Below are 72,089 nucleotides of genomic sequence, written 5' to 3' on the forward strand. Positions count from 1 at the left end.
AGGAATAACAGTGCCATCCTCTGTGGCATACACTTGTGTCCCCTTCAAATCATCTCCTTTCTTGTCCCTCACTTCTAATCCTAGCTCTAACCTGCTCACTGAACCTACGTAATGCCCTTTTTGAAACATCCTCTCCTTTCCATTTCCAGAGCTGCTCAGCAAGTGGTCCCAACTGCCGTTCAACTTGATTGTTATACAAGGCTTTTTACGATGATGCAGCCTCAACCCTCTTTCTTCTCCATCTCCCCTCCTAACCTACCCTTCACAGTGTTGCCATGTTGTTAAAGTCAACCCGTAATCATTTTCCTTTCCTCACAAACCAAAACCGAACAAGCTGCTGTAGAGTCAGTTCCGACTCATGGAGACCCCATGTGTTTCAGAGTAGAAATGTACTCCAGAGGGTTTTCAGTGGTTGTGCAACATTTCAGAATGAGACCACCAGACCTTTCTTCTGAGGTACCCCTGGGTGGACTTGAACCACCAACTTTTTGTGTGTAGTTAAGTGCTTAACCTTTTGCTCCACTCAGGGACTGTCCCCGCCCCCCATGCCCCACGCCAGCGGCTCTCTATTCCATTAGGAATACAGTTCACACACCTTAGTTTGCCATTAAAAACCTTCCGCGGTCTGATCTCATTCTACATTTCAACATCTCCAATAAGTTCTCTGATGTACCAGACGTTCCAACTAAGCACAACTTCTCGTCTCTTTCCAAGCTTTTACTCCTCTCTCATGACTCATACATTTGCTCATGATATTCATTCTCTCTGTTATGTCTTTCTGTCCCACTGCCCCAGCCTCATCAATAGATTTTACCCATCTTTCAAGACTCAGCAGAAATTCCCCTTTCTCCATGATGCCATCTATGACCCCTCCTGTTGAAACTGACTTCTCCCACCTCTGTGCTTCCATAGCTCTCTAAGGAACTCACCACACTCCACCTTATATTACCTCACAGGCTCATCTCATCTCCCTCCCAGAATGGGACATTCATACAGCTAGGGGCCATGTCTTATCCACCCGTTTCTTCTCCGTGGTGCCTGGCAGATGTCGGGTGCTCAGTCAGGGTTGATATAATGGAAGGGAATGAGTCCAAGCCATGCTGGCTTTATGTATAAGAGAAATGCTCACAGTTTTGTTGAACTGAAACTTCTTGGGAGGGAAGTTGAATAAAAGAGACAGGACAGCAAAATATAGTTTCCTGAGTTGGAGTCAGGCCACAGCAATGGGGTTAACAGCAAGGCTCTTAGGCAAAGTGCTTGACCACATAGTCATTAAAGCCCCTATGCTCCTGTCCTGCTGGGAAACCCCTTCAAGAGGGATTTGCTTTGAGAGAAGGAGGTCTGCACATATGATTATTCCTTCCCTCTAAACCCCAGGGGTAGGATGCTGGTAATTACTTTTGGATCTATTCAGTGTAATTACACAATAATCCACAAAAAAAATAGCCACCTATAAATACTCTGTCATTACATGGCGTTGTCCTGGTAAACTCTACTAGGTTTCTTTGTTGGGTAATTATAGCTGTGCCACAGGGCAAAGATTAGTGGCACTAAGAACTTCTAACATTGCACTCACTTCTCATCTATGCCCTGCAGGACACTTTCTGTTTGCAGAAACTGAGGCTTTGAACAAGTTCATTCAGTTCAAACATTCAGTTCAAACCTCTGCTGAGAATTTATATTTCCACCTGAGATATACTGAATCAGAATCCCCAGTTTGACAAGAATCCCAGGTGATTCTCACCTAGAATAAATTTTGAGAACCACTGCTCTATTAGTGGTTCTCAGAACTGGTCCCCAACCAGCAGCATTAGCATCGCCTGGGAACTCGGTGTAATGCAAATTCTCAGCAGGAGTTCCTACCAGAACCAACCTGTTCGAAACCCGGAAGAAACAAATTACAAAGTGGCTGCATACTTTAGCATGTAATGATGCAGCAGATCCTGGAGTCTGGGGTGAAGAAGCAGCTTCTCCTCTCTGTTGAGGGAGGAAGGGGTTTTAGAATCATTGATCTTCATTGTCTTACAAATCAAGGTTGAAAAAGTAAAGCAAGAACACGGATAATAGGTAATGTCTACTCTAGTTTCCCTGCAGAAGAGAGTGGACAGTACCAGCAAAATACACCAAAACAATAACTCAACTTGGCATAAAAAATAAAAAGAAGTGAAGAACCAAGTTAGCATTTTTTGGGTTTACTTTTCTCACTATATTATATAAATCTTTGAAGAACATTAAAATAAAATTTTTTAAGTACCTAAAATGGTGCCTTTCTGTAAAAGACATGCAATAAATATTGATAAATAATGAAATGATAAGTGAATAAAGGGAAGGAAAGTGGGAAAGAAAATAAGAAGGGAAGAATAGAGGGCAGGAAAGAGGGGGAGGAAGGAAGAAAGACAGGTAATAAAAGAAAGGATGGAGGAAGGGAGGAAAAAGGAAGCAAAGGATAGAGAAAGGAAGGAGAGAACATAAGGAACGGAGGGAGGAGGAAGAGAGGAAAAAGTGAAGGAAACAAAGGAAGGAGGAAGGAGGGAAATAGGAGAGAGGGATGAAAAAACAAGAGCCTAGAAAAAGAATAAGTATCATTTTTATTTTGCTTCCATGGCTTTGCCTTATTTTAGAAACAGCAACCTGGCAAAGTATATACCAGAAGAAAGAACAAAATTTTAAGTACAAGTTATGACCATATTAAAATGAGTGTAAAATGCAGAGGGCTTGAGATAGACTTAAGACAATGAGATTGAAAGAAAAGACATGTGCAAAAGCATACCAAAATCATTTGGAGAAAACAGAATCAGATTTCAAGCTTAGCAGTCTTCAAGAGTAGGAAAATCAAAGAGAAAGCTTTTTGTTTTTTAATTTGAGGTAGATATAAATAACTATGAACCTTAGATATTCTGATTCAATGGTGACCCAGATAGAAGTGTCCAGATGATTGTTGAAGATAAAAGAATTATTTGGGGAGGAAATATTTGGGCTAGAGAAACAGATTTAAGGGTCATCTACATGAGACGATATTGGAGTCAGTAGGAGTCAATGAATTTCCCCAGGATAAAAGGTGCGGGGGGGAAAATCAAGAATGAACTGGACTTTGGGAATTACCCATTCCATAGGGCAAAGACCATGTTTCATTCATCACCGTGTCTCGAGAACCTAGAGCAATGTCTGGTATATAGAAGACAATTAACACGTTTATTGAATGAATACATGAATGATGCAATGGAGGAATCAACTATGGGGACACAACAGAGGTCCTAGAAAGACAGGAACTCCAACATTAATGTACACAACATTGTCTCAAGAAGCTTGTTAAAAGCTGAGATTCCTGATTGGTACCCCAGAGATCCTGATTCAGCAAGGTTGAAGTGATGTCTAGGTACCTAACTTTGAAACAAGCACCCAGGCTGATCTATTATAGGAGATCCACAGACCTTTTCTGCGAAGCTCTGACTAGAGCAAGAAAAACAAGTGAGTTTCATCGCGCCCACTCCACCAACTAAGTTTTAGGCGATGTCTAGAATACTGTTAATAAAGACTACATGGACTGAAAATCCATGAGTGTTCAACAGTTACTGGAAGGCATACATAATGAATACCTGGTTCAGACCTTGGCACTCTGAAAGATTTTCAGACTACAAGTAAACTGTAGACTTCAGAAGATCACTGAGCCCTGGTTTTCACGTTGAACATTCAGGGCCATCAGCTCTTTCTCAAATGACCATGTTAGGGTTCGCAGTGCAGAGACCTGGGCAAGTTTTATGGCCACATTAATTGACCAGTTCCAGATATTAGCTAGTCAAGCAGCAAGCCACCCTAAGAAACTAGGGAAATGGGAGATCAGGGAAAATGATATCAAAATAGAATACGAACAGTTGTTTAAAAATAACAAACAGCATTGTCTGGATTTGTTCAAGGATAACTTCACCCTTGGACTTCACTCATAGTTCCTTTTTTATCCCAAATTATAGTTTCAGCTTTATGTCTTATAAATGCTAAAAATAACCTTTTAATAGACACAACATTGTGAAAAACGCAATTCTACAAACTGTCTTCTACAAATACAATGCAATCCTGATCCAAATACCAACAACATACTTTTTAAAAATTTTTATTGTGCTTTAAGTGAAAGTTTTCAAAGCAAGTCAGTCTCTCACACAAAAACATATACACCTTGCTAAAAAACCTCCCAATTGCTCTCCCCCTAATGAGACAGCCTGCTCCCTCCATCCACTCTGTCTTTTTGTGTCTATTCCGCCAGCTTCTAACCCCTTCTACCCTCTCATCTCCCCTCCAGACAGGAGATGCCAAGATAGTCTCAAGTGTCCACCTGACCCAAGAAGCTCACTCCTCACCAGCATCCCTCTCCATCCCCTTGTCCAGTCCAATCCCTGTCTGAAGAGTTGGTTTTGGAAATGATTCCTGTCCTGGGGCAACAGAAGGTCTGGGGGCCATGACCACGGGGGTCCTTCTAGTCTCAGTCAGACCATGAAGCCTGGTCTTTTTACAAGAATTTGGGTTCTGCATGCCACTATTCTCCTGTTCCCTCGGGGGTTCTCTGTTCTGTTCTCTGTCAGGGAAGTCATGGGTTGTAGCCAGACACCATCTAGTTCTTCTGGTCTCAGGCTGATGTAGTCTCTGCTTTATGTGGCCCTTTCTGTCTCTTCGGCTCGTAATTACCTTGTGTCCTTGGTGTTCTGCATTCTCCTTTGGTCCAGGTGGATTGAGACCAATTGATGCACCTTAGATGGCCACTTGCTAGCGTTTAGGACCCCAGGTGCCACTCTCCAAAGTGGGATGCAGAATGTTTTCTTAATAGATTTTATTATGCCAATTGACTTAGATGTCCCCTGAAACCATGGTCCCCAGGCCCCTGCCCCTGCTACACTGATCTTCAAAGCATTCAGTTTATTCGGGAAACTTCTTTGCTTTTGGTTTAGTCCAGTTGTGCTGACTTCGCCTGTACTGTGTCTTGTCATTCCCTTCAGCTAAAGTAGTTTTTATCTACTATCGAATTAGTGAGTACCCCCTCCCACCCCCCCTTGCTCCCCCCTCTTGTAAGCATCAAAGAATATTTTCTTTTCTATTTAAACTATTTCTCCAGTTCTTATAATAGTGGTCTTATACAATATTTGTCCTTTTGCAACTGACTAATTTCACTCAGCATAATGCCTTCCAGATTCCTCCATGTTATGAAATGTTTCACAGATTCATCACTGTTCTTTATCGATGCATAGTATTCAGTTGTGTGAATATACCATATTTACTTATCTATTCATCCATTAATGGGCACCTTGGTTGCTTCCATCTTTTTTGCTGTTGTAAACAGTGCTGCAATGAACATGGGTATGGATGTATCTTTTCCTGTAAAGGCTCTTATTTCTCTAGGATATATTCCAAGAAGTGGGATTGCTGGATCATATGGTACTTCTATTTCTGGCTTTTTAAGGAAGTGCCAAATCGATTTCCAAAGTGGTTGTACCATTTTACATTCCCACCAGCAGTGTTGAAGTGTTCCAGTCTCTCCGTAACCTCTCCAACATGTATTATTTTGTGCTTTTTGGATTAATGCCAGCCTTGTTGTAGTGCTATGGAATCTCATTGTAGTTTTGATTTGCATTTCTCTAATGGCTAATGATTGTGAGCATTTCCTCACTTATCTGTGAGCTACCTGAATTTCTTTAGTATCTGTTCATGTGTTTTGCCCATTTTTTAATTGGGTTATTTGTCTTTTTGCAGTTGAGTTTTTGGAGTATCATGTAGATATTAGAGATCAAATTTTTCCCAGTCTGTAGGTAATCTTTTTACTCTTTCAGTGAAGTCTTTGGAAAAGCATAGGTGTTTGAATTTTAGGAGCTCCCACTTATCTAGTTTTTCTTCTGCATTGTTAGTAATGTTTGTGTATTGTTTGTGCCATGTATTAGGGCTGCTAATGTTGTTCCTATTTTTTCTTTCATGATCTTTATCATTTTAGATTTTATATTTAGGTCTTTGATCCATTTTGAGTTAGTTTTTACACATGGTGTGAGGTATAGGTCTTGTTTCATTTTTTTTGCAAATGGATATCCAGTTATGCCAGCACCATTTGTTAAAAAGACTGCCTTTTCCCCATTTAACTGCTTTGGGGCCTTTGTCAAATACCAACGGCTCATATGTGGATGGATTTATGTCTGGATTCTCAATTTTGTTCCATTGGTCTATGTATCTGTTGTTGAGCTAGTACCAGGCTGTTTTGACTACTGTGGCAGTAAAAAAAAAAAAAAAAAAAAAAATACGTTCTAAAAGTGTGAGGCTTCCCACTTTGTTCTTCTTTTTCAGTAATGCTTTACTTATCTGGGGCCTCTTTCCCTTCCATATGAAGTTGGTGATTTGTTTCTCCATTTCATTAAAAAATGTTGGAATTTGGATCAGGATTGCATTAAATCTATGATTGCTTTTGGTAGAATAGACATTGTTACAATGTTAAGTCTTCCTATCCATGAGCAAGGTATTTTTTTCCACTTATGTAGGTCTCTTTTGGTTTCTTACAGAACTGTATTGTAGTTTTCTTTGTATAAGTCTTTTACATCTCTGGTAAGATTTATTCCTAAGTATTTTATCTTCTTGGGGGCTACTGTAAATGGTATTGATTTGGTGATTTCCTCTTCGATGTTCTTTTTCTTGGTGTAGAGGAATCCAACTGATTTTTGTATGTTTATCTTGTATGCTGATAATCTGCTGAACTCTTCTATTAGTTTCAGCAGCTTTCTTGAGGAATCCTTAGGATTTTCTGTGTATAAGATCATGCCGACTGCAAATAGAGATACTTTTACTTCTTCCTTGCCATCTGGATGCCCTTTATTTCTTTATCTAGCCTAATTGCTCTGGCTAGGACCTCCAACACAATGTTGAATAAGAGTGATGATAAAGGGCATGCTTGTCTGGTTCCCAATCTCAACGGGAATGCTTTCAGGCTCTCTCCCTTTAGGATGATGTTGGTGATTGGCTTTGTATAAATGCCCTTTATTATGTTGAGGAATTTTTCTTCTATTCCTATTTTGCTGAGAGTTTTTATCATGAACCGGTGTTGAACTTTGTCAAATGCCTTTTCTTCATCCATTGATAAAATCATGTGATTCTTGACTTTTGTTTTATTTATGTGATGGATTACACTAATCGTGTTTCTAGTGTTAAACCATCCCTGCATACCTGGTATGAATCCCACTTGGTCATGGTGAATTTTTTTTTTGATATGTTGTTGAAATCTATGGGCTAGAATTTTGTTGAGGATTTTTGCATCTAAGTTCATGAGGGGTATAGGTCTGTAATTTTCTTTTTTTTTGTGGTGTCTTTACCTGGTTTTGGTATCAGGGATATGCTGGGTTCAAAGAATGAGTTTAGAAGTAGTCTGTCTTTTTCTATGCTCTGAAATACTTTTAGTAGTAGTGGTATTAACTTTTCTCTGAAAGTTTGGTAGAACTCTGCAGTGAAGATTTCCGGGCCAGGGCTTTTTTTTCGTTGGGAGTTTTTTGATTACCTTTTCAATCTCTTTTTTTATTATGGGTCTATTTAGTTGTTCCACCTCAGTTTTTGTTAGTTTAGGTAGGTAGTGTGTTTCTCGGAACTCACCCATTTCTTCTAGGTTTTCAAATTTGTTAGAGTACAATTTTTCATAGTAATCTGATATGATTCTTTTAATTTCAGTTTGGTCTATTGTAATATCGCCCATCTCATTTCTTATTTGGCTTATTTGCTTCCCCTCCTAATTTTTTTTTGTCAGTTCGGCCAATGGTTTATCAATTTTGTTGATTTTTTCAACAAACCAGCTCTTTGTCTTGTTAATTCTTTCAGTTGTTTTTCTACATTCTTTAAAGAGATGGAAAAATTAATCAGTAACTTTATATGCAAAGGGAGGAGGCCTCAGATAAAGAACTATTGAAGAAGATGAATAAAGTAGGAAGATTCACACTATATGACCTCAGAACCTACAATACAGCTAGTATAGTCAAAATAGCCTGGTACTTGTACAGTGACAGATACATTGACCAATGGAACGGAATTGAAAACCCAGATTTAAATCCATCTACACAAGGTCACCTGATGTTCCACAAGGGCCCAAAGCCCATCAAATGGGGAGAAGACAGTCTTTTTAACAAATGGTGTTGGCAAAACTGGATGTCCATCTACAAAAAAATGAAACAAGACCCATACCTCACACCATACATAAAACTAGTTCAAAATGGATCAAAGACCTAAACATAAAACCAAAACCTATAAAGATCATAGACAGAAAATAAGGATCAATGCCACAGGCCATAATACAGAGCAGTAACAGGATAAAACCATAACTAAACATCACCCAAACTCTGGAAGATAAGCTAGATAACTTGGATCTTCTAAAAATTAAACATGTATACTCATCAAAAGACTTCACCAAAAAAGGTGAAAAGGGAACCTACAGACTGGCAAAAAAATTGGGGGTATGACAAATCTGACAAAGCTCTAATTTCTAAAATCTACAGGGAAGTCCAACACCTCTACAACAGAAAGACAATCCAATTAAAAAATGAGCAAAGGAAATGAACAGACACTTCACCAAAGAAGACATTCAAGCAGCTAACAGGCACATGAGGAAATGCTTGTGATCGCTGCCGTTATTGTCATCGTTGTTAGGTGCCATTAGGTCGGTCCCAACTCTTAGCTACCCTATGTGCAACAGAACAAAACACTTCCCAGCCCTACGCCATGCTCACAATTGTTGTTATGCTTGAGCCCATTGTTGCAGCCACTGTGTCAATCCATCCCATTGAGGGTGTTCCTCTCTTTCACTGACCCTGTACTCCTTGAAGGCCTTTCTCTCTTTCACTGATCCTATACTTTACCAAGCATGATGTCCTTCTCCAGGGGCTGATCTCTCCAAAGTATGTAAGGCTAGTCTTGCCATCCTTGCTTCTAAGGGACATTCTCGTTGTTCTTCTTCCTGACTTTAAACCATGCAGCACCCCTTTTTCCAAACTCCCTGAGGGACTGAATTACACCACAATTCAAAGGCATCAAGTCTTCTATTTTCTTTATTCATTGTCCAGCTTTCACATGCATATGATGCGATTGAAAACACCATGGCTTGGGTCAGGTACACCGTAGTCCTCAAGGTAATGCCTTTGTTTTTCAACACTTTAAAGAGGTCTTTTGCAGCAGATTTGTCCAATGCAATGCATCTTTGTATTTCTTGACTGCTGCTTCCGTGGTTGGTGATTGTGGATCCAATTAAAATTAAATCCTTGACAACTTCAATCATTTCTCCATTTATCATGGTGTTGTTTATTGGTCCATTGTGGGGATTTTTGTTTTCCTTATACTGAGTTGCAATTCATGTTGAAAGCTACCAACTTTGATCTTTATCAGTAGCATTTCAAGTCTTCTTCACTTTCAGCAAGCAAGATGGTGTCATCTGCATAACACAGGTTGTTAATAAGTCTTCCACCAATCCTGATGGCCCATTCTTCTTCATATAGTACAACTTCTTAGATTATTGGCTCAGCATAGGGATTAAATAAGTATGGTGAAAGGATACAACTCTGACACACACCTTGCTTGACATTAAACCATGCAGTATGCCCTTGTTCTGTCTGAACAACTGCCTCTTGATCTATGTAAAGATTCCTCATGAGCATAATCAAGTATTCTGAAATTCCCATTCTTTGCAATGTTTTCCATAATTTGTTATGATCCACACAGTCAATGCCTTAGCATAGTCAATAAAACACAGGTAAACATCCTTCTGGTATTCTCTGCTTTCAACCAAGATTCATCTGACATTAGCAATGATATCTCTGGTTCCATGTCCTCTTCTGAATCTGGCCTGAATTTCTGGCAGTTCCCTGTCGATATACTGCTGCAGCCATTTTTGAGTGATCTTCAACAAAATTTTACTTGCATGTGGTATTAATGACATTGTTCGATAATTTCTGCAGTCAGTTAGATCACCTTTCTTGGGAAGAGGCATAAATATGGATCTCTTCTAGTCAGTTGGCCAGGTGGCTGTCTTCCAAATTTCTTGGCATGGACAAGTGAGTACTTTAAGCACCACGTCCATTTGTTGAAACATCCCAATTCATAGTCCATCAATTCCTGGAGGCTTGTTTTTAGCCAGTGCCTTCAGTGCAGCTTGGACCTCTTCCTTCAAATCAAAACCACAATGAGATACCATCTCACCCCAGCATTACTCACATGAATCAAAAAAATCAAAATAAAAAAAATCTGAAAATAACAAATGTTGGAGAGGCTGTGGGGAGATTAGAACTCCTTTGCAGTGCCAGGGGAAAAGCAAAAATTGTACAATCATTTTGGAAAATGATATGATGCTTCTTTAAAAAGCTAGAATAAAAATACCATATGATCCAGCAATCTCACTCCTAGAAATATATCCTAGAGAAATAAGAGCCATTACACAAATAGACATATGCACACCCACGTTCATTGCAGCATTGTTCACAATAGCAAAAGGATGGAAACAACCTAGGTGCCCATTGGCAGAAAAATGGATAAACAAACTACAGTACATACAATGGATTACTAAGCAACATTAAGAACAATGATGAATCTGCAAAACATCTCACAAAGTGAATGAATCTGGAGGGCATTAAGCTAAGCAAAATAAGTCCATCACAAAAGGACAAATATTATATGAGATCACTACTATAAAAACTTGTGAAAAGGTTTACAAACAAAAAGAAACAATCTTTGATGGTTATGAGAAGGGGGGTGGAGATGGAAAAACACTTAATAGATAATAGAAAAGCAGTAATTTTGGTGAAGGGTAAGACAGTACAACTGTCTGGGGCAGCCAGCACAACTTGTGCAAGGCGAGGTAATGGAAACTCCATAGACACAACCAAACTCCCTGAGGAACTGAATTACTGGGCTGAGGGTTGTGGAGACCATAGTCTTGGGGAATATCTAGCTCAACTGGCATAACATAGTTTATAAAGAAAATGTTCTACATTTTCATTTGGTGAGTAGTATCTGTGGTCTTCAAAGCTTGTGAGCTGCCATCTATGATACTCTACTGATCTTGCCTTGTCTGGAGCAAAGGAGAATGAAGAAAACAAAAGACACAAGGAATGATTAGTCCAAAGGACTAATGGACCACAACTACCACAGCCTTGACCCAACTTTGTCCGGCACAACTAGATGGTGAATAGCTACCATCACCAGCTACTCTGACCGGGATCACAATAGAGACTCCTGGACAGAGCTGGAGAAAAATGTAGAAGAAAATTCTGACTCATAAAAAAAAAAGACCAGACTTCCTGCTCTGACAGAGACTGGAGAAACCCTGAGAGTATGGCCCTCAGGCACCCTTTTAGCTCAGTAATGAAGTCACTCCTGAGGTTCATCCTTCCGCCAAAGAATAGACAGGCTTATAAAACAAAATGATACTAAACGGACACACCAGCCCAGGGGCAAGGACAAGAAGGCAGGAGGGGACAGGAAAGCTGGAAACGGGGAACTCAAGGTTGAGAAGGGGAGAGTGTGACATGTCGTGAGGTTGGCGACCAGTGTCACAAAATAATATATGTACTAATCATTTAATGAGAAGATAGTCTGTTCTGTAAACCTTCATCTAAAGTACAATAAGAAAAAAAGAAAGGAAAATTAATCTGTTAAAATAATAGAGTAGATGATTTTATATATGTATATACATATATTTATATATTTATGTATGTATCACTATAAAACTATAGATTGTTAGACCAACTCCTTTGGATTCAAGATGAAGGAAGTAAGGCCTGTGCAGGTGAAGCGGTGACTAGATAGTGGCAGATTCTCACACAGGTCTCACAGCTCCCAATTTCTATATTTGTTTTTGTTGTTGTGTGTTATCAAGTTGATTCCAACTCATAGCAACACTAGAGGACACAGGAAAACTGCTCCATAGGGTTTCCAAGGAGCAGCTAGTTGATTCAAACTGCTGACATTTTGGTTAGTAGCCTGAGCTCTTAACCTCTATGCCACGAGGGACCCCATTTCTCTACTACTATTTTTTTTTTTAACTAAAGGATATTGCCAATGATGAATTAAATCTCAAAATTTTTAAAGTTTGCTGCCATATCAAATAACAAGTCCAGAAGTATATATTACAATGGTTATCTCTATGATGAAGAATTAAGGTAAATTTCATTTTGCTCCAATGAGTACACAATATTTTGTAATTACAGTTTTTTTTCTTTTTGTATAAAGATATTCTGGACTATTAGTAATTGGTGAGGCCCATGATGGGTGCATGGGGGTAGTTATGCTAGTCTCCGTACTTATGAACATTTTATCAATAAAATATTTTAAAGGCTATTGCTGATTTTAGAATGGTAGAATTTAGAATGGAAGAGGTTTAAGAATTGCTGTAAATCCATCTTTTATCAGATGCGATAATCAAGAAAGACACACGGCGATTTGCCTTATTAAAGCCTAAAAATAACATGAAAAGTATAGGCATTCTGTATCATAAGTTAAGTGACAATGTGCTTTAAAATTTATCCAACTCTCACTTTTTTCTGGTGTAAATGAAACAAGACTAATATCCTTTTAGGAAGAAAACTAACATTTATTGAGTAATTTCTACATGGCAAGCACATACAGAAACTTAGTCTCATTTCATCTGCACAATAATTGTATGGTTCAGGAGACCAGTGCTCAAACTGTTTAAGATAAAAGAAGAGCCAGACTACAACCAAAGGTCTTTGAACTCTACTTCTACGAGCCTTTCCTTTTTAGCCACATTACTTTTGAGGTTCAAGTTTGTATTCCCTTCATCCAAAAAAAAAAAAGTCCTTTGTACTCTGTAAAATTAAACAATATGCATTAACGCAGATAGTGTGCTCATTGCCATTGTCCCTTGCCATTACTTGCCTTCACTGAGCTAAGACTAGGCACTTCCAGTTGGAAGGAATTCCCTTTCGGTTACCCATTGGGACTCCCTTATGATTCTAAATCCTGTAGGTATGACCAAGATGCAGCCTGGGGGATAACCACGTAATAACAATTATACTACTTTACATCTGTAACTCCCTTTACTTTACTCAATGGCTTTCACAAAAGGAGTTAATATTGTTACCCCACTAGGTAGATGAGAAAACAATAGGATGACCAAGTGTCCTGCTGTGTTCAAGACTCAGGGGTTTGCCAGTACATGGAATTTTCAGTGCTAAAACCGGAGTAGTTCTGGGCCAACCAGAGTGAGTGAGTCACCCTGGAAAACAGAGAAACAGGAAGGTTAAGTGTATCATCCAAAGTCACACGGCAAGCTCATAACAGGACTAGAACCAGAACCCAGAGCTCCTAGTAACTAGCTTTGGGCAACCAACCAAATACTTTAATTGCTAAGTATTAAAGCACAGAAATTGACCATCCTATGATTTCATATGCTTAAGGCAAATGGATGGTATAATGGAAATAATAATAAAAAAAAAAATGTCAACATGACATTCTATTTGGTTCCTTTATCTACATCCAGATCTTCTCTTTTTAATCAAGGTATATGCACCTTCAGCCATGACAGGTGGCAACCTTATGGCCCCTGGAAGTTCGCTGACCTGTCTTTATCTTTGCCACTCTAGCTGTCACATGGGTAAACAACACAGGCCCATGAAAGTTCACACACAAAAGATTCAGCAATAGTAACATTTATCTTGTACAAGTACCATTTATCTTTGGCAAAAAGCTTCAGACCTAAACTATCTTAAGTGATCTCAAAAAGACAGTGATAAGTACCTTCCCCCATCATTATTGCTCCATTTTATCACAGTGGTGATAGCAATAATGGTGGTTGTAACCCCGATCAAGTCCATTTAACATGGCTTATTTTCAAAAGCCACTCAATGCCTTGTGACAGTCTGGCCAGGCAGTATGAAAAGATCACTTAACCCCGATGATCTGAGGAAGACTCTGAGTGGGGAAAGAAGGCCCTACAGTCAGAGGCGAGACGGTGAAAGAAGGCAAGGGATAAAAAAGACCATTGATTTTATGACAAGGGGCAGAGCCACTGTCAAAACTGAGCAGCACAAATTGAAGGAATGTTTCAATTAGCTGTTTGCAAGAGAAATTCCCCAGAAGTTGGGAAGCACTAGCTTCTAGATTTTTGTTGGCTGTGTTGATTATTTTTTTGTTTTGTTTTTAAATGTGTGTGTGTGTGTTTAATACTAAGACAAGACCCTAGAATTAGAATCTCTATTAGCAATTACCATAATTAAAGAAGACCCATCCTAATTTCAGTAAGAAGGTGTTCCATGATAGTGACCTTGGGAATGACACCAGGCATTTGGTTGAGAAGGGGTAGGTAGGAGGGGACTGCTGAAGCCCTCCTGCCACTCAGACACGCCAACATGAGGTTGCCTAACATGCCATCTTTTCTGCAATCCCTGTGTCACACCATGCCACACTAGTTCACCCACAACTTGTCTGTGATTTACTTAGCAGGTGTTGAAATTGTAACCAAAGTGCACCAGAGGCAATAGATGTGGATGAGGGCCAAGGATGAGTAGATAATGAATGGAAGAAATAAATCAATAAGGCTCCTTTTTCTGCAACTCCTGCTTTCTTTAAGCATGACTAGGGACTGGTGTTACCCGACAGCTGTCAGACTAAAACCATAGAAATATTAGTGGTGATAACAGTTTCTAAGTCACCAGACTCTAGAGCCAGAGTATCTGGTTCAAAACCCACTTCTGCTATTTGCTAATCATGTGATCTTGGATTAAGATTTTCTCTCTAAGCTTCAATTTCTTTGTCAGTGAAATAGGAATAATAGACCCTATTTTATAACGTTGTGAAGTTAAAACAAACTAATTCACGTGGAGTATTGGGCGCTGTGCCAATAAGTCATACTAAGGTGATTAAGATGAATCCGTACAATGTGCTTATTTTGAGCTTGATTTCCTGAGCATAGTTTTTAATAAATTAGATTCTCTTCTTATCCACTTCAAAATGCAAGTCTCACCATAAAAGGGAATGAAGGGCACTGAGGTTTATAAAAAGAGGCCTTGATCCTGTGTTTTTGAGTTCAGGCTCCAACACCACTGGACCTTATTATCTTGATAAGTCGTGATCTCCATATTTAACATCAAGGATAACATTGCATGGTGCTTACAAGTTAAAGGTTTAGAGACACATTAACTGAGTTTTGAACATGCATTCCACTACTTTCTAATAATGTGACATTTTGTATACTCATACTACCAGTATGGTTTTCCTAACTGGCACCCATCCTTTGAGGCGCCCTGGTGGCACAATGGTTAAGCACTAGGCTCCTAGCCCAAAGATCAGCAGTTTGAACCCACCAGTGGCTCAGCAGGAGAAAAGTCCTTGTAATCTGCTCCCGAAAAAATTACAGCCTAGGAAACCGTATGGGGTATTTCTGTTCTGTCCTATGATCACTATGAGTCAAAACTGACTCAACAGCACACAACAACAACAACAATCTATCCTTCAGATTTCAAATGGAATTTTCCTTAAAAGTATCCTCTGATCCCCTATTATTTAGATATTCTCATCGCCCCATGTACATATCCCTTGTGACAGTTGTTAGAATTATTATGAAATAACTATGCAATCATCGCCCATCTTTCCTGGTAAACCACAAGCTCCAAGAAGGCAAGAAGGTTGTTTATTTTTGTTCACACCAGTATCCCCCTGGCTGGCACCTTGCAGGGGATGATTATTAAACAAAAGATTTAGGGCAAAAGAGTGATGTGATCTGAATCACACTTCAAGAGGATTACGGCAGCTGCTCTTTTCAGAAGCGATTGTAAGAGGACAGGGTGGAAGCAGAGAAACTAGTTAGAAAACGATTTCGATAATTTAGATGAGAGATGGTGGCAGCTTAAACCTGAGATAGTAGTGATGGAGGTGGTGAGAAGTAATCTGAAGGTCTAAATGATAGGATTTGCTAATGAATTTGATATGGGATAGAGAAAGGAAACAGCCAAGGATAATTTTAGGGTTTTTTGGCCTGGGTAACTTAGGGGGATGAGCTGCCTGCCATTCATCTAGAAGGGGAAAACTACAGGAGGGGTAGATTTACCATGGAAGACCGGGAGCTCATATTTGGACATGTGGAGTAAAAATAGGCTTTAGATTACTAGGCATCCAAGTGGACATGTCAACAAGCCTTTGTATGCTCGTGTCTAAGGCTTAAACGGGAAAGGTCTGGGTTGGATATAAGTGTTGGTATTTAAAGCCGTGAGACTGGATGAGAGTGTCAAAGTAATGAAAGCAGAGAAGGGGACCAAGGAATAAATCCTAGAACAATTCAATATTAGAAGTCAGGAAATGACAAGGAACCAGCAAAGGATACTGAGAAAGAATAGTCACTGAGAGAAGATGAATAGATGCTGAAAGCCTTCAAAAAATATAAAACGATAAACCTTATAAAATAGTAAGGGAGTTAAGACTTTCCCGTTTTATTTGCCAACATAAAGATCATTGCAAACCTTGACAAGACCTGTTTTAGAGTGAAGTAGTAGGACAAAAGTCTGACATATGGGCATTCAAAGCAGAATGAGAAGTCATCAGGGGAAATTTAAATCAAAACCTGGGTTAGATACCATCTCATACTCACTGGACTAGCTAAAATCAAAGAGCCTGCCCACACTAAACATTGGTGAGGATATGGAGCAAATGGAACTCTCTCATATATTTCTGACTGGAGTATGAAATGTTAGGATCACTTTGAAGAATTATTTGGCAATATCTTTAAAGTTAAATATATACTTACCCAAAAATTATCCAAAAATAAATGGACACACGCATCCACTCAAAAACTTGTACACAAATGCTCAGAGCAGCTTCTCATAACAGCCTAACCTTGATACAATTAAAATTTCCATCAGCAGGAGAATGGATATTCAAATTGTGATGTGTTCATACAAAGGAATACTACGCAACCATAAAAAAGAATAAACTACTGACACATGATACTGACACACCAGTTTGGTTTTTTTTTTTTTTTTTCCTAAACAACAAAAAATTATTAATTTACTTACTTACTTTTTTTTTTTTGGAGCCAGGTATCTGGATTCTGGAGGTCTGCTACTGCTAGCTGTGTGACTTTTTTTTTTTTTTTAATAATCTCCATTCTCTTCTCCCCCAGCCCCTGGTAACCACTTATCTTCTTTTGTTTCAATGAATTTGCCTATTCTAGATATGTCATAAAAGTGTGACCATACAATACCTGTTCTCTTGTGTCTAAACCTATTTCACTCAGCCTAATGTACTCTTTTTTTTTTTTTTTTTTAATGTACTCAGGTCCATCCTTGGGGTGTCATGTGTCAAAAGTTCTCCATTTCTCTTTAAGATGGAATAATACTTCATTGTATGTATGTACCACATTTTGGTTATCTAGTCCTCTGTTGCTGAGCGCTTGGGTTGTTTCCACCTTTTGGCTATTGTGAATAACGTTGCAGTGAACACTGGTGTGCATGTGTCTGTTTGAATTGCTGCTTTGAAGTCTTTTGAGTGTATACGTAGGAGTGGGATTACTTGTTCATATGATAGTTCTATCTTTAGCTTTTTCAGGAATCACCCATTTGTTTACCACATGGCTACACCATTTTACATTCCCATCAGCAATGGGAAATTGTTGCAATTTCTTCACCTCCTCACTAACACTTGCTATTTTATCTGGTGCTTTTTTTTCATTGTTGTTGTTGTTTGGTCATAGCTATCCTAATAGAGGTGAAGGTGGTATCTCCTTTTGGTTTTGGTTTGAATTTCTGTAACGGCTAATGATATTGAGCATATTTTCATGTGCTCAGTAGCTATTTGTCTATCTTTGAATGTCTTTCCAAATCCTTTGCCCATTTTTTAATTGGGTTATTAGTCTTTTTGTGATTGAGTTTTGTGAGTTCTTTATATATTCTGGGTATTAAACCTTTATCTGTTATATGATCTCTAAATATCTTCTCCCATTCTATTGGTTGTCGTTTCACTTTTTGGATAATATTTCTTGATGGGCAAAAGTTTTTCATTTTGATGAAGTCTAATTTATCTATTTTTAATCTTGTTGCTTGCACTTCTGATGTCACATCTAAGAATCCATTGCTTAACAAAGTTCTTGAAGCTCTACCCCTGTGTTTTCTTCTAAGAGTGTTGTGGGTTTAGCTTTTATATTTAGGTCATTGATCCATTTTGAATTAATTTCTGTGCATAGTGTGAGATATGGGTCCAACTTCACTCTTTTGTATGTGAAGATCCAGTTACCTCAGCACAATGTGTTGGAAAGACTATTCTTTCCCTATTGAATAGATTAGGCCCCCTTACTGAAACTCAGTTGGCCACAGAGGTATGGGTCTATCTCCGGATTCTCATTTCTAGTCCATTGGTCTATATGTCTGTCCTTACAACAGGACCACCTTGATTTCCGTAGCTTTGGAAGACATTTTGAGATTGAGCAGTGTTTGTCCCCTCTACTTTGCTCTTTTTTTTTTTTTTTCTAGATTATTTTGGCTCTTTGGGGCTCTGACACACATAGTTTTTCGATGGATAAGTCTCAAAAATATTATGTTGAGCAGAAGCAGACAGACACAAAAAAGTAATTACTGCATGATTCCATTAGGATAGTTAAGTCCAAAACCAAGCAAACTGTAACTTATATAGAAATTCTGGTAGGGAGGGCACTAGTTGATTACAAAAGACATGAAAAAACTTTTTCAGGTGGTAAAAATGTTATGTATCTTGTTTTGGGTGATGTTACATGAGTGTAAATACTTTCAAAACTTATTGAACTGCACATTTGAAATTTATTCATTTTATTGCATATTAATTAAAACTCCATTTTTGAAAAGAGAGAATCAGAAGAGGACTTGGAGACAGTGAGTTGCAGACAATGGAAAGATCCAGAAAGGACATCAAAGGAAAGAGACAAAGCTATAGGAGAAATTGGAGTTAAGAAAGAAGTATTTTTCTTTCCTTTTTTAAGATGAGAGAAACACCATCATATTTACATACTGATGGGGGCGATCCAGTAGAGAGAAAAAGTAAATCACAACACATAAATTAGAACACCTACCTTTCAGAGCTATTATTAGGATAAAATTAGATAATGAGTGTGAAGCACCTAACAATACCTGGTGTATAGCAAGTGCTCAATACTCAGTAGCTGATTTTAATATCATTATTGCAGTAATGGAAGCCCTGGTAGCATAGTGGTTAAGAACCACAGCTGCTAACCAAAAGGTCGGCAATTCAAATCCACCAGGTGCTCCTTGGAAACTCTATGGAGCAGTTCTACTCTGTCCTGTACAGTCACTATGGTCGGAATCAACTCAATGGCAATGGGTTTATTTTTTGTTTTTTATTGCAATAGTAATAGTGATGACAGCAAGGGATGCTGAATGCAAAAGACGCTTAGCCTCCACTTTAAATGTTGCACACACAAAGACCTTTTTGTTCTTATCACCTTTGCTTCATGCTTTCCCTGACACCACCCCTGCTACTCCAATGACACACTTCTCCTCAAGGTCACCTGCCATTCTGTCAGTAGGACCAAACTTTGCAATGCCCTCTTTCCCTTCCAATTTGCTACTTATAATCTGCAATGAACTGCAGGATTCAGATTACCAAACTGTTAGAGCTGAATCTCAGTAGAGTAAATAGGCTCTGAGTGAATTTATTTATACCATTTTAAAAAAAAAAAAATCCTTATTCCTAATACACTTGACCTGGTCAGTTCCTACTTGTTCTTCAAGTGGCCACTTAGATTCTACTTCCCCTGAGAAGCCTTCTTTAACCCTTAAAGACTAGATTATTTGCCTCTATAAATAAGGAGGAGAATCCCTGGTGGTACAATGGTTAAGCACTTGACCGCTAACCAAAAGATTGGCAGTTCGAACCCACCAGCCACTTCTCCAAAGAAAAGACCTGGTTATCTGTTTCCATAAAGATTATAACCTAGGAAACCCTATAGGACAGTTCTACTCTGTCCTATAAGGTAGCTACAAGTCAGAGTCAACTTGACAGCACACAGCAACAACATAAATCAGGAATTTTTCAGCTGCAAGTGATAGAAACTTAACCAAAACTACCTCTTAAAAAAAGGTGGTGGGTGTGGTTGTTGATTCATATAATTGTAACATTTCAGAGTAGAATCTGGTCAGATATGGCTACATCCAAGAGTTAAAAGGGTGTCTCAGCCAGAAGAATTAGATGCTGCCTAGCTACCACCAATGACCACCCCGACAGGGAAAACAACAGACAGTCCCAGACAGAGCAGGAGAAAAGTGTGGGGCAGAACTCAAATTCATGTAAAAAGACCAGACTTAATGGTCTGACAGAGACTGAAGGAACCACCAAAACTATGGCCCCCAGACACTCTGTTAACCCATAACTGAAACCATTCCCGAAGCTCACTCTTCAAAGATTAGAGAGGCCTATAAAACAAAAAATTATACACTTGAGGAGTGTGCTTCTTAGTTCAATCAGATACACAAAACCAAATGGGCAGCTCCTGTCCAGAGGCAGATGAGAAACCAGAAAGGGACAGGAACTCGTCAAAGGGACACAGGGAACCCGGGGTGGGAAGGCGGGGTGATCTGTCACATTGTAGGGATTGCAACTAATGTCACAAAACAATATGTGTATAAATTTTTGTATGAGAAATTCAACTTGAGCTGTAAACTTTCACCTAAAAGACAATTTAAAAAAAAAGGATGTCTCAGGAATCTGTTTCCCCCCACCACACCCCCAATTTCTGGGCTCTGCTTTCCTTTACGTTGCTTCATTCATAGAAAGTCTCTTCTCAAATGTTGATGAAGGTGACTAGGGAATCATGAAAGCTGGCAAACTCCACAAAAGGAAGCTCCGTTTTCTCCATAATTCTAGCTGAGTTTCCAAAGGGATTTATTTATCTGACCTGGATCACATGTCCATCAAGAGTCCATTGGTGTCCCTACTCTGAATTACTATAGGCTTGCACCTAAAATTTGGTTAAGTTACAGCTATAATTCATAGACTAAACCAAACCCAGTGCCTTCGAGTGAATTCTGACTCATAGCCACCCTATAGGACACAGTAGAATTGCTCGATAGGTTTTCCAAGGCTGTAAACTTTATGGAAACAGACTGCCAAAATCTTTCTCTTGCAGGGCTGCTGATGGGTTCAAACCTCCAAACTTTTGGTTTGCAGCTAAGCACTTTAATCACTATGTGACAAGAATGACTTAAGTCATAAACAAACTAGGAACAGGAAATTCATCATGGGCAGGATAAAATCTACGTCTTCCATGTTGTCCCTCCAGCATGCCCCCAAAGCACTTTATATAAGCTTTGTCTTAACACATAAAGGTAACTGCTATTATTATTATGTGCTCAGTATGCTGCTGAGAATGTTACAAATAATAATTCAATTAATCTTCACCAAAAAAAAACTCCATGAGGTAGGTATTAGGTCTATTTTACAGACAAGGAAACTGAAGCTCAGAAAAGTTGTTACAAACTCAATGTCAGGCAACCAAACAGAGGTAGGACAAGAATTCTTATTAGACTTAAAAACAAAAAACAAATCCAATGCTGTCGAGTCAATTCCGACTCATAGTGACCCTACGTGACAGAGTAGAACTGCCCCATACAGTTTCCATGGAGCACCTGGTAGATCTGAACTGCCAACCTTTTGGTTAGCAGCCATAGCTCTTAACAATTACGCCACCAGGATTTCCACTACTAGGCTTTACCTGACTTCAAATCTAATGCCTTTAACAGTTATGCTATACACCATCATTCTGCATTGTACTTGGTCCTTTATTTGTCTGTATTCTCCACTAAGCTGAAAGAAATGTGAGGTCAGGGGCTTTGCCTTATACAACGTTGTATATCCTCCACACCTAGAAAATTCCGTGATGGTTAGTAATCCCCTCATAAATGAATGAACTGGAATAAAGATCATGCCTTCAGTGCATAGATTTTGTGACATTTTTTGGAACGGTTCCATAGTTTTAACAGTTATTTCCCAGTTCTTAGATCTCTTACATGTAGTAAAGGTGTAGACTAAGTGACCGATGAAGTGTGATGGACATAAAGATGCACTCCCCAGATGCACCTTCAAGGAAGGATTTGCAACCCAGCTGGAGACATGCTAAGCCTGATAAGAGGAGAAAAGGGACTCTGCCTTAAATGAACTAGAAAACACACTGACAGGAGCCAGGAAAGGATGCCTGGGACTGGATTCTAGGGGTGCTTGATCGAGGGTGCGAGAACATAAAATGGGATACAAAAGATTTTATGGACTCAGGAGCTTTTCCCCGGCATATAGAATTTAACATCCTGGCAAGGTCCCAAGGAAATAATGTAAACCTGCTACTGATACAGCTTCTAGAAGCATTGAAAAAGCCATGACCAGAAGTGAACAGAATTGAAATGCCACAATCAACACTGAAGATTGTGGTAAAAGGCATTAAAAGATTCAGGGAAATGAGTATTCCAGAATGTATAGACTATATACAGCTGGAAGAAATACCAAATGATTAAGGTTCCATGGGAAGGCCAAGAGGGAAGACCACCCAGAGACAGATTACCCTATATGCAAGGTACTTGTGCTTACTTACTAATCCGTAGCACGCAATTTTACCTATTTTTCAACACATCAAAGATGTGGTGAAATGCATGTGAAATTGTTTATTACAGGTTAGTAAGTAAACATGAATAAACCCACGCCCACCTTGTTGATGTCCTTAGGTGACACTGAGTCAGTTCTGAATCATAGCAACCCTAAGTACAACAAAACGAAACACTGCCTGGTCCTGCACCATCCTCACAATCCTGTGTTATGCTTGAGGCCATCATTGCAGTCACTGTCTCAATCCATCTCATAGAAGGTCTTCCTGTTTTCACTGACTCTCTGCTTTACCAAGTATGATGTCCTTCTCCAGGGACTAGACCCTCCTGACAAGATATCTAAAATACATGAGACTTAGTTTCTTCATCCTTGCTTCTAAGGAGCACACCTGCTGTACTTCTTCCAAGCCAGATCTGTTCGTTCTTCTGGTTGCCCATGGTATATTCAATATTCTTCACCAACACTATAATTCAAAGATTTCAGTTCTTCAGTCATCTTTATTCATTGTCCAACTTTCGCACATGTATGAGGCAATTGAAAATACCATGGCTTGGTTCAGGGTTCCTTAATACTCAAAGTGACTTCTTTCCTTTTCAACACTTTAAAGAGGTCTTTTGCAGCAGATTTGCCCAATGCAATAAGTCATTTGATTTCTCGACTGCTGCTTCCATGGGCATTGATTGTGGAAGCAAATAAAAAGAAATCCTTGAAGATTTCAATATTTTCTCCATTTATCACTTTTTGGTCCAGTTGTGAGGATTTTTGTTTTCTTTATGTTGAGGTATAGTCCATACTGAAGACTGTAGTCTTTGATCTTCAAGTCCTCTTGGCTTTCAGCATACTGCAGGTTTGATGGAGTTTTCCTCCAATCTTGACACCACATTCTTCATATAGTCCAGCTTCTCAGATTATTTGCTCAGCACACAGATTGAATAAGTAAGGTGAAAGGATATAACCCCGAAGCACACTTTTCCTGATTTTAAATCACAGTTTCCCCTTGTCCTGTTTGAATGACTGCCTCCTGGTCTTTGTACAGGTTCCTTATGAGCACAGTTAAGTGTTCTGGAATTCCCTTTCTTCGAAATGTTATCCACAATCTGTTATGATCCACACAGTAGAATGCCTTTGCATAGTCAATAAAACACAGGTAAACATCTTTCTGGTATTCTCTGTTTTCAGCCAAGATCCATCTGACATTAAGAACGCTAGTCCTTGTTCCACATACTCTTCTGAATCTGGCTTGGATTTCTGGCAGTTCCCTGTCCATGTACTCCTGGAACCATTAGAATGATCTTCAGCAAAATTTTACTTGCGTATGATATTAATGATACTGTTTGATATTTCTGCATTCTGTTGAATCACCTTTCTCTGGAATGGGAACAAATACGAATCTCTTCCAGTCAGTTGGCCAGGTAGCTGTCTTCCAAATTTTCTTGGCATAGATGAGTGAGCATCTCCAGTCCTGCATCCATTTGTTGAAACATCTCAGTTGGTATTCCATTGATTCCTGGAGCCTTGTTCTTCACCAGTGCCTTCAGTGCAGCTTTGACCTCTTCCATCAGTACCATTGGTTCTTGATCATATGTTACCTGCTGAAAGGATTGAACATGGACAAATTCTTTTTAGTATAGTGAGTTTGTGTATTCCTTCCATCTTCATTCGATGCTTTCTGTGTTGTTCAATATTGTCCCTATACAATCCTTCAATAATGCAAGTAGAGGCTTGAATTTTTTCTTCAGTCCTTTCTGCTTCAGAAATGCTGAACATGTTCTTCTCTTTCATTTTTCTAACTCCAGGTCTTTGCACATGTCATCATAATACTTTGTCTTCTCAAGCCACCCTTTGAAATCTTCTGCTCAGTTATTTTACTTCATCATTTCTTCTGTTTGCTTTAGCCATGCTATGTTCAAGAGTAAATTTCAGAGCCATTCTAACATCCATTTTGGTCTTTTCTTTCTTTCCTGTCTTTTTAAGGACCTTTTGCTTTCTTCATGTATGGTGTCCTTGATGTCATTCCACAGCTCGTGTGGTCTTCAGTCATTAGAGTTCAATGCATCAAATCTATTCTTGAGATAGTCTCTAAATTCATGTGGGATGTACTCAAGGTCGTGTTTTGGCTCTTGTTGACTTGCTCTAATTTTCTTTAGCTTCAGCTTGAACTTTTATATGAGCAATTGATAGTCTGTTCCACTGTCAGCCCCTGGCCTTATTCTGACTGACAATATTGAGCTTCTCCATCATCTCTTTCCACAGACGTAGCGGATTTGATTCCTGTGTATTCAGTCTGGTGAGGTCCATGTGTACAGCCACTGTTTATGTTTTTAAAAAAGGTATTTGCAATGAAAAATCATTGCTTTTGCAAAATTCTGCCATGTGATCTTTGGCATTGTTTCTATCATCAAGACCATATTTTCCAACTACTGATCCTTCTTGGAAGCCATGGTGGCATAGCAGTTAAGTACTACAGCTGCTAGCCAAAATGTTGGCGGTTCAAATCTACCAGGCACTCCTTGGAAACTCCCTGGGGCAGTTCTACTCTGTCCTACAGGGTTGCTATGAGTCAGATTTGACTCTATGGCAAGGGGTTTGGTTTTTCTGGTTGATTCTTCTTCTTTGTTTCCAACTTTTGCATTTCAATCTCCAGCAATTATCAATGCATCCTGATTGCATGTTTGGTCAATTTCAGACTGCAGGAGTTGGTAAAAATCTTCAGTCTGTTCATCTTTGGCCTTACTGCCTGGTGTGTAAATTTGAATAATCATCATATTAATTGGTCTTCCTTGTAGGTGTATGGATATCATCCTATCATTGCTAGCGTTGTACTTCAGGATAGATATTGACATGTTTTTTTGCCAACAAATGTGACACCATTCCTCTTTGTCATTCCCAGCATAGTAGGCCACATGAATGCTTGATTCAAAATGGTCAATACCAGTCCATTGCAGCTCACTAATGCCTAGGATATTGATATTTATGTGTTACATTTCATTTTTGATGACTTACAATTTTCCAAGATTCATACTTCCTATGTTCCACTTTCTGATTATTAATAGATGTTTGCAACTGTTTCTTCTAATTTTCAGTTGTGCCACCTCAGCAAATGAAGGTCCCAAAAGCTTGATGCCATCCACATCTTTAAGATCGACTCCACTTTGAGAAGGCAGCTCTTTCCCAGTCCTATTTTAAAATGCCTCCCAACCTGAGGTCTCATATATCAGACAATGTTCTACTGTTATTTATAAGGTTTTCACCTGCCAGTCTTTTCCGAAATAGACTGCCAGGTCCTTATTCCTAGTGTATCTTAGCCTGGAAGATCTGCTGAAACCTGTCCACCATGGATGACCCTGGTGGTGTTTGAAATACTGGTGGCATAACTTCCAGCATCACAGCAACATGCAAACCACTGCAGTACAGCAAATTAACAGACAAGTTTTGACTGCATACCTTGATTACTGGTGAATCTACCCCTGCCACCTATTAGAGCCATCAGTATTGGGCTTTTCCACACAGTCCAGTGCTGACAGTAGAAAAGGCTGTTACCAAACTTGGTCCACTGATGGCAATAGCAATGCTATCAATAATAACAGACTCTCCTAAAAGTAGAAGGCAGGTGGCATCACTTAAATGCCAAAACCCAGGGAGTCACAATAATCACAATGACTTGCAAGGTTTTGATTCCACAAGATCTGGCCCACAGAGATATATGAAGAAGGTCAGTAGAATACAGTCTCCCAGGGGGGCCAAGAGCAAAAGCAAGTGGGCAGCTGGCAAAAATAATACTTAATTTGTATTAGCAGAAGAAATCAAAATTTGTTAGTCAGGAGGCTGAGGCCAATCACTCTAAGAGTAAGTCATGATTTTTTGGCCATTTCCTAGAGCTGAGCCAGTTTTTAGACCAAGACCCTTTAACTGAAGAAGTGGCTGAGGAAGAATTGCGAATAATCTGGCAAATATACAAAGAAGTTATTCTACCAGTCTTTCCCCAAACAGACTTATGGCCATGTACTCAGGTAACTGTACATTGGGGGAAGGAAACTACCCAGGTTTTCTGAGGACTTTTGAACACAGAGCCAAGCTGACATTGATAACCAAAGACCTGTGGGATCATCAAGAACCCCTGTTAGACTGAAGGCATACGGTGGCCAGAAGTCCTGGCTAAGCTGCAGCCAAGGACTCATCAAATCATTATTTATCCTGTCCCTGCCTATATAAGTGGAATTTGAATACTTGACTTTGGTGCAAGCCAAACATTAGCTACTTGGACAGTGGATAACAAGTATGGTAATGAAGAAGGCTATATAGAACATAAAACCTTCCTCTGGTCAAGATAGTAAGTCAAAAGGAATATCTCATTCTGGAGGATAGAGGAGATTAGTGCTGTTGTTAAGGAATTAAAGGATTTAGGGGTGTTGTTCTCTATAATACTGCCATTTAATTCACCAGTCTAGTCTTTGCAGTAACTGAATATATCCTGGAGGATGACTACAGACTACTGCAATCTCAACCAAGTAGCAGCCCCAATCACAGCCACCATACCAGATGTGGTAGCTTTACTAGAGCAGATCATTATAAACTCAGGTACATTGTATGTGGCCATTAATTTGGTAAATACATTTCTTTCTATTCCAAAAAGAAAAGGGGGTTAAAATAAGTTTATATTTACATGGAATAAACAACATTATACATCCAGAGTTTTGCTCCAGAGCTGTTTGTTCTCTCTCCTCCTGTCAAAGATATCTGAAACATTTGGAGTTCCCACAAAAAAAAAAAAAAAAAAATCCCATTGATCCACACTAATGACATTATGTTGATTGCACCAGATGAGCAAGAGGTAGCCAGCACACTGGAAGCATTATTGAAAGGGAAAACAGGCTTTGTGAGGACAGACATGGCTGCCCTCACTGCTATTTCTGTTAGTTCATTGCTGTTTTCCAAGCCCCTGTTATGTGACTTTGCTAAGGCAGTCTTATGTAGCCCTCTGGCATGTAGACACATTTGTCCTTGACCACTATAGAATCTCTGCCCCTCTGGGTGCAGAGATCTGCTTTGGTCCTCCTGTCACCAGAGGCTACTGCCTCAGTTTGTAAATCTCCCTCATAACAAACTCTGCTGCACACTGGAGTTGCCCACCTCTTTCTTTGGTCTCTCAGTACCCTCCAATTTTGGAGGCAAATTTCAAATTACTAGTCCATGTCTGGACACTTAGAAAGCACATGCTCTCCAGTATTTGGAAGACAAACTCAGTTTCCCCATTAGGAAGAATATGTTGTTCCAGGAGCCAGCTGGTAGAGGTATGAGTGGTCTCACCATCATATTTAATAACCTAATGGACTTTGTACATTGGGTCCCTGCAATCTTGAGCTCTAAAGGATTAGCAGTCCTGTCTTCAAAATGGCATACTTCTTTGCAGGGGGCACAACAAGGGTCCCATTGAATTATAAACTGAAGTGTCACTGTATGGTGAAGTGGATCGGAGTGGCACAGGGAATAGAATGCATTAGACAGATGTATCACACAAATCACCCTGCAAAGAAGGACCTGATGCCCAGCTGTCGGAAACGTAGTCAACAGTCTCCAGACGTCACCTTTTTCAGGTTCTGCCTCAGCTGCAGAAAGCTGGCTCACCCACATTCAGGTCATTCACAGAGCAACCCACATATAGTGAGTAACTAAGTAAAGCAAGGGTATAAAGGTCTAGCCATTTAGGCCTGATGAGGGACACCTAGTGGTGTGCTGGAGTCAGCTAGTGCTAGCCTGCAAGAGGCTGCTCATCTTCCCAACTCCCCACTCAGCAACATCAAGTTGGTAGCTTAAACTCATCCATGGTAGGAGTATTTATAACGTGGACATTGGCAAATGCTACCAGATCAGGGCTTTTTTTCTCCCACAGAGCTAGCTGTTTCACATTTATCATCACAACACTGAGGACATCTTATTGGGCAATACTCCCTCCATAACCCACAGCCAGGTTGGTGGGTGATTTGTTGGGCGTTCATCACATGACTTCTTCCACTGCCCAATACCACTTTTCCATCTTCCATTCTCAAATATTGAACTCTAACAGACACTCTATACCCCAAACTCCATCCTAGTGTCTGTTTCTGGAAAATCCAGCCTGTGATATGAGGTGTTATAACTATTACTAGTAGTAATCTCGGCATACATCTACCACTTTCTGTTGTTAAAAAATATTGTATTTATTTAAAAGACATTATATACAGCAGTGTTTTGAGCCAGCTTTTGAACACCTCGGTTACAGAATTTTAACTTTCAACACCCTGAGAAAATCAAATGATAAGCAAAGAACAGTCAAGTTAAAGACATGAAATCTTGTGTTATTTCTGAAGGGCACATCATGTGAAAATATGGGCCCTGGAGCCAAATATCACAGGGGAAGGCAATTGCAGTACAGTTAAAGCCTCAGATGATCAAAATATCCATTTGAAATAGTCTGATGGAAATTCTCCCACTATTACTCACTCAATCACCTCCACATATATAAACAGCTATAATAAGGCTTCTCAACCATATTTTAAGATCCTTTAATATTATATAATCACTCATACAAATGTCAATAAAATACTGGACAACAATGTTCAACTCCTTTTAAGCCTGGAAAGTATCTTCCTTCATGGATATGGTCACTAATTCTTGGTGAGTTATGGGAACAGGAATGTAGACATATCAATGCCAGAGAAAGCCCCAACCCGGAAATGGCTCAGTGAATCAAGGCAAAGAATGCAGGGCCAAGACCCCACACCCAAAACATAGTGAATGTGTCCTAGATCCTAGCCAAATACTGTCATGGCCACCTCTCTTTCTACTGCAACACACTACCTCCCCCATCACACACATACGTACTGAAAACCATTGCCTTTGGGGTCCTTGTAGACTGTTCCACCAGAACCTATACTCTCATCATCTTACGTGTTGTCTAGTTAGATGTCTACTATCATCTTTAACCCTGAACATGATATTTCAGCTCATCCCTGGCTTTCTAGGCTGTGCTTTTCCCCTTAAAGTAGACACCACTTTTCCCTTGACAGCCATCCCAGAGCTGTGGACCTGCACCCAAACTTACCCAAGATTTGGGCTTTATCTTTGCACAGCATAGATAATCCAGCTCCATCCTCTTTCCTATCCAACTTGTGAGATGACAGTCTAGGCAAGTGTCCTAGCCTACCTACACTCTTCTTTCCCATCCTAGCTCTTTAGAAAAGGAAGATCAGACAGTCACTAACTCTTGATGGCTTTGGGAAACCGGAATGATGGCAGCAAACTTGGAATAAGAAAGTTATATATTTTTTAAAAAGTTGTAGAATTTTTCTCACCAGAATTCCAGTAAGGCTGATTCTTGTGATAAAAGCTGTCATTGAAGAAGATCAGACCATGTTTCCCAAAGGGCTCTACCCAGCAGGAGAGGCATGTGTCAAAGCATAGTGTTTGAAGATACAACCTGGATTAGTAAAAAGTGGACAGAAAAGTATAGTGATGTTGAGTAGGCCGTAGGGATGGAGGTAGGAATAAAGAAGTTAGGAAGAGAAATAAAATGTTTGTAAAAAGAAGATATGTTTAAAGAGACATTGAAAAAATATTTCTGCATTCTGTATCATATGACACACTTTTCAACACTTTTAGGAAGAACTAAAGACCCATATTATTTTTCTCAAGAGTTCTTAGGTGAGATTACCATTTCTTTAAATGTTATATTGCTACGAGACTGTGCTGCGGGACAGTTAGGTTTATATAAGTTTTATGGAAATATATATATATATGTGCCCACATCTAGTTCTTTTCCCTTGTCAATAATATACATTTAAACTGAATTATCTGGAGATGAAGGCCAAATAAATAAAAGTTCAGTCCACACATTTCGAGAGCATTTGGTGGTTTCAAGATGCTTTACATTTAAACAGGATTCCCTGGAGGACAAAAATGGCTAAGTGCTTGGCTACTAACTGAAATGTTAGTGGTTTGAACCCCCCCGGAGATGCCTCAGAAGAAAGGCCTGCTGATCTATTTCTGAAAAAGCAGCCATTTAAAACTTTGTGGATCATGTCCTACTCTGCGACACATGAGGTCTTCATGAGTTGGAATTCACTCGGCAACACCTAGTTTGGGATTTTTTGTTTTTACATCTTAATGAGCTAGTACAATAACATTTAAATGAGATTGTTCATAAAATTCTAAGACTTGTGGCTGACTTATCCTCAGGGCTCAATAGAGATGTATTTCCTTTACCCTCCTATATCTTCTCATCTAAAAGATGTGACTTTTTCAACAGACAACTCATCAAAATATCTTAATTGGGGCAACTGGAAATTATGCAGAAAAAGAGAACCAAAGGGCTAAGACTTCAGACCTGAAGTATTGACCTTTAACTGGTTTTTAGCCCTTCAGACTCAGTAAGGGGTCAGCCCTTGGACTGTGCCAATTCAAAGATACATTATTAAGAAGATTGCGTTAGATCTCTCTTTAGTGACCTTGGTCCCTTCACCTTTAGTGACCTTTAGTCCCTTCCTCTGTATTTATTATTTTTCTTCATGCCTCTTCTCCCTCTTTCATCCTCCTCAGGAACCCAGCCTCATCTCTCCTTCTTCCTGGGGGAAGAAGGGTTCTTTCCTTTGTCAATAATATACACGTAAACTATATATACATATACTTCTTTACATCTTAGTGTAGGAATGGCAAATGGTTATCACCCCACTTGCCAACTGTGATCAGTTCATGTAGTGGCTACAAAAGGCTGTCTCAGAATCCTTCCCAGCACAGTGCTGGGATAAGGAGCAAGGGAGAGTGTGTTGGTTCATTAGCACTGTTTGCGATGGGTCGGAGACTGAGCGATGGCACTGTGCAGTTTATTTGCCAACTCTGCCTTCATGTAATTTTAAGTCAACATTTTACCTTAATCCCAACTCCACCAGAATATTTACATTACTTTTATTTTTTATTGTTATAAAAATACAGATGACATGGCATTTGCCATTTCAACATTTTTACATGTACTATTCTAACACCTGCATTTTTCAAAACTGTTTTATTATGAAACCTTTTAAACATCTAGAAAAGCAAAGACAATAAAATTATATCTCTGATTTACCCACCGCAATGGTTAAGATTGTATGTCAACTTCACTGGGCCATGAATCTCAGTGTTTTGGCAGTTGTATAATATTGTGATCAATTCCCTGTTGAGATTTGCTACGTGATCACCCCCAAAATGGGATCTTTTGTGAGTGGTACTGGCTGGGGCTGGGCCTGTGGTGGCTGAACACCCCCCAAACCATCATCTCTCTACCCTCTGCCGCCTAGCTCTTCCTGCTCTCCTTGCTGGGGCTTTTGTTTGTTTGGGATCCTGCAGCTGGCTTCTGTTCATCCGACCTCCGGCTCTTGGGACTTGAGCTAGCAGCTTACCTGTGGTCCAGTCTGCCAGTCTTGAGACTGATCGATCTTCACAGCCTGTAAGCAACAGCCCTGCTCACCAGCCTGCCAATCTTGGGTTCTCCAGCCCCTGCAGCTACATGAATCAGAAGCCTCTTTCCTGCCCCAAGGACATGGGACATTACTGCCTCTAAAAACAGTGTGAGCCATTTCCTTGATATAAATCTCTCTCTGTCTCTTTCTCTGTGTGTGTGTGTGTGTGTGTGTGTGTGTGTGCGCGCGTATGTTTGTAAGCTTTACTGGTTTTGCTTCTCTAGAGAATCCAGCCTAAGATGCCCACCAACTAGATCCAACAAGTACCAATATATGGCCAGTCTTCTTTCAGCTATATTTCCAACCACCCACCTGATCCTACCTGAGATTATTTTGAAACAAAATCCAAGATATCATATAATTTTATCTGAAAATATTTCAGTAAATATTAAAAACAAGAACATTTTTAATATTTACATTATCTGTTGTCTTCTAATAAAAGAATTAAACAACTCCCCACAGTAGAAGTTTTTAAGAGATAGGTATCCTCCTCTGAATTGCTAAGCTCACATAATGTTGCGTTTTACTGCCTATTTAAAGACTGTCATTTGAGAATTGCAGATGATTACTCCTATGGAAAGGGGACTTTTGTTTGATTTTCTTCTGTAAGGGCAGAAACCCTCAACGCATGCAAAAGAAGAAAGTTCAGGTAGATGTTAGTCAAGTGGTGGGTAATGGGACATGATGTAAGTCAAGGCCTGCAAAGCACAGTTGAGAAAGAGCAACCAACGTTGCTCTAATTTCATTAAGATAAAAACCAGAGCGGCTACTGGCCAAACACAGGAGAGAGTGGTATGGATGTTAGCAACGCAATGGTTCGACAAAGAGAAGTTATCCATAAAGGGACTTGTTAGATTCTGGTTTCTTATTCTCCACAATATCAATAAAGGTGGACGAGGTCAGGAAAACTAGCCTCATGCCCCATTCCCAAAAAAGAGCTAAGCCTGGAGGGTGAATTTTTGTCATGAGAGACTGGAATTACATTTATATGTAAACAGTTGGTCTGCCCATTCTTGCTAAAGTTAATCTAGGAGCCATGATAAGAAAGCAAATGACACACAACAGACCATGTGACCTTGATGATCCGAAAGGGTCACTAAACCAGTCAAAACACAGGATCGACTCTTTCCCTCAATCCACTGCTTTTTTTTTTTTCTCCTATAGCTACTGCCTAAATTATAATCTCAGCCCCTTATAAAATAAAATGCTCTTTATGTGCAATGTTGATGCTTGCTCTCTGTGCTCACAGTAATAGAAGACACAGATCAACAGAAGCCAATCTGTGCTGTTCACCCTTGCTTTTCTGAGACTCCATTGCTCTTCCCAGGGCCCCTCATTTCAGTGTATTCCAATTACTCAAGATGCTCATCTGGATGTTTTATTTTCTCTTGCCCAGATGTATGCCTGTCCATGAAACGTCCATGAATAATACTTTGGTTTCATAACGCACATGAAATAGGCCCCTGCATGGGTTTGCATAACTTAATCCCTTCTCCCTTAGAAAGTGGATCACTCAAGGCAAGCTGGCTGACTGTTAATAAATGTATACCAAACATCAAGCAACAGCTTGTCCGTTGTTCATCCTGAGCCCCTCCACCTTATACCAGGCAGAACTAGCTCACCTCAGAGAAGCAATCCATCTGCTTGATGATCTTTCTTATATTCACATCTTGACTCTGCATTATCATACGCTTTACACAACGAAAATGTAAACTCTCACCGTTGCTTGCAATATAGCTTTGCTACAACCTACTTTACTAGAACAATCTTAAAATTATATGTTTTCCCAAGTATCAGGTAAAACACAGAATAGTCTTTCCTGTCAAAACAAACCCATGTCAGATTTTATAATAACTTTGACAACTGTTATTTTCATTGTTCTTTTTATATTATGCACCCGTACTTACTTTCTTTTTATGCATCACCTCTTCACATAATGCAAAGAATGGTCCCTTCGTGATTGTAATCCAACTATCGCAAACAAAAGAAAAACCCCTTCTATTACCTTTTCCCTCTTACAGGGAAAGCAATTGCCTTACAGGAGGACTCACAGGCAAGGTCAAATGATATCAGGGTGATGAAAAGTTCAAAGGCCCGTCACTGGAACCACATGGGGAAGATGCCAAGTGTAGGAGTATTTCAACCCATGGCCGTGGGGCTCCCTGTGGCTCTTCAGAGCTTTGTGTGCACAGCTTGAAGCACCTGGGGAAGAACTAAAATTAAGTTACAGGAACATAAAACATAAATGACAATTTAATTTAAATTAATTATGTATTTAAATTTCAAAATTTCATTGGATGAAGCACATGAATGACAGAGCTGATTTACAGTAGTGGACTATATGACCACCAGAGCCATCTTAAAATGGGCTGGATGTATTGTCTCATGAAGTGATCAGAACTCCAGCCCGGGACATGTCTAATCAGATGATAAGTTGTCAGGGACTCTGAAGAAAAGGTTCTTTCTCCGGGTGCAAACTTCCTAGGAGGCATCCTTAATTGTTCTGTTTCCCTCACACCACCTCCAGCTCCAGTTCTGCAAATCCTATCGGTCCTACACTACAACCAAAACATATCAGCCCAATTTCTTTCCCTCCCACTGCCCCTACCTAGATGAAGCCACAAACTACCTCTAGCCTAACAGCTACAATTTCTTCCTACCCAGTTTACTCTTTTTACCTAGACTTGAGCCTCACTCGACAAATTGTAAGTCAAATTATGTCACTCTCTCCTACTTAGAACACCTAAACTTAGAATAAAATCCAAAATCTAGAGGTCTTTCAGGATTTAGCTCCCTTGTATCTTTCCGGACTTGTTTGTTTCTCTCTCCCCTTTTCTACATTGTGGCTATAGTAGCCTCATGTATATACCTCAAGATGAAAAAGCTCCATTTCACTTCAGAAGGTTTTTACTCCAGCTGTTCCCAATTCTGGAAACACTCTGCATCTTCTTGTTTCTCAGGTCTCAGCCTGAGTGTCATCATCTCAAAGACTACTCCCCTGACTATGAAATGGGAACAAAATCCTCACCCTTATTTATTCTCTATCACATGGCCCTGCTGTTTTCCTTCATAAACTTAGTGTCATCTGAAATAGTTTTGTATATTTATTTATTTGGCTGTGTATTTACTTCAAACTATCTTACCCACAAGAATGCTATCTTCCTGTGTGTCTTTGTCACCATTGTATATAGTACTTGTTCTACTACTGTCTCTGCCATCAAGTGGTCATTCAGAAAAGATCTGTAGAATGAATTAAGAAATGCTCATATGCAAAAGGTGGAGGATAGAAGTAGGTAACATTGGCACTTTTTTAGTGCCCAAGGTCGATCTGATCCTCAGATATAAGATTGTAGCTCCTATTGAAAGTTCAACATCTCAAAATCGATGTTTGCTTCTCTTTTTTTTTAGTAAGCCATCAAATTCTGAGTTTATGACCATGGCAGTTCCAGTCCAATTGACAGAAGCTGGTCACATGCTATGGATAAATTCTTCCTTCTTTAGCATGGACTCAGCAACTAAGCTGGCCTGGACCCAGTAGCTGGGCCATCAGTGCCCTCATCTGTAGGCAGCTGGGGAGACTAGAAGGAGGGGACAGGAAGAACAAGTACTGATGACAGTAATACTCACCTCTCACCATTTTTTCCTGTGGCACAGTATTTTTACCTCTGTTATCATCCTTACCATAGATTGCCTTGTATGGAGAAACTAATTTGTCCTCCTCACAACCAATGTGTGTCTCTGCAGACAAAAAATATCTATCATATCTATTCCTTTGTTCCCAAAGTACCTACAACTGTGCGGTAATATATTGGCTCAAGAAATAGTAGTTGAGATAAATCCTTCTTTTCTAAAGCCTTCTCAAAATGATTGCCTTTCAAAGTAGGTAGCTCATGATATAGCAATTACCTAATAGGGATAGGAGACACCAAGGGCTGAGAGAATAATTTCAAAATTACCCTCTGTGCTAATTATTTGCTATTATTTTCCCAGATCCATTTTTTGCCCTTCTCTGCCAAGTTCTGCACCCCCAGGAGGGTGGCTTCTGTAGACATCATTAACCATGCTCTGTCACCATCTGGCAATGGAAAGAATTCACTGGAAAGTGGAAGACAGCAGGGAAGAAGTCAAGATATTTTTTCCCTATCTGCTCTTACTTGACACCCTGTCTCCATAATTGTATCCCTACATCCATGGTTCTAGTTTTCCCATAATGCTCTATTTTGTTTTGCCCCTTCATTAAAAAGTGGTCCCTTCATTAAGTTCATTAAATTCTTTTCATTTGAACCATCTGTTTTGCTGCAAGCCTGATTTCTATACCCCCATATACTTAGAACTACCATGAACTAAACTTAGAACTACCAGCAGCTAAAACTGCCAAATTTCCCAAATCGAAGTTTTAAGAGAAAATTCCTCAAAGGGCATGGAAAAATTTAAAGAGCTAATTATCAGAATCAAGGCAAACATAGAAAAGGTAAGAATAAAATGACAATCTGAAAATAAATCCATGGGGTAAGAGAACAGTAGAGAAAAAAGTGAAAATAGCCCTTGGGAATTAAGAATAATGTTAGAGAGCTCAAGAGACAGAGCTTTTGGGTAGATGCTGCAAAACTAATGAAAAATCTCAGAAAAGGATTTATTAGTAGCCTTTATAGGATGGGTGCTTCATGGTTTTATGTTCAAACAGCATGTCTACAATAATAACCATCCCCCCACAAAAACCAAACCCAACGCCATCTACTAGATTCTGACTCATAGCCACCCTATAGGTCAGAGTAGAACTCCCCCATAGAGTTTCCAAGGAGCGCCTGGAAGATTCGAACTTCCAACCTCATTGTTAGCAGCTGTAGCACTTAATCACTATGCCACCAGGGTTTCCATATTAATGGAATCCAAGGATTGGAATTGATAGTGACGATTATTTAAATTAACCTTTTAGTGTGTGTGTGCGCGCATGTGTATGTGTGTAGGCCCACATATTTATAATAATTTCTCTGGAAATCCTGTTTTAGAAAATCATTGATATAATGTATAAAGATATTTACATGTGACAAGGACAGCACCTATTATTATTGTGTGAGAATTCTCACATTTTGGTTACCTAGTCAAAAAGAATTTTGTATTTCTCTCTCTTTCTGTCTCTCATTGTTTAAGAGGCTTTGTTGAAATATAACTTACATACAAAACATTGCATGTATTAAAAGCACATAATATAATAAATTTTGACATATGTATACACCTATAAAACCATAATCAAATCAAGACAGTAAATATATATATCAGCCAAAAGTTTTCTCATGGCATTTGGATCCTTCCTGCCCGTTCCTCTCCACTCACCCCACCCCCATCCCTATGAAAGTATGTCCTGCTTTTTATCTTATTTAATACTTCGAATTTTCTAGCTTTATATATCGTTGTAATTATACAGTACGGGTTTCTTTTTACCTGGTTTCTTTAACCTAGCATAATTATTTTGAGATTAATTCATGTTGCAATATGTATCAATGCACCATTCTTTTGAATGCTGAGTAATATTCCATTAAACGGATATACCACAATTTGTTTATCCATTTTACTGTTATGAACATCTGGGTTGTTTTCACTTTGAAACTAATATAAATAAAATTGCTATAAAAATGTGTGTACAAGTCTTTGTATGAGAATATGCTTTCGTTTCTCTTAGGTTAATACCTAAGGGTGAAATAATTGGATCACATGGTAGATGTATGTTTAATTTTAACTGTCAGTTTTTTTCCAAAGTTATTGTACCGTTTTACATTCCTACCATTAGTGTATGAGAGTTCCAATTACTCTACATTCTCACCAACACATGATATAGTCTTTTTTTTTTTTTTTTAACCATTCTCATATAGGTATAGTACCATCCCATCATGGTTTTCATTACTAATGATATTGAGAACCTATTCATATGCTTATTAAACATATATCTACTTTTGTGAAGCATCTATTAAAATCTTTTATTAGGTCATTTGCTTATTTTGTTTTGAGAGTTTTTTATGTAGTATGAATATAAGTTCTTTATTTGATGTATGAATTTCAGATAATGTCTTTCAGTCTGTGGCTTTGATTTACATTCCATTAGCAATGCCTTTCTGAAAGTAGACATTTTATTATTATTATTTTATGAAGTCCTATTTATCAATTTGCCCCTTCTTGGATTGCATTTTTGAGGTTACATCTAAGAAATCCTTGACTAACTCAATTGGCAATCTTTTTTTTTTTTCCATGTTTTCTAGTCTTAGAGTTTGTGGTTTCATATTTAGGTTAATGATCCCTTTTTACGTTGTTGTTTATGGTGTAAGGTATGTGTTGAGGCTTATTTTTTGCATACAGATATTGTTCCCACACCACTTGTTGAAAAAAATTATTTTCCCTCATTTTCAATTTTATGGATTACTTTGCATAGAATAAGTATTATTTCTTTCTTAAATGTATGGTAGATTTCAATGGTGGCAATACCTGGTGTTGTTGTTTTCTTTCTGGGAAAGTTTTTAACTAAAAATTTCATTTCTATAATAGATATAGGACTATTCAGGCTTTCTATTTCTTCTTGAGTCAACTTTAAGCATCCTTATCTTTCAGGGAATTTGCCAGTTTCAAAAAAGTTCCCAAATTTATTGGCATAACAAAGACAGACACATAGACTAATGGAACAGAATAAAGAGCCCAGGTGTAAATCCATCTATCTATGGACAGCTGATCTTTGACAAAGGGTTGAAGTCCATTAAATGGGGAAGAGAAAGTTTCTTTAACAAACGGTGCTGGCAAAACTGGATAACCTTCGATAAAAAAATGAAACAAGATCCATACCTTACACCATACACAAAAACTAACTCAAAAATGGATCAAAGACCTAAATGTAAAACCTAAAACTACAAAGAGCATGGAAGAAAAAGTAGAGATGACACTAGGGGCCCTAATATATGGCATAAATAGAATATCAAATGTAACTAAAAGTGCACAAACACCAGAAGATAAACTAGATAACTGCGGCCTCCTAAAAATTAAAAACACTTCTCCAAAAGAGTAAAGAGAATCTATAGACTAGGAAAAATATTTTTGCTACAACATATGCAACAAGGGTCTTGTCTCTAAAATTTATAGAAAACTTCAACACCTCAACAATAAAAAGACAAATGACCCAATTAAAAAATGGGCAAAGGACGTGAACAGACACTTTACCAAAGAAGACATTCAGGTAGCTAACAAACACATGAAGAGATGGTTGCAATCATTAGCCATTAGAGAGATACAAATTGAAACTACAATGAGAAACCATATTGCCCCAGCAATAATTGCACTGATCAAAAAAAAAAAAAAAAACAGAAAACAACAAATGCTGGTGAGGTTGTGGGGAGATTGGAACTCTTATGCACTGCTGGTGGGAATGTAAAATGGTACAGCCTCTGTGGGAAATGGTATGGTACTTCCTTAAAAAGATAAATAGAATTACCATATGATCCAGCAATCCTACTCATAAACATATATCCTAGAGAAATATGAACTGTCACATTAATAGACTTTTGCACACCCATGTTCTCTGCAGCACTATTCACAATAGCAAAAAGATGAAAACATCCTGCAATAACAGTAAAAACAAAAATTTGTGAGTAGATACATAGGTTAAGACGTATGCTAAATATGTGAAGGAGGTCATACAAAAGTACACCCACATACATATATACAGGTGTAGTTGTGGGTTATATATATATACACACACACACACACACGTATGTAAATGAAGCACGTGGGGCCCTGGTGGCACAGCAGTTAAGAGCCACAGCATGCTATGTCTGCAAATCAAAAAGGCTGGCAGTTCAAATTCACCAGCCGCTCCTTGGAAACCCTATGAGGTAGTTCTACTCTGTCCTATAGGTCACTATGAGTCAGAATTGACTCAACACAATGGGGTTTTTTTTGTTTATACATACGTATATATATAAAATAGAGCATATAGGAAGCACAGTTATAGAACTACTTAGACATCGGGACTGAACTACTGGACTTGAAGGCTAAGGACTGTAGTCCCAGGGGACATCTAGATCAACTGGCAAAACACAGTTCATAAAGATAATGTTCTACATTCTGCCTGATGAGCAGAGCCTGGGGTCTTAAAAGCTTGTGAGCAGCCAGCTAAGAAGCAACTATTGGTCAATTCCCTCCTGGGGCAAAGGAGAATGAAGAAAACCAAAGGGCTAATGGCCCACATGAACCACAGCCTCCTCTAGCCTGAGACCAGAAGAACTAGATGGTGCCCAGCTACCACCATGAACCTTTCTGACTGGGATCACAATGGAAGGTCCCAGTTAGAATAGGTACAAAATGAAGAACAAAATTCAAATAGAAAAAAAAAAAAAAAAAAGACCAGACGTACTGGTCTGAATGAGATTGGAGGAAATCCTGAGACTATTGCCCTAAGACATCCTTGAAACTGAAGACACTTCCAGAGGCCACTTTTCAGCCAACTAATAGATGGGGCTATGAGATAAACAATAACACCCATGAAGAATGTGCTTCTTAGAACAACCAACTATGAGAAACTAAAGGGCAACATTTGCCAAAAACCAAAGATGAGAAGGCAGAGAGAGACAGGGAATCCAGACTAATGGAAACGGGGAAGCCAAAGAGGAAATGGGGAGAGTACTGACACATTGCCAGGATTGCAACCACTGTCACGGAAAAATTTGTGTAAGAATCATTGATTGGAAAACTGATTTGCTATGTAAACTTTCACCTAAAGCAAAATAAAATGTTGAAAAAAAAAACAGAAAGAAATCATAAAAAAATTATTGGCATAAAGTTATTCATAATACCTTCCTTATAATACCTATGTAATGGTTAGTGATGTCACCTCTTTCATTCCTTATTATTTTAATGTTTCTTCTTTCTTTTTTCCCTTAAAAATCTGGCTTGAGGTTTACGAATTTTATTGATCTTTCAAAGAACTGGCTTTTGGATTCATGTATTTTCTATATTGTTTTTCTGTTTCCTGTTTCATTGAATTCTGCTCAGATATTTATTTCCTTTTCTTTTACTTTTGTTTTAATGTGTTCTTTACCTGCTTTCTTAAGGTAAAAGTTCAGATCGCTGATTTGAGACTCTTCCTATTTTTCTAATACTGGCGTTTAGAACCATAAATTCTCCCTAAATACTTCTTTAGAATTATGTCATAAACCTTGATATACTGTATTTTCATTTTCTTTCTGTAAATATCCTTCCTGCTTTCCCATATGATTTTGTTTTTGGTCTATGTGCCATTCACTGTGTGTTATTTTGTTTCCAAATGCTTGGGAATTTTCCAGCTAGCATTCTTCTATTGATTTTTAATTACAATATAGTAAAATAACAAACTTTGTGTTATTTAAATTTTTAAACTTTATTGAGATATATTTTATAGCCCTGAATACGGTCTTTCATGGTAAGTGTTCCATACGCATTTGCAAAGTGTGAGTGTTTTATGATTGTTGAGTAAAATATTCTCTACGGGTCAATCTGATAAAGTTGCTGGACAGTATTGTTCAAACCTTCTCTCTATATATTTTTTTCCATCTACTCGTTCTGTCAGTTATTTGCAAGAGGGGTATTAAGATCTGTTTATAATTTTGGATTTTTCTATTATTCCTTAGATTTCTCCTTATTTTTGCTTCAACTATTTTGAAGTTCTGATATTGACTGCATAAACATTTAGAATGTGTATATCCTCTTTAAAAATTGGCCCATTTATCATTATAAAGATGACATTTGTTATACTGTAATGTTTTTGCTCTGAAATTCTCTTTGTCTGATATTAATTTAGCTACTCTGGCTATCTTTTGATTAGTGTTGCACAGCATATCTTTTCCCATTCTTCTCCTTTTAACCTATTGTGTCTTTATATTCTATGTGCACTTCTTATAGGAAGCACATTATTTGGTATTTTTTAAATCCCATCTGACAATCTCTGACTTTATTTGAAGTATTTTGTCCTTTTATATTTAATGTACTTATTGATATGGTTAGGGTTAAATCTGTTTCAAAGACTATTTTTCTTCTAATTTATCTTTTCTTCATTCCCTTTTCCTCTTTATATGCCTTCCTTTGGATTCATTGAATAATATTATCCTACTTTTTTCTCCTTTGTTAGATTTTTAGTTATATATCTCAGCCATATTATTTTGGCAGATGCTTTAGAGTTTGGGGTATATGTTTTTAACTCATCACAGTCTACTTCCAATGATAATATACTATTTTGCATATGGTATCAGAATCCTACAGTAGTATAGTTCCATTTCTCTGGCTCCATTCTTTATTCTATTGTTGTCATACATTTCATTTTTACATAGTTATAAACACCATAGTAAATTGTTTAAAAGTTAATTATTGTTTAAAGAGATTTCAATATTAAGAAAAAATACTTACATATTTACCCATGTTGTTATTATTTCCAGTGTTTTTCATTTTTGTTGAGATTCAAATTGTTATTTGGTATCATTTTCTTCTGCCTCAAGCACTTCCTTTAACATCTCATGTAGGGCAGGTGTATGGATGATGAATAATCTCAGCTACTAAAAAAACTATACATCTGAAAAAGCCTTTATTTTGCCTTTAAATTTGAAAGATATTTTCACTGAGTATAGAATTCTAAGATGACATATTTTGTTCCTTCAGTTCCTTAAAGATATTGCTCTACTGTCTCCTTGCCTGTGTTGTTTCTTGCAAAAAATGGGTTGCCATACTTACTTTTGACTCTTTTTATGTAACATGTCTTTTTATGATTTTATCTTTATCACTGGTTTGAGTAAATAGATTATGTTGAGCCTTGGTGTAATTTTCTTCATCTCTCTTGTACTTGGGTTTCATTAACCGTCTTTGGCCTGTGGGTTTACAGATTTCATTAAATTTGCTAACTTTTTGGCTACTATTTCTTCAGATCCTTTCCATTACCTTGTCCCCACCTCCTTCAGAACTTCATTTACATGCCTATTATCTCTTGAAGTTCTTTCACTGCTTACTCACGTTTTTTAAATTATATTTCTCTTTTTTTCCTTGTGTTTAATTTTGGAAAGTTTTTATTGCTGTGTTGTCACATTCACTGATCTTTTCTTCTGCAGTGTCTAATCTGTTGTTAATCTCCTCCACTATATTTTTCATCTCAGACATTGTAGTTTTCAGCACTAATATCTTCACTTGGATCTTCTTTTATATCTTCAATGTCTCTACTTAAGACTTTAATGTATGGAATGCAGTTGTAATAACCTTCTTCTAACATCTGGGTCAGCTCTCTGTTGGTTTTAATTGATTAATTTTTCTGCCCAATTTTTTTTTTTTATGAGTTATGTTTTCCTTTCTCTTTTAGATACCTAGTAATTTTTATTGGATATCAGACATTATGTATTATGCCTTCTTAGATGCTGAATAGTTTTGTTTTCCTATGAATATTTCGAGATTTGTTCTGAGAGTTAGTTAACTGGAAACAGTTAAGTCCTTTTGTGTCTTGCTTTTAAGGTTTGCTAAGCATGACCTAGATTGTCCTTAGTCTAGGTCTAACCATTCTCCACTACCAAAGTAATATCCTTCTGTGTATTCTACCCAGTGCTTCATGACTCATTAGGTTTTCCACTTTTATTGGTAGAACTAGGCACACCACCTGAACTCACAAATACTGGTAGTTCTTAGCTGGTTGCTCAAGAGTGGCTCTCTGCAGCAAACTCTGGAGTTTGCTCTCTCCTTTCCAGTATTCTGTTCTGTGAACTCAAGCTTCCTTCGCCTTCCCTATCTCTCAATTCTCTCCTCAATGAAGAGATTTCATTTGGCTCCAACCTGGGCTTTCCTTCCTTGCTCCATGGCCTGGAAATTCTGTCTAGGCAGTAACCTGAGGAAATTGTAGGGCTCATCTCATTTTCTTTCCCTCTTTCAGGGACCACAGTTCTTTCTTGCCTGAGGCCAGAGTCTTGAAAAACATTCTTTTGTATATATTTAACATTTTTTAGCTGTTTCATGTAGGAAGGTAAAGTCAGTTCATGTTGCTTCATCTTGTTTGGAAATGGAAGTATGGTCTCTGTTTTTACTTTTATTTCTAGTTTGCTTTTTAAATACAGAATTGAGAGTAAATAATGTAAGTTTAGGAAGCTAAAGGAATGAAGGGAGGAAAAGAGGCAAGAAGGGAAAGGAGTTTGGGTAAAGGCAGGGGATGGAAGCAGGTACTTTGGAGCAGGGAAGAGAAACACAAACAGTAGCCAGGAGTGATACATGAGGGAAATGAATAAAAGAGGAAGGTAAATATAAGCAATATAAACATGAATTTCCCTAGGTTTAATTAACGTGAAAATTTTTTCAGGGTATGCAATTAAATTTGAATTATTTTAAAATTACTTTCAGTTGTCAGTTGTGTCTTTTTTGTTTTGTTTTGTACCATGAACACCTGGGCCACTATGTTTACGCAGGTTATAAATACTGTCATACACTTTCAAAAGCCTATGTCTTTCCATATTCTATTTCCTGTATTTGGAATGTGATTACATCTTGATCCCACTAAACTTGTTACACCCTTTATATTCAACAGAAATGTCACATCCTCAGTGAAGCCTTCCTCCTCTTCCCAACACTAAGCCTATTTCTTTCCCTTCTCTGCTCCAGCAGTTTTACATACACTAATCCTAACACACACCATATTGTATAATACTTACATTTTACACTGCTAGTTCCCTCAGCACATTGAGGGCATATGAAAGGAGGGAGCCACATCTCAATTGCTTTTAACTGAGCTTCTCAGTACTTCTGAAAAATAACATGTCCTCCTCCTCTACTTACTCTTATCATTCTGAATAATGAAATATTCCTCATTTGACCACACGGTTTATACCTCACTTCCTGTCCCAAATTTAATCCTGCAAAATTCTACAATTATCGCTTGATAGGATCTTATAAGCCTATTACAGTAATGAAATGTGTTTACCAACGTGACATTAGGAAAACCAAAAAGAATTGATCCCTTTAAAATATGGTGTTGGAGAAAAATATTGCATATGCCATGGACTGCCCGAAGAACAAACAATTCTGTCTTGGAAGAAGTATAGCCAGAATGCTCATCAGAAGCAAGGAGGCCAAGACTTCCTCTCACATACTTTGGACGTGTTGTCAGGAGGGACCAGTCCCTAGAGAAGGACATCACGCTTGGTAAAGAAGAGGATGAGAGAAAAAGAGGAAGAGCCTCAATGAGATGGATTGACTCAGTGGCTCCAACAATGGGCTCAAACAGCAACAATTGTGAGGATTGCACAGGGCTGGACAGTGTTTTGTTCTGTTGTGCGTAGGGTCGCTATGAGTCAGACTGGCTCAATGGAATCTAACAAATGTGCTTTATTCCATGGTTTCCAAACCAACATAATTTCCCATTCCAGACCTAGCAAATCAAGATTCCAGGAGAGCAATTCCTAGGTATCTGTATTTTAAATAATCATCACAATGAGTCTAATAATTGACAGATGTCAACTTTACTCATAATTATACCAACATCTGTAGTTACCTTTCTGGACTGAAGCATTTTTAGAAGCATTTTAAGCATTTAGCATTTAGGATCATTTTAAGCATTTTAGATCCCTTGATTGCCAAGGTATCTACTCAAATTTGAAAATTTGTAGTAGAACCAACATGGCAAAATGACAAAAGATATGGATGGATATGTAAAAATTAATATAGACATATACACATCTCTATTTCTTATCTGGGGTAGTGTGTTTAGTTAGTAAACATATATGTATTTATCAAAGAATATAAATGACTGCCATTTGAAAAAGTGCTCTTATTAAAAGTAAATTATGCATGGTCACCTTCTTTTTCTTCTTTTCTTTGCCTTTTTTTTTTTTTTTGTTCCTCATACACCATTTTCTAGAAATCATGTCCCATAATTTGGTTGTAATAAAATGTGACTGCTCGGGAAATGTTCACAGAGTTGGCATTCATTTGCATGCTGCTGCCATTTCGGCCCAGGGCATTCACCCCTTCCTCCTGGTTCTCTGTCTCACCCCACCCCCCACTAGCCAAGTATTGATGAGATGTGACAACAGAAAACACAAGTGCATTTCCTGGAGATTTACCAATGTCCAAAAGGAAAGCTCCAAGGAAAAGAAACAATAGAAAAGGGGACTTATGGAGAGAAGAAAGTTGCTAAGCCTATCATTTGCAAATGTCAGCTTCATTCTCAGGGAACTCTTGAGACTGTTAAACAAACCTGTTTCTAATGAATGCAACAAGAGCCATTTGAATCCTCCAGACCTGAGCCAGTCACATTTAACGGATCGCCCAGTCTATCTTCCATTATCCTCAGAGGCTGCCTGGGTCTCACAGCATCTTTTCAATTTCAGCTTCAAATGGACCAAGCTATGGGCCATGTAGGGCTTCAAGAGGATTCAAAAGGAAAACAGAAGGTTAACATATTTTCCCCATTATATCGTATAAACGTTATGTACTTTATTCATCCTATTCCAATAGCACATTGGATTTCAGAAGGAAATTAGTCTTCATTATTTATCAATAGAATTAGAGAAGCAGCACTGAAATGTGTAGATTCAGCAGAACTGAAATTTCTTCTTGACTCCAGCATTCATTAGATTCATTAGAAACCTGAAGAAGGATAAGACACTTACCTTCTTCAGGTTTCAGTTTCTGATCTGTAGAAATGAAATAAAATTTCCTCTTACCTAAAATGTATGAAAGAATGAAAGGTATAAAGTAATATGCAAATTTGAGTTAGTACAATTATTGGGCATAATGGCCTGAAAATATCTGAAGTTGACCTTTTACCTTTTGAATTCTTTCTTAAATCACTTTCTATGAAACAGTAGCTAGTCTTTAGCATTATTTGGTTGAGCGTGCTCTTCATTACCTTAGATGGCTGTTTCAATTTACAAACCATTCCTGTCACTCTGAATTCTCTCCTCTTTGCCACTATGTGTCTGGTCCTGAGGGGTCCACTGAACATGAATATTAAGTAGGGCATACTGTTGATAAGATTCTTCATCACCTTCTTCTAAGGACATTTCTTCCACTAGATCCAGTTCATATGTACTTGCTCCTATGTAAATACTAGTCTCAATATGATCTTCCAAAATGCAGAAATTATAATTCTCCAAGACAAAAAAAAATTAGTAAAGAAATAATGATGTTTCAAATAGATAATGTACTAGCCCTGAGGAGGGATTTGTATCTTTTTGCATTTATGAAATTATTTATATGTATTGGTGATAATGTGCATTGTCTTAGCCATCATCAGTGGCCAAGAAAAAAGGGAGGGAAGGAGAGAAGGAGAAATGAAAAGGAAAAAAATAAGAGAGGACAAAGAAAGAATGAGAGAAGGAATCAGAGAAAGGATAAAACAGAAGAAAAAAATTTGGATGGTAGGTCATATTGATGTATTTTTTAGAGGAATATTCACCATAATATTACTGAAATCAGTTAAGATTTTTTTTTTTTTTCCCTTTCTCAACTCCCATTGACAATACCTGGAATTGAGACCAATGAAGATGTATTAGAGACTGCAAATTCAAAAGCAAGTGGTGAGGGATGCAGAAAGGGACATGAGAGAAGAATTTTATAAAATGAATACAAATGCTTCATTAAAAATAAACTATAATAATGCTGTCATTGAAAATTTACTTTTCGATTTTAAAAACTTCACATTTCATTTTATCTAATGAAGAAGAATGTCAGTAGAATTCTATTTAATATTTTCTTTGAGAAGTGGTCAGTACCCCTTCCTAATTTTGACTTAATTAAACTGTGCTAAATGTATTCTACATGTAAGCACATCCAATCCCAAACAGATCAATTGTGCTTTTTCATGATATGGTCAGAACTGTCAGGTTAGCAGTGGTAGGATGGGGTGGATCAGAGAAGTTAATTGGAGAGATGTAGGTGTGTGCGTGGGTGGGAACCATCTGTAATGAAAAAAAAATGTGTAGTCTAATATACAGCAGAACACATAATCCAGAATGATGTTATTGGTTATGGTTCTGACAAGCACTTGTCATCAGGTAGTTGAATCAGAAATAGTAGGGTGACCTATCCAGCCCGTGAGCAGATAATAGCAAAAGTATTGACATATTGAGTGAGGAAATGGTCAATACAACACACTCTGTCAGTAGGTAATAGCTCCCTGTCCCCTGCCGTGTTTGGGTTTCAGATATCACCAGAAAAGAGGGGTGCTGATGAAGAGGAGACTGGTCTGGGTAGATATGAAAACTGGAGAAGATAGTCAGGATTTGTTCCTAAAAAAAAGGTAGAGGCCAGGTCCCTAGGATTAACAAACAAGTCCTGAACCAGCAGAGCAGTGGAGTTGGCTTGATGCTGACTCATCTGAGTGTTGAATTATATCTTGGTTTCCTAGGACTGCCAAAACAAAATACCACAACATGGGTGGCTTTAAAGAACAGAAATTTATTGTCTTACAGTTCTGGAGACTAGAAGTCTGAAATTCAGGGTGTCTGCAGGGACATCCTCTCTCTCTGTGTCGGCTCTAGGGGATGAGCCTTCTTCGTCTTTTTTCAGTTTCTGGTACCCCCAGGGCATTTTTTGGCATTCCTTGGCTTATAGAGGGATCTTCACGTGGTGTCTTCCACCTGTGTGTGCCTCTCCTTTTGTATCTATCCTTCTCTTTTGTAAAACCCAACTCAGAAGGGATTAGAATCAGGCTCCATCATGCCCCAGTGTGTTGCATTGACTAATAACATCGGAAAGGAAAAACTTTATTTCCCCAAACAAGGTCACATTTGCTGACGGAGGGGTTAGGACTTCAACATATCTATCTGGGGGTCAGAATTCAATCTGTAACCAACAACAACTTCATAAACCTCTCCCAGAGAAAGGGAGGGTCAGCCCAGATACGAGAACAGAGATAAATTTATAGTGATCAGTTTGGTTAGGGAGGGATATGGGCTTAGGATGTTGCTGCCTTACCCTAATGTGGATCTAGGATTGTCAAATCATCTGATTTTCCTGCTGAGTTATAACGTCTAACTTTTACGTAAAATCTCCATTCTGGAACTAGTTTAAACTTTATAAAATACCAGATAGGCCAAACAAAACACTTCAGAGGGCTGCTAGTGTGAAATCTTTCTTCTCCACCATGGAACTTAGCACTTAATTATATTCAGTCCTACAATGTTGTTCTCTGCTTTTTAGTGTATATTATTCTTTTCTTGCCAATTAAATTATAGGTGCTTTGAGAGCCACAACGTTGCCTCGCTATTGGTTTGTAGTTTTCACAGTACCCAACACTGTGCCTCATGAACACTGGAGGGTAAATTGATTATATATGATAGTGTATGGAATGAAGGTCAAAATATAAAAGTATTGACATATTGTGTGAGGGAGTAGAGAAATTTTTCCAAATATCACTTAGAGATTAAGAAACCATACCAGCACGAAAAAGCCTCTTTATCAAAACAAAACAAAAACACTACAACTTCACAGTTCATTCTTTTAGGGAAAGTGTCGTAAAACAAAGTCTGGTGAAAGAAGCTATTTGACAAATAACCCGGCCATGATATTGGAGAAACATCTATAGATGATTCACCAGATAGCTGTAAATATGCCAAAAAAAAAAAAAAAAAAAGACACCAAAAAAAGCCAGTAAGAATGTTACTCCAAAAATAACCAAACCCATTGGCGTGGAGTGGATTCTGACTCATAGCTACCCTATAGGACAGAGTAGAACTGCCCCATAGGGTTTCCAAGGAGCAGTTAATGGATTTGAACTATTAAGCTTTTGGTTAGCAGCTTAGCTCTTAACCACTGTACTACCATAGCTCCATAAGGATGTCAGGCAGAGGTTAAAAAATAGTTTAAAAAAAAAAAAAAAAAGTGACAGAGAGAAGTTTAAAAGATTTTGTAACATCTGATAATGTACCAGACAAGAAGAGGGAGAATCAGTGGTGTGATGGAGCTGGCTTATACTGGCTGGTGAGAGCTGATTGTTCATCTCTTTCCATCTCCCTGTTCAGTGACCTCCCATTGGTAGGTTGAAATCAGCGCTGGTGAGAGTATTTACACCATGGAAATCAGCAAACGCTGCCATCAGTGCTTCTTCCATTCTTCCACTCCTGCTCCTAAACCCCCTCCCAGTCAGCTGTTAGACATTTACCAGGACATCACTGTATCAAATGCAAATTCATGACTTCCTATATTCCAGAAATAATGGGTAGAAATCTAGGGACACTGACACCCAGTAGGCAGTGAAAACACAGCCTGAGCAGCCAACAACTGCTGCTCTGGGAGAAGTTCAGGCCCCCGCTCCCTGCTCCACTAGCGTCTCCCCCGCTGACCCCCTGACCTCCCTGATGCTGAACTTTGTTCCCCTGTTTGAAACAATGCTACAATCTCTGTCAACAAGAGCTGGGATGAGACGGGACACCTTATCTGCCTAGACCTATGGTTTGTTATAGGTTAATTCCTGGACCTGTCCCTACCTATCCTACTGAGGTAACAGGATGCATAAAAGGACCGACTGACAAGCCTATACTGAAAGAAGAGCCTCTCTTTAGAAACTTCGGCTGGCCTATGAAAGAACGTCTTTTCATTCAGCTGGGATCGATGCAGATACGGCTCATTAAACAAACCCCCATATAAGAAAAGGTAAATTTGGTAACAGGTATTCATTTTAATAAAGAATTCACCATAGGATAACATGAAATAACTAGCTTCCCGAGTGCACTTACATAAAGTCTTTTTAAGAGCACAGCCATTACGGAAAGTGAGCTAATATTTAAGCTAAACATACAATGACTCTTTAGGGGAAAGAGTGCTTAACTACTGAGAATAATTGTGGGCCTGCTTTCAAATGTAAGAAGTCACTGCTTTCTACAGCTCCATTGTAATAACTGCTCCATTCTGCACTAGGGCTCGTTCGTAAAACATGATGCAACCGAAACAAAGAATGGCAGCTTAACGGGGTGTAAGAGGCTGGGAAAACGAGGGTAAATTCAGGCTTCGTTACTTTGTCAACATAATGGAATATTATTTAAATGTCCATTGAATTAGTCACTGGACACATTTGCAATGAGTAGCTTTCCTTTTCCAGAAAATGTTGAAATCGGAATCCTATCAATGCATAGTCATTAAAAATGTTTAAAGTTAGGCAACAACAGGCCTAGAAATCCTGTCAAATTTTCAGTTGGTTATTTTTTCCACCACACTTGAAATTCGGTTGGATAAGTTAGCTTTTATGTTATTGTTTGAAATTGAGCCAGATATTGCTAAACAACTGTAATTTTTTCTCCAACGTAGTCTGAGGGAGGTAAGAAGAAGGAGAAGAAGGACACATTTAAAGAACACTTGCTCTATGGCAAACAGTGCAATAGGCAGTTTTATGTAATATTTTCCATTTAGGTCTCAAAAGTAATCAAGCCATTTTAATATCAGTTTTATAAATATGCAAACAAATTTAAAGTGGTTAAATAGCTTAGGCAAATTCACAGAGATGACTTTTCAGTAGAGAGTTGGGATTTTGAGTAGGTATTGTTGATGTCCCCAAAATAATGACATTTGTTTTACAATATTAGGAAACAGCAGAAATATTTAAAATTTAAATCAAAAATGTAGATTAATCATTCAACTAGAGACCCTCATGGTTATAATTACTGCTTTGCAATCTTTTTTTCAAAATTTTTCCATTTTATAATATTCTATTATTTCCTTTTATAGAAAAAAATACATGCTCATTATAAAAAATGCAGAAAAGTATAGAGAAGATAAGTCATCCATCATTTATTATAGATCCTGGAACTGGCATATAATAGATTATCAACTGTTGTTCTTAGGTCCATCAAGATGGTTCTGACTGAGAGCGATCCTATGTGTAACAGAATGAAACCTTGCTTGGTCCTGTGCCATCCTCAAAATAGTAGGTATGTTTGAGTCATTGTTGCAGCCAGTGTGTCAATCCATCTTGTTGAGGGTCTTCCTCTTTTTAACTGACCCTCTACTTTACCAAGGATGATGTCCTTCTCCAGGGATTGGTCCCTCTTGTGCAAAGTAAGCGAGAAAAAGTTTTGCTTGCTTCTAAGGAGCACTCTGGCTGTACTTCTTCCAGACAGATTTGTACACTCTTTATCAACATAATTCAAACCCACCAATTCTTCTTTGGTCTTCCTTTTTTATTGTCCAGCTTTTGCATTCATATGAGGCAATTGAAAAGACCATGGCTTGGGTCAGGCTTACACTAGTCATCAAAGTGACATCTTTGCTTTTCAGGATTTTAAAGAGGTCTTTTGTAGCAGATTTGTCCAATGCAATATGTCATTTGATTTCTTGACTGCGGCTTCCATGGGCATTGACTGTGGATCCAGGTAAAATGAAATCCTTGACAATGTCAATATTTTCTCCATTTATCATGATGTTGTTTACTGGTCCAGTTGTAAGGATTTTGTTTTCTTTCTGTTGAGGTGTAATCCATACTGAATGACAGCTTTAGTCTTTCATCTTCCACCAATAACTCAAGTCCTCTTCATTTTCAGCAACCAAGGTTGTGTCATCTCTGTATCAAAGGTTGTTAATGAGTTTTCCTCCAATCCTGATGCCACATTATTTTTCATATAGTCCAGTTTCTCAGATTATTTTCTCAGCATGCAGATTAAATAAGTGTGGTGAAAGGATACAATCCTGGTGCACACCTTTTCTGATTTTAAACATGAAATATCTCCTTATTCTGTTCAAATGACTGCTTCTATATACAGGTTCCACATAAGCACAATTAAGTGTTTTGGAATTCCCATCCTTCCTAGTGTTATCCATAATTTGTTATGATCTACAGACTAGAATGCCTTTGCATAGTCAATAAGACACAGGTAAACATCTTTCTGGTGTTCTCTGCTTTCACCAAGATCCATCTGACATCAACAGTGATATCCCTCATTCCACGTCCTCTTCTGAATCCAGTTTTAATTTCTGGCAGTTCACTGTTGATGTTTGGCTACAGCCGATTTTGAAGTATCTTCAGCAAAATTTTGCTTGCATATTCATAACCAACTCGATGGCAGTGGTGGTGGTGGGTATGATATTAATGATATTCAATAATACCACATTCTGTTGTATTACCTTTTCTTGGAATGGGCACAAATACGAATCTCTTCCAGTCGGCCAGACAGCTGTCCTCCAAATTTCTTGGCATAGACTAGTGGGGACCTCAGCACTGCATTGGTTTCTGCAGACATCTCAGTTGGTATTCTGTCAATTCCTGGAGCCTTGTTTTTCACTAATGCTTGGACTTCTTTCTTCAGTATCATCAGCTCTTGATCATATGCTATCTCCTGAAATGGTTGAACATCAACCAATTGTTTTTGGCACAGTGACTGTGTATTCCTTCCATCTTCTTTTAATGCTTCCTGTACCATTCAATTTTTTGCCTACAGAACCTTTCAATATTGCAACTCGAGGCTTCAATTTTTTCTTCAGTTCTTCAAGGGGCTGACTGAGGAAGAGACCACCAATTGCTCCTATGCAAGATCGAGTTGAAGCTGAAGAAAATTAGAACAAATCCACAAGAAACAAAACACAAATTAAAATATATCCCACTTGAGTTTAGAGACCATCTCAAGAATAAATTTGACACACTGAACATTAATGAGCAAAGACCAAAGGAGTTGTGGAATTACATCAAGGAGATCATACATGAAGAAAGCAAAAGGTTGATAAAAAGACAGGAAAGAAAGAAAAGGCTAAGATGGATGTCTGAAGAGACTCTGATACTTGCTCTTGAATGCAAAGTAGTGAAAGCAAATGGAAGATATAATGAAGTAAAAGAGCTGAACAGAAGATTTCAAGAGCAGCTTGAAAAAAACAAAGTGTTATAATGAAATGTGAAAACACCTGGATTTAGAAAACCAAAAGGGATTCGTCTTTCTCAAGCTGAAAGAACTGAATATTATCAATACATGGTATATGTTCTGATTTACTATTTATAAAATTGGAATTGTAATAGAATTCTGTAACAATTTAATACATTATGAGCATGCAAAACAAAATGCATAATATTCCATTGTACGAATTTACCCTAATTTGTGTAACCCTTCCTTTTTGTTATAAATTTAGGTCATTTTCAGTTGTTCATAACTTTAAATAATGCTGCAATAAATGTCCTGCATCCTAACTCTTTAGTTCCATCTAAAGCCATTTTCTTAGGATAAATTCCTATAAGTGAATTACTAAGTTAAAACACTTAGGGATTATTTTTTGAGGTTCTTGATATATATGGCCAAATTACTTTCCAAAGTGATTGTACCAATTTATATACCCACCACAGAGCCCAAGAGTGATTTTAGCTTTAATAATGTTTTTAATGTTTTTATACTGATCAAAATTTGTTTCCTCTTGTTATTATTTCTGCAGCCCTGGTGGTGGAGTGGTTAAGAACTTGGCTGCAAACCAAAAGGTCAGCAGTTCAACTCCACCAGCCACTCCTTGAAAACCCTATGGGGCAGCTCTACTCTGTTCTATATGGTTGCTATGAGTCAGAATCTACTTGACGGCCACAGGTTTTTTTTTTTTTTTTTTAGTTTTATTATTATTTCTTAGGACCCATTTTTCCTTCTTCGCATGTAACAAAATGTGTAAATCTTTTAGTTTCTTTGTCTAATGTAGGTGCATTTTATTAGCTGTCTGGAAAAAAAAATGAATTGCCATGGAATCAATTTCCACTCATGGCAACCCCATACATTACAGAGTAGAACTACACTCCACAGAGTTTTCACCACTTTTGGAAATAGATCTCCAGGCCTTTCTTCTGAAGCATCTCTGGGTGGGTTCAAACCAACAACATTTTGGGTAGCAGTTGAGCATTTAAATGTTTGCACCACCCAGGACTTCTATTAACTATAACCCTAGTGAAAATAAGAAGCAAGTTTATTTTTTCACCATTAAACAACCAATACTTACTATAGGGCCAGACACAGAGAAAGCGCCATCTTTGTCCTTTGAACGAATGGAGACATTTGTTCAGTAGATTATTTTTCTGAGTATGCAAACACCAAAAGCATCCAAACAATATAATTCTGAAAGGATCTTTTTTTCAATTGTGGTAAGTATATATATAAATGAACATTTTCCACATTGACATGTCTTACATGTACGATTCGGTGACATCAGTTACGTTTATTGTGTTCTGCAACTGTCACCACTACCTGTTTCCAAATGTTTCTGTCACCTTTACAGGAGCTCAGTGCCCTCTAAGCAATGATTCCCTCTTCCCCCCTTACTGCTGCCCTCCCTTGATAACTGCAAAGAAACTTGGGTTTCTATACATTTGCCTATTCTCCAGATATTTCATATAAGTGAGGAAACTTGGAGCTATTTTCCACAGGGGTGTACCATTTTACAGTCCCTCCAGGAATGGATGAGGGATTTCTAAATGGTCATTCATCTAAAAGCTTACTATCATAATCATTAAAGAAGGGGTTGCTCTGGTGTTCAGCATGTGATCTGCTCCCAGGCTCTGGAGAAGGAGCTGGTGCCATCACAGCAGCCCAACCCATGTGTCATACACAAGGTATTGCAAATTGTAATAGACGCCCACTGTGTTTTAATGGGGTGGAGGGGATAGTGTGTTTCATTATTGGCACACAAGGTCCCATGTTTCCATCAGGTATTTTTCAGCATGGACCTATACAGAGCAAGGCTTGCCTGCTTTCATAAACAGCCTCCTCAGTATTGCTAGAAATGAAACAACAGTCTGAAATCATCGAAGAATAGTGTTACTTTTGCAACCAAAGCAAAAAAATCAAAGCTTGTGGGATGGTTCCATGTATAACATTATTACCTTTTCCTACGATCTTTTTTGTATTCATTCAGTTGAGAAGATTTTTCTCCAGCCCCTGGGGGAAAATGTTGGCCGGTCCATGAATTTTCTGGTCACTTGAGATATTATCGATAGTCACTTGCACTGAACATCAGTGATATGGTTGCTTTAAGTCTGATGGTCACTTTAAGTTGCCAAACTCGTCTTAATTAAGAAATTAGAACACCCAGTCCAATCTAGGACATGGCACAACACTTCAGTTTCCCTTGCCTCAGCAAAGGCCTGTATTAGGTCAAGGAGACAAGTGTGGTCTACTTCCCTCTCTGCCAAAAACCTCCTCCCCAGCTTTTTAGTTCTTGTTATTGATCCCTTGAGGACCCCTGGTGACACAACTCTTAAAGACTTGGCTACAGTTCTACTCTGTCATAGAGGGCCTCTGTGAGTCAAAGTTGACTGGATAGGACACAATAACAATTGATCTCTAGAGGATGGAGAACATGCAGGGAGGAGGAGAAAGCGGGGCAGTTTTTTGTTTTTTTTTAACTCAAATATAGCTATTATCAGAAGGCTGTGAGTTTTGTAGGTCATGGGAGGCATGTGAAGCAGCCTCTATCTCCTACAGGCACTTTGAGGAGTTCTCAGAGGCTGCCCTGATGGGTTCTCCAACTGAACTCTGTGCTGTACAGGCAAAACACTGTTTTACTCCAGCTGCCTGACACTCCACTCCACCAGGACCTGTCCAAATTCCACTAACTTCCTAACAGGCAGGTCTCTTGGGCCAGAATTAAGCCACTCTGGATGACCCTCCACCCTCTCTCATGACCTACAAATCCTTTGTTCCCACAAATGGGCCCCAGTGCAATAGCGCCTCTCCTTCACCTCCACCGAAGGAGCTGCTCTTTGGTGCTCCTCCCCAGGCAGGAAGCCCCACCTGTGGCTTGAGGGGAGGAAACAGGCAAGCCCTGCTTCTCTACCCACTCTGTTCCCTCAGTAGAAGGGGGATTCAGCAAAACTTTCTTCAGGAAAACATCCTCACAAATCTCCTTCACTATCTCTACTCTCTCAAGACTTATTAGATTTCCCTTGTGTTTTTTAGAGTCCCTGGGTGGTGGTACACTTAACACACTTGGCTGCTAACCAAAAAGTTGGAGGTGTGAGTCCATCCAGAGACACCTCAGAAGAAAGGCCTGGTGATCTACTTCCAAAAAAAATTAGCCATTGAAAACCGTGGAGCGCAGTTCTCTGAAACACATGGGGTCACCATGAGTAGGAATCAACTCAACGACAGCTAGTTCACTGGTGTCTTTTACAGCCACCTGACCAATTTTCAGACACCTCTTTTTGAAAGTTTCCCTGGAAAGTCTTACAGCTCACTTTGAAATTTCAGCTTTCTGCTACTGTGGTGACTTAGTTTCAGCATCCTGTTGCACTCTCTATTACAGGTTTCTTTGAAAGATTTCCTAGAAAATGTGTTACATTATATTACATAGCAGAGCTTCCTTAAAGGCTCTTTAAATCTTTCCCTCTCTTCCCAAACCATGCTTACGGCAGTATCCCCCCTTCCTTCCCTTTGTCCCCCAGACCTAAGCAATTACATCCATTTTCAAAAGCCTGAATTTCTAACACATGACCTTCTATACCATGTAAAGCACCCTAGTAAACCTGTCTCCCATTGCGGTGTGATTTTCCCCCCGCCCCAGAGGCAATACCGTTAAGATCTTGATGAACAAAATTCTTCATCTGCTTGAATACGTTTCAGTGAGTAACAACTAAAGTCTTGACTGATAATTATACAGGCATACGTTTCTCATTCTCCAATCCATATACTGCACCCAAATGATGTTTAAGCCATACTAAGTGTACATTTAAAATAGTTTTTTGGAATTAAACTAACATCTGGAATTATCTTTAATCCAGAATAGTCAGGCTCCAGACATCCCGGTTAAAACAAAACAAAACCAAACCCAGTGCTGTCAAGTCGGTTCCGACTCATAGTGACCCTATAAGACAGAGTAGAACTCCCTCATAGTGTTTCCAAGGAGCACCTGGTGGATTCAAACTGCTGTCCCTTTGGTTAGCAGCCATAGCACTTAACCACTATGCCACCAGGATTTCCATCCCAGTTAAAGAATCTTCAAATATTCAATTTCTTCTTTTGTGATTTTTTTTTTCCTATATTCCTATTAGGGGGCATTTTTAACTTATTTCTTAGAAGTATCTCTACAGTAAGAAGATTAATCCCTTTTTTGTCTTATTAAGGCACCCTGGTGGTGCAATGGATAAGTGCTCAGCTGTTAACTGAAAGGTCGGCAGTTCAAACCCACCAACCACTCCACAGGAGGAAGATGTAGCAGTCTGCTTCCATAAAGATTTACAGCCTTAGAAATTCTATGGGGCAGTTCTACTCTTTCCTGTAGAGTCACTATGAGTCATACCTGACTCAAGGGCAATGAGTTTGGTTTGTCTTATTTGTTGCATACTAATGAGTTTGGTCTGAGATGGAGCCTGGACATGAGTGTTGTACAAAACCTTTCTAGGTGATTCTAAAGTGAAAATCAGGTAAAGAAGCTGATTTTAATTGCTGGTTGTCTGGCCTAGGTAAAACCTTAAACCATTTTATCAAAATCAAAGAAATCAAATTGGAAGTTCAATGGGAATCCCCTTACAAATTACAAATTAATCTGAGAAGGTAGTCTATTTTATTGTATTCAGTCCTCTCATGCAATGACATGGTATGTTCCTCCATCCCTTTAAGCCCTATTTTGAAAAGTCTGTACTATTTTCCACATAGTGCCAACACTGATTTTCTTATACAAGCTATGTTTTGGTTTATATTATAAACAAGATCTATTTCCACTACACTTTTTTTTTTTTTGCTGTTTTAGAAAAGCTCTGGATATTTTTTTTCAAGCTTTTATCCAGTCACTTCAGTGAAAATGTTTGAAGCAGGGCTTCTGATTGGTTCAGTCCAGTTCGAACCCCTGCTGAGAGTTTGCATTTCTAACAAGTCCCCAGGAAGCTATACATAAGAATCACCCGGGGATCTTGTTAAACTGTAGATTCTGATTCAGTATATCTGGGGGGTGGGGAAATGCAAGTTCTCATCAGGGAACTTGTTAGAAATGCAAATTCTCAGCCACACTTCAAACTGGAAGAATCAATTCAAAGTCCTGGTTTGAAGCCAGGTAAATTTGAACCAAATTCATATGATCTTGCTATGACATGCACAATAAAGACTCACATTCCAGCAGAATGATAGACCTCATGGGAAAATACAAGGAGAGGGAACCTACATTTCTTTAGCTCACTTTGGGGAAATAAATGATATAAAATGCCTTGATTAGCGATAATGAAGTGTACAACATTGCTGGCTATCTAAAGGTGACGGTGTGGGGTGCATAAGGAATGGCCTAGGCAGAGAACAAGGTGCTCCACCTTTTTGAAATGAAAGGGGTGGAAGTGGACAGGATGCTAAGAAAAAGAGGTCAACGACTGGTGAAAACTGGACTCAGCAACGGCAGCTAACAACAGCTGTCATTATCTGCAATCCCAATGATAAATTACTTTTTGACATGCAGGTCAGGAATTCCCATATTGATTATACAAGAAATACTTATTGAATACCTATGACATCATCAGATTTCATGCAGGAAAAAATATTACTCCAAATATTTAATATAAGGCACTTACATCATCACGGAAGGTTCTGGGACATAGAATTTAGTGTTCACAAGTGACTTGCAGAACACTACAGAATTGACCTGCCACTGGAGCTAAGACGTCTAAGGCTTCCTACCTCAGGAATGGTAGAGTTGAAAAAAAAAAAAAAAATACAGACAATTCACCACATTACAAAATGAACTGTGATTATGGATTGGATTACAAGGTAAGGAGCCCAGTCAGTGAGCCAGAGCTTACCGTAATCCACCTTGGAGACCTTGGTGGTTAGAACTGAGGAAGCAACAGTCTCAGGTATGAAATGCTGTAGAGAAGTTATGTACATTGAGGACTGAGAGATGTCCATCTGATGGGCAATTAGGAAAACATTTTATCCTTTGAGATCACCGTTTTAGTAAAGGGATAAGGGCCAAAGTAAAAAATGCAGTTCTCTCCAAGTTCAAAACCTAATAAATGTTTTGGCACAATGAATAAGCACATTTGTTTAAAATGGCTTTACCCAGTATATTCCAGACCTTGTTTGTTTGTTTGTTTGTTTTCCCACAAAGACACATCCCTAAAGAGGTTTCTTTTTGTCATGTGCATCACTCACTAGACCATTTATTAGTTCATCCATACATCCAGGTCTTTTGTAAGTCTCCAGTATGATCCATCACCCTTACATGCCTGGCCAAAAACAAAGTTGGAAACACATGCAGTATGATAGCCTTCTTTATATCTGATGTGCCTCTATACTGTCTACCTTGACTACCTCAAAACAAAATTATTCTTTCATCATCTGAACTCTTTGTATGTGCTCTGTTTTGTTAGTTCTCTTTTCATATGTATATTTCTTATCTCTTGAAATCTATTTAAACTTATACACACAAAGGACGTGCAGTTTGCTAGGTATTGTCTCCACAACAGTGTTCTGCCTTAATTTTAAACTTTTTTCCCATTTCCTACAGGGTGAAGTTAAAACCTCTGAGCATAACATACAAGTCCATTATGTTATAAGTAAAAAAGAATAAGTAGCTGTAAAAAAATTGGAGTTTTATGCATCAAAGCCTTGCACATGCACAGATGGAAAGCAAGCTCCTGGAATTCCCTCAGTAACCAGGATTTAGGCATAGCTGGTCAATACAAAAATATTATATATTAATTGTGTACCAGATATGTTGTTGTTGTTGTTGGTTGCTGTCCAGCTGATTCTGACTCTTGAAGACCATGTGCACAGTAGAATGGCTCCAGAGGATTTTCAAGGCTGTGACCTTTCCGGAGCAGATCACCAGGGCTGTCTTCCAAGGCATCTTGGGGTGTGTTCAAACCACCAACCTTTAGGCTAGTAGTAGAGTGCTTAACCCCTTGTGCCACCCAGGGATTCCATGACAGGCACTAGATGCAGGGACAGGAGCTACCTCTAGCTTGCGTCTTGACGATTGCATTCATTTTCTATTGCTGCTGTAATAAATTACCACACACTGAGTGGCTTAAAACAATACCAATTTATTATCTTACAGTTCTGGTGGTCAGAAGTCTGATACGGGTCTCACGGGGCTAAAATCAAGGAATCGGCAGGACTGTGTTCCCTCTGAAGGCTCTAGGGAAGCATCTGTTTCCTTGTTTTTTTCCAGTTTTAGAGGCTGCCTGCATTCCTTGCCTCGTGGCCCCATTTCATCTTCAAAACCAGCAAACGTGAGTTAAGTTTTCATATCACATAACTGCAACCTGGTTTCCATCTTCACATCTCCTTCTCTAACTCCAATTCTCCATCCTCCACTTTTAAGGATCCATGTAATTACATTGGGTTCACCTGCATAATTCAGGATACTCACCCTATTTTACGGTCAGCTGATTATCAATCTAAATTCCACTTGTAACCCTAACTCCCATTTGCTGTGCAACCTAAACGTGTTCACAGATATGAAGGATTAAGATCTTTAAAGTGGCCATTATTCTGCTACCACACTGAACGGTACTTTGATAAATAAGTAAAATATTTTATGATATAAGAGAAGTGGGAGAGATCAGGAAAGACACAAAGGGGTTGGATCATTTCTGCCTGATGGAGGACCAGATATTTGTACAAACAAATTGTCACTGGAATTAAAGTCTTAGAATGGTATGGTTTCTCATCAAGTAAATAGAATAAGCTGATATTGGAGGAAAGTCACTCTGAGCAAAGAGGATAGCAAGAGCAAAACTTATTCTTGAAACAGCATGGCAAATTAACTCAAATTGAAAGAATTTGAAATACTAAACAAGAGTGCAGCTTAACATATATTAGAGCAGAAAACAGGGGGCATTTCAGGGAAAGCCTGTGGTAGGTTGAAAAATTGCCTCCCAAAGACATGTTCACATCCTAGTCCTCAGAACTTGTGAATGTTACCTTATTAGGAAAAAGAGTCATTGAAGATATAATTAGGTAAAGGATCTTGAGATGAGTTCCAATATTGGTGATCCAATACTTACAGAATGGGTAGAAGAAGAGAATCTATCTTAGGAAACTAAGAAATGATGAGGTATATGAGAAGAAAATGGAGAGAGATGAAACTGTCATATGAGTCAAATGAGGAGACTTCAAGAAGGGAATGCTCAATAGTGTCAAATATCAGAGGAAGGTCAAGTAAGGAGATGATGATTAGAAGTCCATTGACTTGAGGATGAGGAGGACATTGCTGACCTTTGCTAGTACAACTGAAGAGATGGAACTGAACCTAATTGCAATGAGTTAGAGAATGCTCTGATGGTCCACAAGATCAGACCATGTTTTCAAAATTAGCTTTGAAGGAAAGGGTAGAAAACCAAAACCCATTGCCATCGAGTCAATTCTGACTCATAGCGACCCTACAGGACAGAGTAGAACTGCCCCACAGAGTTTCTGAGGAGTGCCTGGTGAATTCGAACTGCTGTCTTTTTGATTAGCACCTGTAGCACTTAACTACTACGCCACCGCCACCAGGGTTTCTGGAAAGGGTGGAGTCTGCAACAAACACAAATGGTATTTTTTTTGTTTTTCAGATAAAGACACAAAGATTCGGATGTTATGTCCTCCATGAAACTCCTTATAATGACTTCATTATAAAGACTGCTTCTTTCTCAGAACTCCCTTCAGCCTCAGTCACCACACACCACTTTGAGCTTCTCAACAACACAGACCATATCCTAGTCCTCTTTGTACCCACATGTCTGGCATGTGGAAGGTCAATAAACTTTTTAAAAAAGAATGAATGAGTTCATGAATGAATGAATGAATGGAATGAATGAAAAACTGTTGGTCATTTGACAGAATTTTGAACACCAAAATGTTCAAAATGTTGGCTAAAGAATGAATTTTAACGATGTTGTTTGGCCACAGGACACCAAGAAATACGACATGTAGCCAGTGTTCAATATATTTCTTTATAACCAACAAACAATAACAGGCAGAACATTTCCCACCTTAGGGGTTTAATTTTCATTACAACACTTACTTTATTGCACACACTTCCCTTTCCAATAAGTAACCTGAAGTAAAAGAGTCCTGGAGAGATGATTCTTTGGAGAGAGTTTCACTCTGCTGTACAATTCCTGCTGCCTTATCCCTACTAGTCTTTGGGGATGAGTGGAGGGAGGTACTTTCCTCCCCCTGAAACCTAGTGAGAAAAGGCATGACTTGAGGAGCTTGGAGTATACTGCCGTTGTTGGATGCTGTTGAGTGAATTCTGACTCAGAGCGGCCCCATGTGACAGAGTAGAGCCGTCCCATAGGGTTTTCTTGGCTGTAATCTTTATGGAAGCAGATAACCAGGTCTTTCTCCTGTGGAGCAGTCGGGTGGTTTGAATCATCAACCTTTTTGGCTAGCAGCCGAGCGCTTAACTGTTGCACTACCAGGGCTCCTTTCCCTGGAGTAGAGGATATCTGATTTTCACCTCCCTGCTTTTTCTCCAGTTTCCCTCAAGTTAATTATGACTCATGGTGACAACATATGTGTCAAAGTAGAACTGCACTCCATAGGCTTTTCAATGGCTGTGATTTTTCAGAAGTATATCGCCAAGCCTTTCTCCCATGGTGCCTGCTGGTAGACTCAAATCACCAACCTTTCAGTTAGTAGCTGAGCGCTTTACCACTTGCACTATCCAGGGGCACCGATTTTCACCTAGGGAGAACTGAAGGTGAAAGGGATGTGTGTCTAGAGACAGAAGAGAAGTGGCTGCATAGAAGACAGATGTTATTCCACCAATAAAGAAGTAAGAGTGCATGTTTTCTGTGTATGAGATGTGGACTGTATAATAAGGAGCCGGCGTCCTGTTAAAGAGGACTCCTGGAGAAGGGCAATACACCAGAGAGAGGCCCAGAGGCTGGGGTGGGGGCGGGTGGGGTGGTGAGGCATCTCCCATGCCAAGGGAGCAGCAGCAGTAGTGCGTTCAACAGCCAAGATGGGAGACTATTGGTGTCTGAAATAAGATAATAGCAGTGGATTGCTTAGAAGACAATGGATTCAGGACACATTTTAAAAGTACAATAAGCAGAATTTGGTGACCTATCAACTGGAGACATAAGTGAGGAAAATGTGATGCTATCCAGGCAGACAAAGCATCCAGCAAGAACAGGATTGGGAGAAGAGAAAATTATAAAATAAAAAGTGCTTCTTTCTAGATAGGTTTTCATCCCTCATGTAGATTCAGTCAGGAACAGGTATCACCAAAAACCAACCCCCGTTCCGTCGAGTTGATTCCGACTCATAGCGACCCTATAGGCCAGAGTAGAACTGCCCCATAGAGTTTCCAAAGACTGCCTGGTGGATTTGAACTGCTGATGACTTTGGTTAGCAGCCATAGCACTTAACCTCTATGCCACCAGGGTTTCCAGAACAGGTATTACTCTAATATAATTCCATCAATTTCAGTCAGGATATCACCTCAGCATGAGTTACCCATTTAAAGCGGGACCCAATATTCCAACCTGCTGGGTTCCCTTCTCCATTGGTGAAGCTACCCTTGAGGGTGAAGGTGTCTTCAGACAGAGCCATCTACTCCCCCAGGCTGCTCAGGGCCTACTAGTCTTCGAAAGCCATGGAGATTTAATGGCCTCTTTTTTTTTTTTTTAAGGGCAAACCCTGGGGCCCTTGTGGCGCAGTGGCTAAGAGTTTGGCTGCTAACCAAAACATCAGCAATTCTGATCTACCAGCCGATCCTTGGAAACCCTATGGGGCAGTTCTACTCTGTCCTTTAGGGTCACTATAAGTTGGAAGAGACTCGACAGCAACGGATTTGGTGTGTTTGTTTGTTTGTTTGTTTGTTTGTTTGTTTGTTTGTTTGTTTGTTTGTTTGTTTGTTTGTTTGTTTGTTTGTTTGTTTGTTTTTTAAAGGCAAACTGAGTTTGAGCCTAACTTTGGCCAAGAACAAATTTAGATCATAAGGAGACAAGAGTTCCTTGTTACTAATTAAGTTTTATTTTGTTTTTCTGTTTGAACTTCCTGTTTCTCTTCTCTCATTTTAGAAACCCTGGTGGTGTAGTGGTTAAGTGCTATGGCTGCTAACCAAAGGGTCCGCAGTTTGAATCCGTCAGGTGTTTTTTTTCTCTCATTTTAATTTTTAAAGGAAGAAAATATCAAACATACAACAAATAATGAGTAATAGTGGCTCATCAGTGAAGATCCACTTTTAATATATCTTAAGAATTTCTCATATTTCTCACAGACCATTTTTTAATGAATGAAATACTGAACTAAGGTCACCAAGTACCCTTCCTAATCGCATCCTCTCTCTTGCCACCTAAACATGGTATTTATCATTCCTGTGTATGTTTTTATACTTTTCCTGTGTATGCACATGTATCCGTGTTGACCTGTGAGGCTCATGATTACTCCATTTCATTTAATAATGCAGCACAATTTTTTTGAAAATCCACTCTCCAGTAATGCTTATTTAAGATGTTTCCAGTTTTCCCCAATTACAGACAGTAAAGCAGTGACCATTCTTGTTTATATCCTCTTGAGCACATGTGCTGGAGTTTCTCCAGGATACTTATCTGAGTTTATGCCTATTCAGCTTTACTGGAATGAGTTTGTCGGATGCCTCTGGAAACAGATCCTAAGCAGAGATTCAAGTGCACGTAGTTTTTTGGGGGGGATGATGCCAGGAAACACTGCAAGGAGAGTGAGGAGGTAAGACAGGGTAGTGAAGGCAGGTATGTTATCAAGCAAGTTACTGGGTAATCCAACTGAGGCACTTCTGAGCCAATGTAGAAAACACAGGAGACCTGGTGGCCCAGTGGTTAAGCATTCAGCTGCTAACCAGAAAAGGTCAGTGGTTTGAATCCACCAGCTGCTCCATGGGAGAAAAACATGGCAATCTACTTCCACAAAGACTTACAGCCTTGGAAACCCTAAGGGACGGTTCTACTCTGTCCTGTAGGGCCGCTATGAGCAGAACATACAACTGAGAGCTATTCCACCAAAGGGAAAGGGGAACTGGAATATTTATACCCCAACTTACATCAGTCATTGTTTGAAGACTGTTCTTGGGGGTGCTAATTCTTGGCATTTCCAGGGATGGAAGAAGCATACTTCAGCAGCCAAAATAGAGCCCCCAGGTAAAAATCATGCAGGTGTGTCAGGCAGGTGTGTGCTGAAATATAAGGTGGGGGACATAGGAGGGGCAGAGACAGCATCTACTGCAGGGCTAAATTGCTCTGTGAAGCGGTCGTCAGTTTGACTCTCACAGCTGGTGTATGAGGAGGCCAGTTTATTCAGATGGAGTTCAATTTATCTCTTTTACCATTAAGAATTATTTGCCTTAAATTCTTTTAATGAAATACATTGATATAGCTATAGCAGTTTTCTTTTCTTTAGTATTTTCTCAGTATATCTTATTCTATTTCTTTATTTTCAACCTTTTTGAGTAATTTTGTTTTAGGTGTGTCTCATGTATTCAGTGTATTTTTTTAATTAAAACTGATAAAGCCCAGCTTTAATAAACTCGTTAAACCCATGCCGTAGAGTCAGTTCAGATTCGTAGAGACCTTATAGGGCAGTCCTAGACTTGGAACCCATAGGGTTTCCAAGGCTATAATCTTTACGGAAGCAGACTGCCACATCTTTCTCCCTTGAGCAGCTGTTGGGTTCGAATTGCCAACCTGTTTTAATAACCCATTGTCGTCAAGTCGATCCCAACTCATGTTGTTGTTGTTGTTAGGTGCCATCGAGTTGGTTCTAACTCATAGCGACCCTATGCACAACAGAAGGAAACACTGCCCAGTCCTGCACCATCCTTACAATCGTTATGCTTGAGCTCATTGTTGCAGCCACTGTTTCATTCCGCCTCATTGAGGGTCTTCCTCTTTTCCACTGACCGTGTACTCTACCAAGCATGATGTCCTTCTCCAGGGACTGATCCCTCCTGACAACATGTCTAAAGTATGTAAGACGCAGTCTCGCCATCCTTGCCTCTAAGGAGCATTCTGGCCGTACTTCTTCCAAGACAGATTTGTTCGTTCTTTTGGCAGTCCATGGTATAGTCAATATTCTTCACCAACACCACAATTCAAAGGTGTCAACTCTTCTTCAGTCTTCCTTATTCATGATCCAGCTTTCACATGCATAGGATGTGATTGAAAATACCATGGCTTGGGTCAGGCGCACCTTAGTCTTCAGGGTGGGGTGATATCTTGGCTCTTCAACACTTTGAAGAGGTCCTTTGCAGCAGATTTGCCCAATGCAAAGCATCTTTTGATTTCTTGATTGCTTCTTCCATGGCTGTTGATTGTGGAGCCCCATAAAAAGACAACCTTGACAACTTCAATCTTTGCTCAGTTTATCATGATGTTGCTCATTGGTCCATTTGTGAGGATTTTTGTTTTCTTTATGTTGAGGTACAATCCACACTAAAGGCTGTGGTCTTTGATCTTCATTAATAAGTGCTTCAAGTCCTCTTCACTTTCAGCAAGCGAGGTTGTGTCATCTGCATAACACAGGTTGTTAATGAGTCTTCCTCCAATCCTGATGCCCCCTTCTTCTTCTTCTAGTCCAGCTTCTCATATTATTTGCTCAGCATACAAATTGAATAGGTATGGTGAAAGAATACAACCTGCACACATTTCCTGACTTTAAACCAATCAGTATGCCCTTGTTCTGTCCAAACAACTGCCTCTTGATCTATGTAAAGATTCCTCATGAGCACAATTAAGTGTTCTGGAATTCCCGTAGTTGTTATGATCCACACAGTCTAATGCCTTTGCATAATCAATAAAACACAGGTAAACATCCTTCTGGTATTCTCTGTTTTCAACCAGAATCCATCTGATATCAGTAATGATATCCCTGGTTCCACATCCTCTTCTGAAACCGGCCTAAATTCCTGGCAGTTCCCTGTTGATATACTGCTGCAGCCATTTTTGAATGATCTTCAGCAAAATTTTGCTTGCGTGTGATATTAATGATATTGTTCTATAATTTCCACATCTGGTTGGATCACCTTTCTTAGGAATAGGCATAAATATGGATCTCTTCCAGTCAGCTGGCCAGGAAGCTGTCTTCCATATTTCTTGGCATAGACAAATGAGCACCTCCAGTGCTGCATCTGTTTGTTGAAACATCTCAATTGATATTCCATCAATTCCTGGGGCCTTGTGTTTTCACCAATGCCTTCAGAGCAGCTTGGACTTCTTCCTTCAGCACCATCAGTTCCTGATCATATGCCACCTCTTGAAATGGTTGAACATCAACTAATTCTTTTTGATATATTGACTCTGTGTATTCCTTGAATCTTCTTTTGATGCTTCCTGCATCATTTAATATTTTCCCCATGGAATCCTTCACTATTGCAACTCGAGGTCTGAATTTTTTCTTCAGTTCTTTTAGCTTGAGAAATGCTGAGCATGTTCTTCCCTTTTGGTTTTCCATCTCCAGCTCTTTGCACATGTCATTGTAATACTTGACTTTGTCTTCTCAAGATGTCCTTTGAAATCATCTGTTCAGTTCTTTTACTTCATCAATTCTTCCTTTTGCTTTAGCTGCTCGATGCTCAAGAGCAAGTTTCAGAGTCTCCTCTGACAACCGTCTTTGTCTTTTCTTTCTTTCCTGTCTTTTCAGTGACCTCTTGCTTCCTTCATGGACGATATACTTAATGTCATTTCACAACTTGTCTGGTCTTCGGTCACTAGTGTTCAGTGGGTCAAATCTATTATTGAGATGGTCTCTGATTCAGGTGAGATAAACTCAAGGTCATATTTTGGCTCTCGTGGACTTGCTCTGATTTTCTTCAGTTTCAGCTTGAACTTGCTTATGAGCAATGGATGGTCTGTCCCACAGTCGGCCCCTGGCCTTGTTTTGACTGATAATATTGAGCTTTTCCATCGTCTCTTTCCACAGATGTAGTCAATTTGATTTCTGTGTGTTCCATCTAGCGAGGTCCATGTGTATAGTCGCCGTTTATGTTGGTGAAAGAAGGTATTTGCAATGAAGAAGTCTTTGGTCTTCCAAAATTCGATTTCAGGCGTTGTTTCTATCACCAAAGCCATATTTTCCCACTACTGATCCTTCTTCTTTGTTTCCAACTTTTGCATTCCAATCGCCAGTAATTAGCAATGCATCTTCATTGCCGGTTCAATCAATTTCAGACTGCAGCAGCTGATAAAAATCTTCTATTTCTTCATCTTTGGCCCTAGTGGTTGGTGCGTAAATTTGAATAATAGTCATATTAACTGGTTTTCCTTGTAGGCGTATGGATTTTATCCTATCATTGACAGCTTTGTACTTCAGGATAGATCTTGAAACGTTCTTTTTGACAATGAATACAACACCATTCCTCTTCGAGTTGTCATTCCCAGCATAGTAGACTATATGATTGTCTGATTCAAAATGGCCAATACCAGTCCATTTCAGCTCACTAATGCCTAGGATATTGATGTTTATGTGTTCCATTTCATTTTTGACAATGTCCAACTTTCCTAGATCCATACTCCCAGGCTCCGACTATTAATGGATGTTTGTAGCTGTTTCTTCTCATTTTGAGTCATGCCACATCAGCAAATGAAGATCCCGAAAGCTTTACTCCATCCACGTCATTAAGGTCGGCTATACTTTGAGGAGGCAGCTCTTCCCCAGTCATCTTTTGAGTGCCTTCCAACCTGGGGGGCTCATCTTCCAGCACTATATTAGACAGTGTTCCGCTGCTATTCATAAGGTTTCCACTGGCTAATGCTTTTCGGGAGTAGACTGCCGGGTCCTTCTTCCTAGCCTGTCTTAGTCTGGAAGCTCAGCTGAAACCTGTCCTCCATGGGTGACCCTGCTAGTATCTGAATACCAGTGGCATAGCTTCCAGCATCACAGCAACTCACAAGCCCCCACAGTACAAAAAACTGACAGACACATGGGGGCTGACAGACTTTAATCTTTCTATATATAACATTCCTACTTGTACATTTAGATTCAGTTGTACCATTTTTATTATTTGCCATTTCTATTTGTTATACATTGTCTTAGCTTCTTAATTTTTTTACTTCTTTTTCACTTTTCTTACTCTTTACTTTGTCATGAGATTCATGCATGTCATTGCATGTTGCTTTAGTTCATTTTTTTTCTTTTTTTTTTGCTGTGTAGTATTTTGTATGACTATACTACAAGTTATTTATCCATTCTACTGATGATGGACATTTGGGTTTTTTCCAGTTTTTAGGAAGTTAAGAATAAACTTTCAAAAATATTCTTGTAGGTGTGCTTAGATATATATATATGTACCAATTCCTCTTGGGTACATGTCTAAATAGGAATGCTGAGTCATAGAGTGGGCGTACATTTGTATTTAGTACATATTGCTAAAAACTTTTCAATGGTGGATGTGCCAGTTTACATGCCCACCAGCACTGTGCACCAGCATTGTACCAAAAAATCAAACCCATTGCCATCAGGTCAATTCCAACTCACAGCAACCCTATAGGACAGACCCATAGGGTTTCCAAGAAGCAGCTCTTAACCACTCTGCCACCAGGGCTCCACCAGCATCATGGGAGAGCTTTATTTGCTCCACATCCACCTTAACACTTGGAAATATCAGATGATTTAATTTGGGGAACTCTGATTGTACTCTGTAACATCTCATTATGGCTTTAATTTATGTGGCTTATCTTTTTTGTATGTGTATTTTAATAGTAGAGATTTTTATTCTTGCACACAAATCCTTTGAAAAATATGTATTGTAAAGGTCTTTTCACAGTCTTTGGTTTGCTTTTCACTCTCATGGTAGTGGTTCCTTTCAATAAACAGAAAAGCATAATTTTAATGGAGTTAAAATTACCCATCTTTTTTTTTTATGGTTAGTGCTTTCTGTGTCTTGTATATTCCAAAGTCATGAAGATGTTCTCTTATGTTTTGCCTTCTTTCATAAGTGGCAGACATATGGACTGGGTATAAAATTCTAAGTTGGAGGTTATTGTTTATTTCTTGAAGTTTTTGCTCCGCTGTCATCTTTTAAGAGAATTCCACCATCAGTACAAGTACATCATGTGTAGGTAAGCTGTTTATTCTCCCTGGTGACTTTTATGATTTCCTGTTAAATATTGATGCTTTGCAGTTTCATCTTTAAAAGCCAAGGTGTTTTTGGCAGTTTTAAAACATGACCCCACTAGTTTTAGTATGCCTTCTCTTAAGAGGTGGTGTACGAATTGCCTATGGCTTCTGTAACGAATTACCACTAATTCATGGTTTAAAATGACAGAAATGTATTATTTTACAGCTCTACAGGTAGAAGTTATAAATAGGTCTGACTAGGCCCAAGTAGTTGGCAGGCCTAAATTTCAGAGGCTGTGGCAGAGCATTGGCTTCCCTGCCTTTTCCAGCTTCTACAGGCTGCCTGCATTCCTTGGCTCATGGACTTCTTCCATCTTTAAATCTGCATCCATTGGTCAAGCCCTTCTTGCGATTCTCTTTCTCATGATTCTGTCTCATCTGCCGCTTTTTTCTCATTTAAGTTCCTTTGTGATTGTATTGGAACCCTGGTGGCCCAGTGGTTAAGAGCTTGGCTGCTAACCAAAAGGTCTGCAGCAGTTCCACTCCACCAGCTGCTCCTTGGAAACCCTATGGGGGCAGGTCTTCTCTGTCCTGTAGAGTCACTATGAGTCAGAATCAACTAGATGGTAACGGTTTTATTATTATTATTACATTAGGCTCACCTGGATAACCCAGGCGACTCTATTTTAAGGTGAGCTGATAAGCCACCTGAATTCCATTTGCAACCTTAATTCCTCATTACCATGTAAAATAATATATTCATAACTTCTGAGGATTAGGACACAGACAACTGTCTACTACAAGTGGTGTTTATAACTCCTTCTCTTATATGTGGACAAGTTTGTGGACAATGCGTATGACTTCTGCAATAAATCAGAAAAGACCAGTTAGTTCTGCCTGCTCTCCCTACAATAAGCATTCTCTGGAGACCCTCTCTTAGAGAACTTTCAGAACCATGAAGCTCCCTTGGTATGAGGAAAACAAGCCACGTGAACAGACATAGGAAGACATATTGGTCATCAGTATTAGCCTTTGAATCATCTCACCCAGAGTCAGAAGAATGAGTGAGCCTTCAGAGAAAACAAGCGCCCGGCATAAAATCCACTCCAGG

This window comes from Elephas maximus, chromosome 3 (assembly GCF_024166365.1).
Source record: "Elephas maximus indicus isolate mEleMax1 chromosome 3, mEleMax1 primary haplotype, whole genome shotgun sequence".
In the NCBI taxonomy this organism is placed as follows: domain Eukaryota; kingdom Metazoa; phylum Chordata; class Mammalia; order Proboscidea; family Elephantidae; genus Elephas; species Elephas maximus.